Genomic DNA, 72,089 nt, shown 5'->3' on the forward strand with positions numbered 1-72,089 from the left:
CGTAATTTCGATGCCTTAAAAGTATCGTAGCTATTAAGCTCTGTTTTATTTTGATATTCCAAGAATATTTTTAAATATTATTATTCTAAATGGCTGTTTTTAAATTACTTAAGCTATTCTTCATCTGTTTATAGCATAAACATTTTATTATATATTACAAGACGAAATAAAGTTTTATTCTTTTTTAAAACGATGTAACTAGTACTTAAAATTATGAACTGTTTCTTCTTTTATGACATCTGATTGCGATATCTTTCCCACAAAATCGTCAACAGTTCATTGAACATCGTATTTACTTTCAGTTATTAAATCTGATCCAATAAGGTCATAATTTTCATCCGACCTAGCGCAATCTGAACGATTTTTAATCTTATATCTGTTCAGATATCTTTATAATTTTACAGATATCCGTGTTTAACTTTATACACTGATTACAAGTACAACCACACATGAAAACCTTCAATTATTTAGTCAAGACAGAGATACAGAGATTCGTGTAATTTTAGAAGCAGGAATAGAGAAGAGGGTACTTTTTGCGCATGTTAATGTCCACGACACCCTTCCTCGAGTCGGGGCCGGGGGGGGGGGTATGAAAGATGAGGCTGTTCATTCCGACAGAGGTAAAAAGCAACGATCTATTTTTGGCCGTCTCCGTCAGCAACGTCATCAAAACGTAGTTTAAGTGAGCCAATTAGATAATTTAAAATTTTCGATACGAGTTGAAGGGGACTGGGCAATGAGTCGGACTGAAGTTTAGACCATGAAACCTTCTATATAATGGACCAGAATCTTAATGGCGGATCCCATGTTAAAGTTTTCTTGCTAAACTGTCCCAAAATAATAAAGAAAAAAAGCTAGCAGACGGGCAAGGTCTTGGAGAAAGACGGTTCTTTGTAAACGAGTAAAATGGCCGCTTGGTCTCATTTCGCTAAGACTTTGGACAAATGTTAGTTTTTTTACATCAATTTAAAAGTAGAGTTTAATAAAATAATTAAAAATAGGAAAATTAAAGATTGGTGCGTTTGGCAATTGTGAAAGTGATTCAAAGAAATTAAAATGTAAAAACATAAGTTTTGTACTCTTCCTAAAAGCGTCACGTTTGTATACGTTGTACCGCGGCGCGCGTACCCTGCGAAATTGGCCGCAACTGCGCATAGACGTTGTAAGCAGAAAAAAAACCTCCCAGTTTCTGCTTCTTCTAGATTGAAGGTTCATGTTTGGACTAACCGTTCTCCATTCTTGCTAATAAAATTACATGGATCCCTGGTCAAGGTTAGTTACTGTGTTCTGATAAATCATAGACAGCCTCTCGCACGATAAGTTCTTTCCATTTTTATGAAATAGGTGGAATAAATTACAATCGCAACCAATGTTGTGATTTTGAATAAATTGGTGCCACAAAAATAATTGCCTGCTTCTAGGAACCACTATTCCCTCGTACCTAGAGATGTGAAATTAATGTATGTTTTAAAAACGGTAACTTACCCGGTAAATTACTGATTCAAATTTTGGGAAAACCAGAATGAGAGTTCAGTCACTAAATTTGGTAATTTATATTTTACGTGCTTACAGTAAATTAAATTTAAACAGTGTTGAATTATGAGCACTATATAAGGTGCTTTACATAATTTTGCGGCTTTTGCTACCAAGACGGCAGCCGTGGCATTTCTAATCTGATCTTTAACTAACGATTTTTAGAGCTAGCTGACGTCTGGCGAGTCCATTTAGAAGTAAATACAGAAATAGTTGATTATTTAAATATAAAATCCACTTTTAATGCGAAATGAGCCCTTGACCCAAATAAAAGAGCACTAGCATGTGCTTGTGACAACTTGGCCCGGCTTTCAAGTAAACACTACTTAAGTGAATAACAATATGAGGATGGTGTGAACCACTATTTTAAGCTAGAACAGCTGCATGAACGAACAAGAAATCGAGGAAAACGCGAATCCGAAGTAAACAAGGCGACCCAAGAGCTCGTAATAGAAGCCACATCGTACGAGTGAATAGCCCCTCTATACCCTACCCTAATGAGTGGATAACCCCTCTATTCCTTACCCTAATGAGTGAATAGCGCTATCTTTCACAATGCTTAAATAATTTACCGTGCATAAAATCAGAGTGAATAGCCCCTCGATGCCCTACCCTAAACGGTGATAGAATTATTACCCGTATTAATTTACTTATGCCGTAATTGTAATATTCCGGCGAATCGAAGGACAGATAATTTTAGTGATTATCCCCTCGATGAGTTTACAACATAGACTTATGCCGATGCACACTTATCGCTTCTTATAAATTTCTAACATGAACTTATAGTCAGAAGAGTTTGAAAGAGAAATAATTCGGTAAAACACCCAATAATTGTAATATCCCGGTGCCTTAAGACCATTCTAAAATGAACGTCAGTTAATACTTGCTTTTGCTATCAAAATTTCCCTCGATTTCTTTGAATGTTAAAATGGGGGAGGGTGAAACTCTTATTGTCGACGGGTAAGAGGAATTTTTAAGGGAGGGTATAGTATAGTATATGGCCTAACCTAACTATCATAATTTCCTTCCTTTTAAAATACACGAACGAAAAATATCACCTCACCACAACTCTCTCCCATTCACTCTCCCTTCAATGACGATCGATAAACTTTATACTGTCTAAGGCAGTTCTTTTTCACGACGCCGCCACCACCACCACCACCAACAGGCCAGGTCAAACTAAGACCCACATCGTAGATGTTTATCATACGATGTGGCTAAAAAGGACGTAGTTTTAGTCTTTGGAAGGCTAGTACACTAGGTTTCACTCCCAGAGGTTTGTATACTCTGAGCACAAAAATTTTAAAAAATTTTGACAACTCCATTAAAAAATAACGGAAATTTGGTATATTACCAACTCACATTTCTACTAGTACCAAGTCAATTATTTGGGAAAATAAACTGAACTGTTTCCCTCCGAGGTAGGTTGGATGTCGAGGGATTCCGAATCTCTCGACATCCAACCTACAACAGATATGCAATTTGTCTGGATGTTTTTTGAAGTATACAGGGTGTTTCTGAAAAGTCCATCACAAATTAAGGGGCGTGTTTATGGGACCAAACTGAGCGGAAAGTACCAAAGAACATGGGGTCTACAACATTTAGTTTCGGAGATATGGCCCCCCAAACATTTGCCCCAAAAACGAGAAAATATCCCAAAATGTGGAGTAAGGGTTATTGCCATTACCCAACTTGTTTCGAAGTCATAGACAATTTCAATAGCCTTGAATTTGAGAAACACTACTGTAACTTTAGATAGCAGAAGGGTATAAATGGGTAGAAGTACGCGTACGGCGGTAATGTAAAGCTAATGCCAAGTGTCACAGTGTTTTAAGATTTCTCAGCACCCAGTAAAATGGTGGACCTCAACCTAGAGGGCAAGAAGTCCCAGAGGCCGTAGAAGACGAAGTCCTTACTATTTTCGAAGACGAACCAGAAGCAAGTACCCGCCAGGTGAGTAAGCGATTAGGCGTTGGTCACGTGCTCGTGTGGAAAATCCTCAAAAGTCACCAGTTTCATTCTTACCATTTTCAAAAGGTTCAAGGTTTGAATTCCGCGGACTACCCACGACGCATTGATAAACGCCATTGATTTCCCGCGTAGTCTGTTAGTCACAGACGAAGCTAATTTTTCGCAAGATGGTATTATTAACCTGCATAATAAGCATCAATGGTCCCAAAGAAACCCTCACGCAACGCTCGTTAAATCTCACCAAGTACAATTTAGTTTAAACGTGTGGTGCGGTATTGTAGGTGACAATTTAATTGGATCTTATTTTCTACAGCCCAGGTTAAACGGTGAGGCGTACCTACAATTCTTACAAGACGTTTTACCGGAATTACTTGACGACGTGCCCTTAGGTTTGGTGCGCAGAATGTAGTTCATGCATGACGGTGCACCACCACATTTCAGTCTCGCTGTCCGAGCTCACCTTAACGCGACGTTCTCTTTTCGGTGGATAGGTCGAGGTGGACCCGTGAAATGGCCTGCTCGATCACCCGACCTTAACCCGTGCGATTTCTACCTTTGGGGCCACTTGAAGGACATAGTTTATCAGAGTGAAGTACCTGATGTGGAAGAGCTTCGTCGACGAATCGTTAATGCCTGTCAAACTATTCGCGATACTCCAGGCATTTTGCAACGTGTTAGGGAATCGTTTGTAAGGCGTGTTCAAGTTTGCCTTAACGCGGGTGGTGAACACTTTGAACAATTCTTGTAGTAGTTATTTGTTACAGATTAAGAATGAAGAACTAATAAAAAATACATTTACATTGGGATCGTATCATGGCGTTTTCTCTGTGACACATCAAACACTAACGTAATGAACAAACTCAACCTTCAATCGCAACCATTTTACTGGGTGCTGAGAAATGTTAAAACACTATGACACTTGGTATTAGTTTAACATTACCGCCGTACGCGTACTTCTACCCATTTATACCCTTCTGCTATCTAAAGTTACATTAGTGTTTCTCAAATTCAAGGCTATTGAAATTCTCTATGACTTCGAAACAAGTTGGGTAATGGCAATAACCCTTACTCCACATTTTGGGATATTTTTTCGTTTTTGGGGCAAATGTTTGGGGGGCCATATCTCCGAAACTAAATGTTGTAGACCCCATGTTCTTTGATACGTTTCACTCAGTTTGGTCCAATAATCACGCTCCTTAATTTGTGATGGACTTTTCAGAAACACCCTGTATGCGTTATGTATACATTTCAAGCGTTTAAATTTATAAAAGGTATTAATCCGAAACTACGTCCGATGCCACAGATATCTGATTCAAATGTTTAAAATCTCGTTTTTATTCTACAGGGCCGGTAGGCCCTTGTAGATATGACTTGATACTCTTTTGTAACGTTAAAGCAAAATTCACATGCTTTTACCAATTTTCCTATGGAGGTTAACATGGGGTTTTTCGTGATATTTAGCCACCTCTAACTGAAAAACTAGAGCGAAGTTACTTTTCGGAATACTCTTAATTTAACAATTATGTATTCAAGGTGTGCTATCGGCTAGTTTAATTTAAATCAATTAACTCTAAGTATGTTAATTTTAGTTAATTCTGAAAGTACGTCAAAAAATTACTTTTGGGTCAGACTGTCTAGCAGTAGACGCTGACAAATTACTTTACTATTTCATCCGAGCTTGAGCACCTTTATATGTATTTTCTAATTAACTGTAGCACCCTTAATAAGAAATAAGTCGTTATCAGGTCGAATTTTCGTCTAGAAAAGTAATTCAGGTAAATAATTAGAGTTAACAGAGGTTTTTATATCATTTAAAGTAAGTTTTTGAACGTTCTTTACGGCCAAGGCTTAAGTTGTATTTTAGTTTGTCTATGTAATATAGTATTTATTATAGTCTTTCCCCTTTCAAGATAAAAAAGCTCATTTCCAGCTCTGTATTCCAAAAATACGCAGTCTGCTTCGTTTCCTGCTACAAACAAATGTATGAGGTATACGGGGTTTCATTATTTGTTAATCTCACTAAAATGCTACTAATTGTGAAGGTGTGTGATATATTTCCTTAAACTAAACCAATGTAGAGGAATTTCCATGTTTACATCAGCACAGATTTTCTCAACGTAACCACGTTGGAAACGGAGGGTTACGTATGAGGTATACTGGGTTTCATTATTTGTTAATGGTTTAGAAATCAACGGTAGTGTTTTCACCCTGTGAAGAATTCAATTTCAAAATATTACAGGAAAGATCACAAAATGTTCAATGTGTTTTCCCTACGGCAGTTAAAAGAGTGGTGTATAGGTTAGCGCAGTTCATTCAACATTCTCATTTGAGGACAGGTATACGCGGTTTCATTATTTGTTAATCTCACTAAAATGCTACTAATTGTGAAGGTGTGTGATATAATTCCTTAAAACTAAACCAATGTAGAGGACCAGATTATTATTTAAAACAATTTTGGTCCTATCGAATCAGTCATACTGTGATGTTACGTTATCATTTTATAAACTATTTGTTACCAACAGTGGATTGTTTAATTCATAAGTAACAGTGGTGCTGGTTAATCCAGAAGGACAGTGTCGTTATACAATTTAATTAGTCAAATAATTTTCATGTTTACATCACAGATTCTCTCAACGTAACCACGTTAGAAACGGAGGGTTACGTTGTTTGCTATTTCCACAGTCATTTTTGAGTAAAAGCTCAAATAACTTTTAAATAAACTCTTTAAACTACCCAAAAGTTTAGGGTACCATAATGATGAATATATGGCAAAAATATTAAGCTGCACTAAACATTGCAATTAGGGTAAAAAATTCAAATAAATTTTAAGCTTAATCCACTCTCACGAACCACGCTCAAATTAAGATTAAAACATCACAAGTTTTTCGTACAGCCACAGTAGTTTCCTGTTTCACTTTCAAATTAATCTAAATGATCATTAAAATACATCAAAAGCGCATACATTAAAATTTTAGGGTAATTGCAATTTAAGTTAATATTTTATTGAAACTTTTATTATAAACTAAATCCACACAAGATAAACAAGATAAGCCGTTAAATTAAACTCAATCAAGTATAATTAATGTGAAAGATTCGTGTTTTGGGTAAATTCATGGATACCTTATAATTAAACTAACAAATCTTTCACCCAGCCTCCATTTTCCTGTTTAATTCTTACGATTAATTAAATTGTCATTTAAAAACAAGCTCAATTTATAAGCTAAATCAATACTGCCAAACCACAATCCTTCATTAATTTCAACTCAATTAAGTATAATTAGGGTGAATTTAAACATAATATGTACATATTTTGGATAAAAACTCGAACAACTTTTAAATGAACTACTTGATTAATATTAAAACTGTATAGCTGTTGATAAAGCCCCATATTTCTATTTCACACTTAAGTTAATTTCAATTATCTTCAAAGTACATTAATAGGCAGATTAGGCTCGAAATTCAAAAGTTTATAGTAAAATAAGAATCAAAAATTCCACTAAAAATGCTATTAAGATGAATTATTTATTGACATTCATTTTAGAGCCTAATCAAGATAAATCTTTAAATTAAGCTTAATCAAGCTATACCTTTAAATTAAACTTAATCAAGATATACCTTTAAATTGAACTTAATCAAGATATACCTTTAAATTAAACTTAATCAAGATATACCTTTAAATTGAACTTAATCAAGATATACCTTTAAATTGAACTTAATCAAGATATACCTTTAAATTAAACTTAATCAAGATATACCTTTAAATTGAACTTAATCAAGATATACCTTTAAATTGAACTTAATCAAGATATACCTTTAAATTAAACAATCAAGATATACCTTTAAATTAAACAATCAAGATATACCTTTAAATTAAACAATCAAGATATAGCTTTAAATTAAACAATCAAGATATACCTTTAAATTTAACTTAATCGAGATAAACCTAAAAACTAAACTTAATCGAGGTAAACCTAAAAACTAAACTTAATCGAGATAAACCTAAAAACTAAACTTAATCGAGATAAACCTTTAAACTTAAATAAAATTAAGGTGAAATTATCCCAAAACACCACTTTTTTGGTTAAATTCATGGATACCTTATTTAATTAAAATTAAAGGTATAGTCCCATTGGACCGAAACCGCTTTTTGGTTTTTTATGGAGAATATATTTAAATTTCCAGCCCAATGGCGGGTTTCTGCTCAATGGGAATTTATTTGAAAGAATTAGTTAATTTAATGTCTGTGAGGATTTCGAATCACCGCAGCAGCATGGTAGAATATCAGGCTTTTAATTCAGAGGCTCGGGTTCAAACCCAGAGAAGGAAATTGTAAGTTTGGTTAGGTTAGGTGAGGTTATTATCCTATTAATTAGTTGCCACCTTTTCCTAAATATTCTCCTAATAGTTAGCTGCCACCTTTTCCAAAACATTCTCCTACTAATTAGCTGCCACCTTTTCCAACATATTCTCCTAATAGTTAGCTGCCACCTTTTCCAAAACATTCTCCTACTAATTAGCTGCCACCTTTTCCAAAATATTCTCCTAATAGTTAGCTGCCACCTTTTCCTAAACATTCTCCTACTAATTAGCTGCCACCTTTTCCTAAATATTCTCCTAATAGTTAGCTGCCACCTTTTCCAAAATATTCTCCTAATAGTTAGCTGCCACCTTTTCCAAAATATTCTCCTAATAGTTAGCTGCCACCTTTTCCAAAATATTCTCCTAATAGTTAGCTGCCACCTTTTCCAAAATATTCTCGTAATAGTTAGCTGCCACCTTTTCCAAAATATTCTCCTAATAGTTAGCTGCCACCTTTTCCTAAACATTCTCCTAATAGTTAGCTGCCACCTTTTCCTAAACATTCTCCTACTAATTAGCTGCCACCTTTTCCTAAACATTCTCCTACTAATTAGCTGCCACCTTTTCCTAAACATTCTCCTACTAATTAGCTGCCACCTTTTCCAAAATATTCTCCTAATAGTTAGCTGCCACCTTTTCCAAAATATTCTCCTAATAGTTATTTAGCTGCCACCTTTTCCAAAATATTCTCCTAATAGTTAGCTGCCACCTTTTCCTAAACATTCTCCTACTAATTAGCTGCCACCTTTTCCAAAATATTCTCCTACTAATTAGCTGCCACCTTTTCCAAAATATTCTCCTAATAGTTAGCTGCCACCTTTTCCAAAATATTCTCGTAATAGTTAGCTGCCACCTTTTCCAAAATATTCTCCTAATAGTTAGCTGCCACCTTTTCCTAAACATTCTCCTACTAATTAGCTGCCACCTTTTCCTAAACATTCTCCTACTAATTAGCTGCCACCTTTTCCTAAACATTCTCCTACTAATTAGCTGCCACCTTTTCCAAAATATTCTCCTAAGAGTTAGCTGCCACCTTTTCCAAAATATTCTCCTAATAGTTAGCTGCCAGCTTTTCCTAAACATTCTCCTACTAATTAGCTGCCACCTTTTCCTAAACATTCTCCTACTAATTAGCTGCCACCTTTTCCAAAATATTCTCCTAATAGTTAGCTGCCACCTTTTCCAAAACAATGCAATTCTCTCCATTATCAATCACTCTCAAAATTAAATTTTGCATTTCAAACATCAATATATATATATATATATATACAACGAAAACTGTAGGGTAAAAAAATTCCTTAAAAAAGGTGAAAACGTTTGCTTTTTAAATTTTAATATATATTTTCCCAAAACCGCAAATTTGGGCTGTTTTCGGTTGAATGGGAAACGCGTTCGGTCGAATGGGACACAAGGAAATTAAAACTACACTTATCTTTCACCCAGTCTCAATTTTCCTTTTTAATCTTTACAATTAAATGAGCACTCAAGTCCATATTTACCCCCATTTCAAGTCCATATTTACCCCCATTTCAAGTCCATATTTACCCCCATTTCAAGTCCATATTTACCCCCATTTCAAGTCCATATTTACCCCCATTTCAAGTCCATATTTACCCCCATTTCAAGTCCATATTTACCCCCATTTCAAGTCCATATTTACCCCCATTTCAAGTCCATATTTACCCCCATTTCAAGTCTATATTTAGCCCATTTCAAGTCCATATTTAGCCCCATTTCTAGTCCATATTTAGCCCCATTTCTAGTCCATATTTAGCCCCATTTCTAGTCCATATTTACCCCCATTTCAAGTACATATTTACCCATATTTCATGTCCCAAATTAAAACCCCTATTAATCTCATATCAAACCCCTGTTCACCCCATTTCAGGACCATACGCCTGATTTACAGGAATATTTATAGTCGTGTTCAGTGGGACTTCACTACCTTTCCTATTGTGTATGTACACGTTGAAGGCTTTCTTATTATATCAATCCTGAATGAACACGATTATAAGTTAATGCCGTTAAAATTATCCAAATGAACTCTTTTGGGCAACAACTAATGGAGTCAGATTGGTTTTAATAATGAGCATGTTTTACTTTTTAAAACATCACTTAAAAACCTTTCTGAGTTTTGTATGCACAATTTTTTAAAAATACTTGCTTTCAATTATTGCTTATTGGAAAATATTTCATGGCATAAAAATTTTATTTTTATTTTACAAACCGAGATTAATATTAGGTCATTACTAAACAACGCGGGCCTTTTCCAAAAAATCGTTTATTTTTCAAGGTCCTTCAACTAAAAACGTTGAAAATATTGCTTGTTTTATAGGTCGGGTTAGGTAAGGCATATGTTAGTTAGGTTACGTTTCATTGAGACACAAATTTCAAGCATTGTGCCTCTTAATAGTAGAAGTATTTATCCTATAAATGCTATAAATTTAATAAAAAAATAGTTCAATAATAACAAACGTTTTATCGTTGACAGCGTTTAAAAATAAAAATATTTGCTTTTAATAATATGTAATAATATAGGCACTATATTACGTTAGAGAATTATTTTTGGGAACTCATGCTATGTTCAAACTTCGTTTAAGTTCGTTACAGTGTTACGTAATTTGACTTAAAAATTAAAATAAGCGAATCGCTTTATAACGGTGCATTTCTGCGACTTAAAAATATTTCATTCTTCTAAACAATAAATTTTGCTTAATGTTTTACAAAATAGATGGGATTTTTGCTCATTTTACATAACCTCTCAATCTTTATAAGTTAATCAGATGTTAACGGGCGTAGATAGAATTATAAATTAAGCCAAGATGTTTGTCCCATTAGACCAAATCCAAAACCGCCAAATTGCGGTAGTTTTCAGCCGAATGGGAATTCGGTCGTAAGGCAGGTAAGCGGTTAATTACCATAGTACAATTAACTTGAAATGGGTCAATAGGGCCTTAAAACGGGGGAAATAAGGTCTTTAAATGGGTAAACAGGGACTTGAAATGGTGTATTAACGGGTTTGTTTTACACCATAAACGTGGTGCTAAATATGGAAAAAATAAATATTTAACAACTATTTCACAGTTTTTCACTTCACTTGGTGAAAAGCGTACTTTTTCCCTACTTTTAACACCATTAAATTAATTAATATTAGAAGTTCAACAGATTGCCTAAAAAAGATGTTAAAAACCACTGTAAATGGTGCATAAATGCCTAATATTTCCTCAATACTTGCAAATAATATTAGAAAATGGCGTGAATTGATCATAAAAATGGGGTTAAAGTACACCCTAAATGATGTCTTTTTTGCCACAGGAAAAAACAGCATAAATGGCGTTTGAATGCACCGTTATATTTTAGAGTGCAATGGTATGACGGTAAAGCAAACATAATTATTCAAAATTTAATTACATTAAGACTGAAGTGACAGATATTATAAAAAAACGTCTTGGTTTGGACCAAGGCCGAAAAAACAAACGATATGTGTGAGGTTTATCAATTGACTGAAGTTTCAGATATTGAAATTTTTTTCTAGTTATTTCTATCCACTCAATCCTTAATCAATATTTAATTCAATCAACTGATTTTACTGTTAATCGATCTAGTCCCTCTAAATTAATTGAAAAAATTACATATCTACGCTTTTTCAAGAACAATTACATTTTCCGAAAACATTTTATTATGAAATTAATTATTTTGAAGGGATTTCGTGTCGATACACACTAACTTGTAAGCACCTTGACGGACAAAGTTTTAATTGTTGCTGGCTTGACAAATTTTCAAGTTTGCACCAAAAGAAGTTTAAATCTGTTTTAAGTTGTTGATAAGACTGTCGTTTACAGTGAATGTCGTCTACTTAAGACAAAGCAACAAAGTTTATCCTGTGTGGTAAAGGGTAAAGATCACATAAACAGAAATACTTCTCAATACCACTACCAATGACTTGTTATATTCATTTCCCGCGGAAATAATATGGTTAAACACATCATTTATTACTAGTTATGCCAAGAAGGTCACATTTAACTCCGAAACCCCTTCCCTTCCTCTATTTTCCCAATATATGGCGTTTTATAATAACCAGTGTTTCCAGTGTATGGGTCATCTGAGCCGTCGCAACACACCCAGCCAATAGATCGAAACCTTTTCACATTAGTAAACGGTACATGACACTCCGGACTGGCCCACCAACCTTATTAACCCAACACTATAAAACATTCGTGTACATGAATGATTATGGTTATGGCTTGACACTCGCTAGCGCCCGAACGACCGATCACTCAGTGTAATCGGTGTGCATTTGTGAGTGGACCATTTTGGAAATTACATACAGAGAAACTAAAACACAGGTGTGAACCCGCCATTGGGGGGTTTTCTCTCATTCTCTCGCTCGCTTAGAAACACCGCTATAGGCAGTGCTAGTTGACTAGCCTCCTGCCCGTAGTGAACTTTGGCACCGTCTGGCGATGACCCTTGGTGCGAGGGAGAATACACCCCAATGGTGGCCTCGCCACTGTGCTTTCCGAAATGATCTTTACGCTTGCTAAAATGATTACGCGTAATATGAAACCGGTGTAAAAGTAGCGCCAACAATGTAGAAAGGGGTGGTGACGTTTCAAATGAAGACTGAGTTATGACCAAGAAATTCTAAAGTACGGAAATGGAAGTTCCAGTGCAATTTTACCTTCATAGAGGCGACAATAGAAATGTAGCATTTCGATATACGAAATTAAATGTATAAATTCGCGCAACACCCTGGTTTGGCATCTATTAAATATTTACATTTTCCATTCGAGTTATACCAAAGTTCACTTACTCTTTTTAGACATCCAGTAAAACATTTCAAATATTCAATACTGATTCCTCAACACGTACTCCCTTCAAAATAATTAATTTCATAATAAAATGTTTTCGGAAAATGTAATTGTTCTTGAAAAAGCGTAGATATGTAATTTTTTCAATTAATTTAGAGGGACTAGATCGATTAACAGTAAAATCAGTTGATTGAATTAAATATTGATTAAGGATTGAGTGGATAGAAATAACTAGAAAAAAATTTCAATATCTGAAACTTCAGTCAATTGATAAACCTCACACATATCGTTTGTTTTTTCGGCCTTGGTCCAAACCAAGACGTTTTTTTATAATCTACCATGTCTCGAACCTGGGACCTTGCTCGTGTTAGGCGCACGTGATTATCACTACACCATAGATACGTGGTAATACTGAGTTTTCCAAGAGATCTAGATTTTATTATGTCCAATCAGGATGGTCAAAACATGTACCTACCAGGGCTCGAACCTGGGACCTTCCGCGTGTTAGGCGGACGTGATAACCACTACACCATAGATACGTGGTCTAACAGAGTTTTCCAAGTGTTGGGCTTATTATTATGTCCAATCAGGATGGTCAAAACATGTATCTACCAGGGCTCGAACCTGGGACCTTCCGCGTGTGAGGCGGACGTGATAACCACTACACCATAGTTACGTGATAATGCCGAGTTTTACAAGAAATCTAGCTTATTATTATGTCCAATTACGATGGTCAAAACATGTATCTACCAGGACTCGAACTTGGGATATTCCGCGTATGAAGCTGACGTGGTAACTACTACACAATAGAGACGCGGTAAAACTGTGTTTTCGAGGAGATGTGGCTTATTATTATGTCCAATCAGGATGGTCAAAACATGTATCTACCAGGGTTCGATCCTGGGACCTTCCGCGTGTAAGGCCGACGTGAAAACCACTACACCATAGATACGTGGTCCTACAGAGTTTTCCATGAGGTGTGGCTTATTATTATGTCCAATCAGGATGGTCAAAACATGTATACCAGGGCTTGAACCTGTGACCTTCCGCGTGTTAGGCAGACGTGATAACCATAACACCATAGATACGTGTTCTTAATGAGTTTTCCATGAGGTCTGGCTTATTATTATGTCCAATCAGGATGGTCAAAACATGTATCTACCAGGGCTCGAACCTGTGACCTTCCGCGTGTTAGGCGGACGTGATAACCACTACACCATGGATACATGGTCTTACAGCATTTCCAAGAGGTTTGGCTTATTATTTGTCCAATCTGGATGGTCAAAACATGTATCTACCAAGACTCGAACCTGGGATCTTCCGCGTATGAAGCTGACCTGGTAACTATTAAACACAATAGAGACGTGGTAATACTATGTTTTCGAAGAGATCTGGCTTATTATTATGTCCAATCACGATGGTCAAAACACGTATCTACCAGGACTCGAACCTGGAATATTCCGCGTATGAAGCTGACGTGGTAACTACTACACAATGGAGACGTGGTTATACTCTGTTTTCGAGGACATCTGGCTTATTATTATGTCCAATCACGATGGTCAAAATACGTATCTACCATGTCTCGAACCTGGGACCTTCCGCGTATAAAGCGGACGTGATAATCACTACACCATAGATACGTGGTAATACTGAGTTTTCCAAGAGATCTAGATTTTATTATGTACAATCAGGATGGTCAAAACATGTATCTACCAGGGCTCGAACCTGGGACCTTCGGCGTGTTAGGCGGACGTGATAACCACTACACCATAGATTCGTGGTCTAACAGAGTTTTCCAAGTGTTGGGCTTATTATTATGTCCAATCAGGATGGTCAAAACATGTATCTACCAGGGCTCGAACCTGGGACTTTCCGCGTGGAAGGCGGACGTGATAACCACTACACCATAGTTACGTGACAATACTGAGTTTTCCAAGAGATCAAGCTTATTATTATGTCCAATTATGATGGTCAAAACATGTATCTAGCAGGACTCTGTAATACTCCGTTCCATTTATTCCATAAATTGCTTTCCCCCACTCTATTCGGGAAAGTAGGACTTTCATACAACCGGGCTGCCAGGCCTTTAGTGCGGTTTCTGATAGGAAACCGATCTATATGATTATAAGCACTGAGCACATTTAGTCTTAGAGCTCGGCATTATCTATCCATGTTCCACGTTATTTTATCGTTAGCCATACTCGAAAACTATCCACAGATCTTACATGTTAAATCGTATTATAATCCACAACTTTGTTTATAAATAATCGATTATCCACCAATTTGTGGATAATGGATAGAAAATGCCTAGCTCTATTTAGTCTTGGCTTTTAAAGTTGCGAAACGGCAAGCTAAAACTTCACTTAAGCGATTAGCCCTTGGCTAAATTTTTCCAAACAAAACCGTCTGCTACTGCCGATAGCCGAAACGCGGTGCACGTTACAGGGCTGCCGGACTAACAAAATGTAAAATCCACAAAATAGCGAAATCTTGACTAGTCCATTTAGATATTTTTATTTGGTCTTTGTCGACTATTACGGTTTTCCTACCCCCATTAATGGAACGGTGTATAGATAGACTTTTCCTTTCTTTATTGTTACAGTTAGACTTGTCCTTTGCTCTCCCTTTTTCTCGTTTATATGTTACTTTTTCTTTTGTGTAGTTTTTCAATACATAGCGTTCCCATGCTAAAAGAGCCTTCTTAGAACTTTGTACTGTGAAGCCCCTAGTTAAACTTTTATTACCCTAATGCCCGGGGATATTATTGCCTCGATTGTTAGCTGTTAGCTCGGCAGTTCGAATTTGGATGCCTATCCAAGAGGTCGTGCTCGCCTTTTTGTTTCTTGTTTTTCGTAAATATTATTTTGAATTTAATAAAGTGTTTTAAAATAAGAAATGTTGACTGACTTTTCTCTAATGACCCGAGCTCGGAGTGTCACTCCCGAACGGGCCATTACAATGGCGCCCAACGTGCTTATTCTTGTGCCGTTTTTTGTTTACTTTTGTCCGTTTGCCATGTTTCGGACTCCCGTCACCCGTGCTCCGTCCCCCGCGTCTTCGTCTCGTGGTGGGGATGGTGTCGCGGTCGCTCTCGGAAGTAACCTGCCAAAACCGTCGATACCGGTACTTGACATTAATACCGCGAAAAAGACTAAACGCGAACGCTCGCGCTCTATGGATAATCTGACTCGTATTTCATCGCCGAGTGTTTCGAACGTTGTGCAAACGCCGAACACAACGCGTAGCAAACTGGCTGCAAACTTCTCAGGGGTAAACCCACAACATTCCAGTACACCAAATCCGCCTCTACTTTCATTAATCAATCCGCAAGTATCAAATTTACAATTAAACCAATCTACGGTTCCTGTGCAACCAAATCCTAACCAAGTTCTTACAGACGCGTTTAATACTTTTGCCTCTCAAATGGCATCTAACATAACCTTATTACGTTCGGACATTGTTAAAATACGCGATGACATTCAGAAAGACATATCGGTCCAAACAAAACAATTAAATACGCTAGCCCTAGATTCGCATACCAGATTTACTCAAATAGAACAGCGCCTCGCTGCGCTAGAAACAGTACCGCCTGTTGTTACAAAGCCAGTGTCCGTCCAGAGTAACCCGAGTCTACTCGCTGCTATGACGGGTCCAACTAACTTTAATCAATCGACTATATCGACTACGCCTACGTTAGAAAGCAAGATGGGATCTCGTTTGTGCTATAACTGGTTAGCCACAGCCACGTTTAGCGGGAAAAAGAATGAAAATGCTTTTCATTTCTTACGGTATGCCACAAAGGTTTTCACCATGAGTGGGGCGCCGTCGACTCAATGGTTGGGCCTTATAAATAGTGCCTTTAAAGGAAACGCATCGAGATGGTTTGAGAACCGCCGACCAATTTTCGCGGATTGGTCTTACTTTGCTACAGCTTTTCTCTGTGACTTTCGCCATAAAACACCTATGGAACTGCTAAAAGTTGCCCTCAGCCGAGAGCAAAAGGTTAGTGAAAATTTTGAACGATTTGTATGGTAAATTCAAGACGCCTATGAACAATATGACCCCTCTACCGCCGAAGACGTAATTTTCGATACCGTCGTTAACAATGCCTTGCCCGAATTTCGTCGCGATCTTCGCTCTGTCACGAAAAAGACTATTCAGGAGTTACTACGTGTCGGCCCATTAGTAACAGCTGATTTTAGAGAAAGCCACGATTTTATACGGTTCATCGACTAACACGTCCAAGATGAGGACAGAGCTAAAAGAGCCCGAAAATACCATTTCGGAAAAGCCTAGAGAAAATAACGATTCCGCGCGCCCGCGCCTAAACGAAATAGAAAAACAATTGGTGAAAGACCAGAAATGTTTCACCTGTCATGCTGTTGGGCACAAAAGAGTAGACTGTCCCAACAAAGCATCTATTAATTCGTTGCATACTACTAATGCCAAAGATTGCCCTCACGTCGTTTTGGTCATAAACCAGTACGAAAAGATAGCTTTTGTAGATTCAGGTGCAACTTATTCTGCCATAGATCTTAGCGAATTATCCAGTTACGGCAAAACAATAGAAGATGTTAAGCCTTGGGTTAAAGAACACATGACTCCTGCCACAGGACCACAATTAGAAACTGTCGGTTCCTGCCCTATGGATGTTGAGATACAGGGAACAATCATCACAATCGACTTTGCCGTCTTACGACATTTTAACCTGCCAATAGTATTGGGTCAAGACTTTATCAAGGGAGTAGGTTTTGTAATATTGCCAAATAGTCACGCCTACGCCTTTGAGACAAATTTGCATTGCCGATGGCCTTTACACTCCTTTGAGCGTGAACCTAAAGACATTGGGAAACCTAACCTGACGCCAAATAATGTCAAGGACCATATACAAGAGAATATTTCTGATTTTAATCAAAAATGCGAAGAATGTCAAGTAGCCTTATCAACGCTCTTAAAGGCTTACGAAGATGTGGTCTCCTCGAACACGCTTGGAAACACGTCGCTGGTCAAACACAAAATTGAAACTGGAACAGCGAAGCCTGTAAAATGCCGACCATACCCGTATTCGCCAGCAAAACGGGCAGAAATCAAAAGACAAGTCGACGACATGCTTCAAAGAGGTATTATAGAACCTTGTGCATCCCCATGGGCCTCACCAGCGGTCTTATTCGGTAAGAAAGTGGTGGACCAGAAAGAAAACCCTTACCGACTGTGTTCGGATTCTCGAGGTCTAAACGACGTCACTCTGGATGACGCCTTTCCCATGCCTAGCATTCCGAACATTTTCAATAGCCTAACAGGTGCTAAATATTTTAGCCGAATAGACCTTCGATCGGGGTATTGGCAAATTGAGCTAGACGAGGATTCGAGAGATAAGAGTGCGTTTGTCACGGCGGAAGGTCAATATCGCTATACCCGTATGCCATTCGGACTGAAAACGGCTCCTATGACTTTCCAGCGCCTTATGAACCTAGTTTTGAAAGATTTCGGACAATTCGCACTAGCTTATTTGGATGACATTATTATCTTCAGTGCCAGTCTAGAAGATCATTTAAAACATTTAGAATTCGTCTTAGAGGCTCTCCGAAAAGCCAATCTAACGTGCAACCTCCCGAAATGCAGTTTCTTCCAAACAAAGATAAATTTTTTAGGCTTCGTCGTGTCAGCCGACGGAATAGAGACCGACCCGAGAAAAGTAGACTCGATTAGAAATTTCCCTACACCAACAAATGTATCGTCGCTTCGATCATTTCTGGGTCTCGTTAATTTTTATCGAAGTTATCTGCCCCGCATGGCCGATATAGCCATGCCGTTATTTCGATTGCTAAAGAAAAACGTGCCTTGGAGATGGGAAAAGTCAGAAGCTGAAGCCTTTGACAAGTTAAAAAGTAGATTAATAGAAAGTGTAGTTCTGGCTTTCCCAGATATGAACAAGCCCTTTATTCTGCAAAAGGATGCCTCGCAGACCGGAGTAGGCGCCGTTTTATTACAGCAAGATGAAGAAGGGAAAGAACGAGTAGTCGCGTTTGCTAGCTACATGCTAAAACCAGCTGAACAACGTTATCACGCGACTGAAAGAGAATTGCTAGCGGTAGTAATCGCCGTAAAAAGGTTTAGAAATTATTTGGACGGACATACTTTCACCCTAAGAACGGATAATAAAGCGCTAGTCTGGCTAAACAAGATGCGAGACATCAATAGTCGTCTTGTTCGATGGGCTTTATTACTACAAGAGTTTAGCTTTATCGTGGAACATATACCTGGAAAGGAGAACATAGTCCCAGATGCTATTTCAAGGGCCGAGTATGCCAGAGAAGATAATAGCCTAGAACCGTTTGAGGAAGAAGTAGAAAGACTCTTCGTTCCCGACGGAGTAAAATCTGTAGCCCATATCAATGTTTTAGCCATAAAACAAGGTCAGCCAGAGACATTAGAAGCGTTACCAGCTTTAACGGCAGAAATTTTGAGAGATCATCAACAGGAAGATGACCGACTCCAAATTATCATTGACTTTATTAGTCATGGCACGTTACCGGATGTTATCCGAAGGCAGGCTTCGCAATATCTACTATGTGATTCGGTTTTATATCGGATGGAAAACACCCTTAATGAGGTACCAACGTGGGTTCCTTGTATTCCGCGCTCGTTACGCGAAGCGGTCTTAACGCTAATTCATGGCGATCCGAAAGCGGGTCACCTCGGTGTAGAAAAGACGGTATTCCGCGCGCGACAACGCTGCTTTTGGGAAGGAATGACCAAGGACTGCAAAACGTATGTCTTGTCGTGCGATCTAGGTCAAAAAGCCAAGCCAACCCACGAAAAACAAATGGGTTTCCTACAACCAATCGAGCCAACCTCGCCTGGGGAAGTGTACAGTATAGATTTGGTTGGACCTTTGCCCCAGAGCGCCAAACAATGTTCCTTCATTCTAGTAATCGTCGATACCTTTTCTAAATGGCTGGAAGCTTATCCTTTGAGACGCGCCACAGCATCCGCGGTTCGTCGACTCTGTTACGAACACATGTGTCGACATGGAGTACCCAGAGTCATCATTTCGGACAACGGGAGCCAATTTGTATCTCGGTTGTTCTCCGAAATGTGTCAGAATAACGGAATCGCGCACCATACCACATCGGTGTACCATCCGCAGGCTAATATGGTGGAAAGGTACAATCGGTCCCTTAAACAGATCTTGCGTATTTATGCACACGATGCTCATTTAAAATGGGACGTACGACTTCCGGAAGCTGTTTTAGCTCTTAATTCCGCCGTGAATTCGACCACGGGGTTTCCACCATCACAACTTACATATGGTCGAGCTCTGCGTTTACCGGTTGACAATGCCCTCGCGAAACCGCCTACTGCTCCGATTACCATGGAGGAATATGCCGCGAAAATTGAGAAAACCATGACAGCGATGGAAAAACGAGTTCGGGATAACATCGCGTTATCACAAACGCGCCAAAAAAGAAATTACGATTTGCGACACCGTGCCGTAAATATCCAGATCGGAGATTGGGTCTTGATTAAAGCCCATCCTCAGTCATCCAAAGAAGAGGGTATAACGGCCAAACTAGCCCTTCTTTAATTGGGTCCCTACCGTGTAGCCAGTGCCGCGGGTGACCTAGCATTTAAATTGGAAAATGAAGACAATAAATCCGTCGGTACTCAACACGTGTCAAACCTAAGACTCTATAAGAGAAGACGGTTTGATCCAGAGATGCAGGAGGTACCATTACCAAAACAAACTGTGACCCCTGTACCTCCCAGCTCCCGCGTATTGCGTCCAAATACCCGGAAAAACTATGCTTAAATATCGAGTACTTTTAACTAAAGACACTTAACGGTGCTTAGATTCATGTAAATAACTGTAAATAATATTTTTGTTTTTGTTTGATTCTATATTTGTACTTTGGTCATTAATGTATAACTCTATATTTTGTAGTATTTTGTGTCCGTGCGGGTAATGGAAACTTAACCATACCTAGAAGGTTTTATTCGTTAATTAGTCTAGTTCATTAGGACTAAAGAACCAATGTTAGACGCATGCTGAAACCAAACTTTGTTGTTATTGGCCGCGATGAAACAAGTTTATTGTAGTCTAAGTTATTAGAATAGAAAATCTAATATTAGAATTCAAGCCATGATTATGTCAGAAAACAAATGCCATTAATTTTCTGTCATATCCCTATTTTTGTTATTTCTTAAATTTGGAAGAAAAGCCCTAATGAGAAATATTGCCGAACTAAAAATGTTTAGATGTTGCTTAATCGTTTTTCCCTCGCTATCTCTTAGTGGTGGGTATTGTAATAGATACTTTTCCTTTCTTTATTGGTACAGTAAGACTTGTCCTTTGCTCTCCCTTTTTCTCGTTTATATGTTACTTTTTCTTTCGTGTAGTTTCTCAATACATAGCGTTCCCATGCTAAAAGAGCCTTCTTAGAACTTTGTACTGTGAAGCCCCTAGTTAAACTTTTATTACCCTAATGCCCGGGGATATTATTGCCTCGATTGTTAGCTGTTAGCTCGGCAGTTCGAATTTGGATGCCTATCCAAGAGGTCGTGCTCGCCTTTTTGTTTCTTGTTTTTCGTAAATATTATTTTGAATTTAATAAAGTGTTTTAAAATAAGAAATGTTGACTGACTTTTCTCTAATGACCCGAGCTCGGAGTGTCACCCCCGAACGGGCCATTACAACTCGAACCTGGGATATTCCGCGTATGAAGCTGACGTGGTAACTACTACACAATGGAGACGTGGTAAAACTGTGTTTTCGAGGAGAGCTGGCTTATTATTATGTCCAATCAGGATGGTCAAAACATGTATCTACCAGGGCTCAAACCTGGGACCTTCCGCGTGTTAGGCGGACGTGATAACCACTACACCATGAATACGTGGTCTTACAGAGTTTTCCAAGAGGTTTGGCTTATTATTATGTCCAATCAGGATGGTCAAAACATGTATCTACCAAGACTCGAACCTGGGATCTTCCGCGTATGAAGCTGACCTGGTAACTATTAAACACAATAGTGACGTGGTAAAACTGTGTTTTCGAAGAGATCTGGCTTATTATTATGTCCAATCACGATGGTCAAAACACGTATCTACCAGGACTTGAACCTGGGATATTCCGCGTATGAAGCTGACGTGGTAACTACTACACAATGGAGACGTGGTTATACTTTGTTTTCGAGGACATCTGGCTTATTATTATGTCCAATCACGTATCTACCAGGCCTCGAACCTGGGACCTTGCGCGTGTTAAGCGGACGTGATAATCACTACACCATAGATACGTGGTCTAACAGAGTTTTTCAAGTGTTGTGCTTATTATTATGTCCAACCAGGATGGTCCAAACATGTATCTACCAGGGCTCGAACCTGGGACCTTCCGCGTGTGAGGCGGACGTGATAACCACTACACCATAGTTACGTAATAATACCGAGTTTTCCAAGAGATCTAGCTTATTATTATGTCCAATTACGATGGTCAAAACATGTATCTACCAGGGCTCGAACCTGGGGTGCGATTCAGCTGCACAGTGATAAATTTTTTATATCACGCGTTATGATTTTTCAGCGTTACGCTCGTAACGCAAATCTCATAAAGCCAATTTTAAATATCACTCCGAAATGCGATTCAACGACATTTGCGCTATCTAGCGGGGATAACTGGAAGCGTTAACAAAGAAAATAATTTTTGGCGCCAAAAATTTGAATTTTATCGTCTGCTCGCGAAAATTTCAACAATTTTGAGAGAATAACAACTATTAAAAATGCCAACAATACCTAAAAACGTGGGAAAAAGGTTTATGAAGAGCAACTGAATATGTTGCTAAGTTTTAGGGAAGAAAATAAAGACGTAGTAATAGGAACTTTTAAATTAACGAAAATTAATTATGATTAAAGATGGAATCAGCTAGTCGCACCGCGAGTGGCTAAAAGAGCGCCTCTTTTTAGTGTAAAAAGGAACTAAAATAGCAGCATTGTAGAAAGTGTTGCAATAAATGAGCTAATTAGCATTAATTTGGAAAAGGTAGCGACATTAAAGGGTAAAAACTTATTCAATTTAGTAATACATTGGAAAAGGGGAAATTTATTCAGTTGATAAAACTTGAACAAAAACAAACGCACATTTAGCCGCTAATGCCGCAACCAAACTCGCGCCACAAAGGTAGTGCAGCAGTGGAAAAAAGTAAGACATTGACCAATACCATAAGCTCATAAAATATGTTCTATAAGTTTGTCACTGGTTACTGAGAGTTTGTCATGAAGTGACGTAGGGAAACGTCATAGATTCTCGTAAAGCGACGCTTGGTGTTGGTGAAGGGCTGTCAAAGGCTTAATACAGACTAAAAAGGAAGATGGACTGCTAAACCGCGTACAGTCAATTCTCACATGTTCTCAAACTTCCTCTCAGTAAGCCTCTAGCATTACGAAGTATAGGCAGTGTCATACTTATGGAACATATCTTATAAACTTATGCCAATACTAATATTACGTGCAATATTAACTTTCAAGGACATGCCTCCATGCTGTACAATATTCCTCACGCCACGAGACACCACTAGTGGCATCCCAAGCTCACTGCGGGTGAAGGCTAGCCAACTCTAGCGGTGTCTCTAGGCGTGAGGGTAATTATCCAGTATGGAGGCTTGCCCCTGGTAGTTTGTTTCCCTGCATGTAATATGCGCATTGGAATTTGGAATTATTATTCAGTACTATAATAAATAGCTTCTTATAATAAAATAGCAACATATTAAATCGATTATAAGTATTGAACTTTCACTTCAATAAAAGCAGATAACAAATGCTTACTTTACTATCTTTTGAAATAATTGTGGGCCTTGGCCCAGTAAGACTCTCGCAGAGCCTCAATTAAACTATGGTCAGTGCTAGTTAACCGAAATAGCATTCGAAAATATTTTATTCGGCAGTTCAAACGCTTGGGTATCATCTCTAAAAACTCTTTCTCTATTTGAATTTGTTCTTTCCTAAATTTAAACAGCGATAATAATTGAATAAGCATCACGGAGGGCAGCCATTTTGAATTTTTGCGGGTAAAATATCGGGAAAGCGTTTTATAACGGTCGTGATAAACCTATAACGCCAGCAAACGGATGGCGATACGATATCCCCGACATTTGGCGTTATGATAACGCGTGATATCGTAACGCCGACACGTAAATCGCATTTTTTGAAATTTAACGCAAAGTGATATTATAACGCAAGTTTTCTTGCGTTAAAGCCATAACGCATGCCTGCTGAATCGCACCCCTGGGACCTTACGCGTGTGAGGCGGACGTGATAACCACTACACCATAGTTACGTGATAATACCGAGTTTTCCAAGAGATCTAGCTTATTATTATGTCCAATTACGATGGTCAAAACATGTATCTACCAGGACTCCAACCTGGGATATTCCGCGTATGATGCTGACGTGGTAACTACTACACAATAGAGACGTGGTAAAACTGTGTTTTCGAGGAGATCTGGCTTATTATTATGTCCAATCAGGATGGTCAAAACATGTATCTACCAGGGTTCGATCCTGGGACCTTCCGCGTGTAAGGCCGACGTGATAACCACTACACCATAGATACGTGGTTCTACAGAGTTTTCCATGAGTTCTGGCTTATTATTATGTCCAATCAGGATGGTCAAAACATGTATCTACCAGGGCTCGAACCTGGGACCTTCCGCGTGTTAGGCAGACGTGATAACCACTACACCATAGATACGTTTTCTTAATGAGTTTTCCATGAGGTCTGGCTTATTAATATGTCCAATCAGGATGGTCAAAACATGTATCTACCAGGGCTCGAACCTGGGACCTTCCGCGTGTTTGGCGGACGTGATAACCACTACACCATGGATACGTGGTCTTACAGAGTTTTCCAAGAGGTTTGGCTTATTATTTGTTCAATCAGGATGGGCAAAACATGTATCTACCATGACTCGAAGCTGGGATCTTCCGCGTATGAAGCTGACCTGGTAACTACTACACAATAGAGACGTGGTAATACTGTGTTTTCGAAGAGATCTGGCTTATTATTATGTCCAATCACGATGGTCAAAACACGTATCTACCAGGACTCGAACCTGAGATATTCCGCGTATGTAGCTGACGTGGTAACTACTACACAATAGAGACGTGGTAATACTGTGTTTTCGAGGAGATCTGGCTTATTATTATGTCCAATCACGATGGTCAAAACATGTCTCTACCAGGGCTCGAACCTGGGACCACCCGCGTGTTAGGCCGACGTGATAACCACTACTCCATAGATACGTGGTTCTACAGAGTTTTCCATGAGTTCTGGCTTATTATTATGTCCAATCACGATGGTCAAAACATGTCTCTACCAGGGCTCGAACCTGGGACCACCCGCGTGTTAGGCCGACGTGATAACCACTACTCCATAGATACGTGGTGCAACAGAGTTTTCCAAGAGGGCTGGCTTATTATTATGTCCAATCAGGATGGTCAAAACATGTATCTACCAGGGCTCGAACCTGGGACCTTCCGCGTGTTAGGCAGACGTGATAACCACTACACCATAGATACGTGGTCTTAATGAGTTTTCCATGAGGTCTGGCTTATTATTATGTCCAATCAGGATGGTCAAAACATGTATCTACCAGGGCTCGAACCTGGGACCTTCCGCGTGTGAGGCGGACGTGATAACCACTACACCATAGATTCGTGGTAATACTGAGTTTTCCAAGAGATCTAGATTTTATTATGTCCAGTTACGATGGTCAAAACATCTATCTACCAGCACTCGAACCTGGGATATTCCGCGTATGAAACTGACGTGGTAACAACTACACAATACAGACGTGGTAACACTGTGTTTTCGAGGAGACCGGGCTTATTATTATGTCCAATCAGGATGGTCAAAACAAGTATCTACCAGGGCTCGAACCTGGGACCTTCCGCGTGTTAGGCAGACGTAATAACCACTACACCATGGATACGTGGTCTTGCAGAGTTTTCCAAGAGGTTTGGCTTATTATTTGTTCAATCAGGATGGGCAAAACATGTATCTACCAAGACTCGAACCTGGAATCTTCCGCGTATGAAGCTGACCTTGTAACTACTACACATTAGAGACGTGGTAATACTGTGTTTTCGAAGAGATCTGGCTTATTATTATGTCCAATCACGATGGTCAAAACATGTCTCTACCAGGTTCGAACCTGGGACCTCCCGCGTGTTAGGCCGACGTGATAACCACTACACCATAGATACGTGGTGCAACAGAGTTTTCCAAGAGGTCTGGCTTATTATTATGTCCAATCAGGATGGTTAAAACATGTATCTACCAAGGCTCGAACCTGCGACCTTCCGCGTGTGAGGCGGACGTGATAACCACTACACCATAGATACGTGGTCTAACAGAGTTTTCCAAGTGTTGGGCTTATTATTATGTCCAATCAGGATGGTCAAAACATGTATCTACCAGGGCTCGAACCTGGGATATTCCGCGTGTGAAGCTGAAGTGGTAACTACTACACAATAGAGACGTGGTAAAACTGTGTTTTCGAGGAGATCTGGCTTATTATTATGTCCAATCAGGATGGTCAAAACATGTATCTACCAGGGTTCGATCCTGGGACCTTCCCGTGTGAGGCGGACGTGATAACCGTTACACTATATTTACGTTGTAATACTGAGTTTTCCAAGAGATCTAGCTTATTATTATGTCCAATTACGATGGTCAAAACATGTATCTACCAGGGTTAGAACCTGGGACCATCCACGTGTTAGGCCTACGTGATAACCACTACACCATAGATACGTGGTCTTACAGAGTTTTCCAAGAGGTTTCGCTTATTATTATGTCCAATAAGGATGGTTAAAACATGTATATACCAGGGCTCGCACCTGGGACCTTCCGCGTATTATGCGGACGTGATAACCACTACACCATGGATACGTGATCTTACAGAATTTCCAAGAGGTTTGGCTTATTATTTGTCAATCAGGATGGTCAAAACATGTATCTACCAAGACTCGAACCTGGGATCTTCCGCGTATGAAGCTGACCTGGTAACTAATACACAATAGAGACGTGGTAATACTGTGTTTTCGAAGAGATCTGGCTTATTATTATGTCCAATCACGATGGTCAAAACATGTCTCTACCAGGTTCGAACCTGGGACCTCCCGCGTGTTAGGCCTACGTGATAACCACTACACCATAGATACGTGGTGCAACAGAGTTTTCCAAGAGGTCTGGCTTATTATTATGTCCAATCAGGATGGTTAAAACATGTATCTACCAGGGCTCGAACCTGGGACCTTCCGAGTGTGAGACGGACGTGATAACCACTGCACCATAGTTACGTGATAATACTGAGTTTTCCAAGAGATCTAGCTCATTATTATGTCCAATTACGATGGTCAAAACATGTGTCTACCAGGACTCGAACCTGGGATATTCCGCGTGTGAAGCTGAAGTGGTAACTGCTACACAATAGAGACGTGGTAAAACTGTGTTTTCGAGGAGATCTGGCTTATTTTTATGTCCAATCAGGATGGTCAAAACTTGTATCTACCAGGGTTCGATCCTGGGACCTTCCCGTGTGAGGCGGACGTGATAACCATTAAACTATATTTACGTTGTAATACTGAGTTTTCCAAGAGATCTAGCTTATTATTATGTCCAATTACGATGGTCAAAACATGTATCTACCAGGGTTAGAACCTGGGACCACCCACGTGTTAGGCCTACGTGATAACCACTACACCATAGATACGTGGTCTTACAGAGTTTTCCAAGAGGTTTGGCTTATTATTATGTCCAATAAAGATGGTCAAAACATGTATATACCAGGGCTCGAACCTGGGACCTTCCGCGTGTTAGGCGGACGTGATAACCACTACACCATGGATACGTGATCTTACAGAATTTCCAAGAGGTTTGGCTTATTATTTGTCAATCAGGATGGTCTACCAAGACTCGAACCTGGGATCTTCCGCGTATGAAGCTGACCTGGTAACTACTACACAATAGAGACGTGGTAATACTGTGTTTTCGAAGAGATCTGGCTTATTATTATGTCCAATCACGATGGTCAAAACATGTCTCTACCAGGTTCGAACCTGGGACCTTCCGCGTGTTAGGCCGACGTGATAACCACTACACCATAGATACGTGGTGCAACAGAGTTTTTCAAGAGTTCTGGCTTATTATTATGTCCAATCAGGATGGTTAAAACATGTATCTACCAAGACTCGAACCTGGGATCTTCCGCGTATGAAGCTGACCTGGTAACTATTAAACACAATAGAGACGTGGTAATACCGTAATTTCGAAGAGATCTGGCTTATTATTATGTCAAATCGCGATGGTCAAAACATGTATCTACCAGGTCTCGGACCTGGGACCTTCCGCGTGTTAAGCGGACGTGATAATCACTACACCATAGATTCGTGGTAATACTGAGTTTTCCAAGAGATCTAGATTTTATTATGTCCAATTACGATGGTCAAAACATGTATCTACCAGCACTCGAACCTGGGATATTCCGCGTATGAAGTTGACGTGGTAACAACTACACAATACAGACGTGGTAACACTGTGTTTTCGAGGAGACCGGGCTTATTATTATGTCCAATCAGGATGGTCAAAACAAGTATCTACCAGGGCTCGAACCTGGGACCTTCCGCGTGTTAGGCAGACTAAATAACCACTACACCATGGATACGTGGTCTTGCAGAGTTTTCCATGAGGTCTGGCTTATTATTATGTCCAATCAGGATGGTCAAAACATGTATACCAGTGCTTGAACCTGTGACCTTCCGCGTGTTAGGCAGACGTGATAACCACTACACCATAGATACGTGGTCTTAATGAAGTTTCCACGAGGTCTGGCTTATTATTATGTCCAATCAGGATGGTCAAAACATGTATCTACCAGGGCTCGAACCTGGGACCTTCCGCGTGTTAGGCGGACGTGATAACCACTACACCATACATACGTGGTCTTAATGAGTTTTCCACGAGGTCTGGCTTATTATTATGTCCAATCAGGATGGTCAAAACATGTATCTAGCAGGGCTCGAACCTGGGATATTCCGCGTGTGAAGCTGAAGTGGTAACTACTACACAATAGAGACGTGGTAAAACTGTGTTTTCCAAGAGATCTAGCTTATTATTATGTCCAATTACGATGGTCAAAACATGTATCTACCAGGGTTAGAACCTGGGACCATCCACGTGTTAGGCCTACGTGATAACCACTACACCATAGATACGTGGTCTTACAGAGTTTTCCAAGAGGTTGCGCTTATTATTATGTCCAATAAGGATGGTTAAAACATGTATATACCAGGGCTCGCACCTGGGACCTTCCGCGTATTATGCGGACGTGATAACCACTACACCATGGATACGTGATCTTACAGAATTTCCAAGAGGTTTGGCTTATTATTTGTCAATCAGGATGGTCAAAACATGTATCTACCAAGACTCGAACCTGGGATCTTCCGCGTATGAAGCTGACCTGGTAACTAATACACAATAGAGACGTGGTAATACTGTGTTTTCGAAGGGATCTGGCTTATTATTATGTCCAATCACGATGGTCAAAACATGTCTCTACCAGGTTCGAACCTGGGACCTCCCGCGTGTTAGGCCGACGTGATAACCACTACACCATAGATACGTGGTGCAACAGAGTTTTCCAAGAGGTCTGGCTTATTATTATGTCCAATCAGGATGGTTAAAACATGTATCTACCAGGGCTCGAACCTGGGACCTTCCGCGTGTGAGACGGACGTGATAACCACTGCACCATAGTTACGTGATAATACTGAGTTTTCCAAGAGATCTAGCTCATTATTATGTCCAATTACGATGGTCAAAACATGTGTCTACCAGGACTCGAACCTGGGATATTCCGCGTGTGAAGCTGAAGTGGTAACTGCTACACAATAGAGACGTGGTAAAACTGTGTTTTCGAGGAGATCTGGCTTATTATTATGTCCAATCAGGATGGTCAAAACTTGTATCTACCAGGGTTCGATCCTGGGACCTTCCCGTGTAAGGCGGACGTGATAACCATTAAACTATATTTACGTTGTAATACTGAGTTTTCCAAGAGATCTAGCTTATTATTATGTCCAATTACGATGGTCAAAACATGGATCTACCAGGGTTAGAACCTGGGACCATCCACGTGTTAGGCCTACGTGATAACCACTACACCATAGATACGTGGTCTTACAGAGTTTTCCAAGAGTTCTGGCTTATTATTATGTCCAATCAGGATGGTTAAAACATGTATCTACCAGGGCTCGAACCTGCGACCTTCCGCGTGTTAAGCGGACGTGATAACCACTACACCATGGATACGTGATCTTACAGAATTTCCAAGAGGTTTGGCTTATTATTTGTCAATCAGGATGGTCAAAACATGTATCTACCAAGACTCGAACCTGGGATCTTCCGCGTATGAAGCTGACCTGGTAACTACTACACAATAGAGACGTGGTAATACTGTGTTTTCGAAGAGATCTGGCTTATTATTATGTCCAATCACGATGGTCAAAACATGTCTCTACCAGGTTCGAACCTGGGACCTTCCGCGTGTAAGGCCGACGTGATAACCACTACACCATAGATACGTGGTCCTACAGAGTTTTCCATGAGGCCTGGCTTATTATTATGTCCAATCAGGATGGTCAAAACATGTATACCAGGGCTTGAACCTGTGACCTTCCGCGTGTTAGGCAGACGTGATAACCACTACACCATAGATACGTGGTCTTAATGAGTTTTCCACGAGGTCTGGCTTATTATTATGTCCAATCAGGATGGTCAAAACATGTATCTACCAGGGCTCGAACCTGGGACCTTCCGCGTGTTAGGCGGACGTGATAACCACTACACCATGGATACATGGTCTTACAGCATTTCCAAGAGGTTTGGCTTATTATTTGTCCAATCTGGATGGTCAAAACATGTATCTACCAAGACTCGAACCTGGGATCTTCCGCGTATGAAGCTGACCTGGTAACTATTAAACACAATAGAGACGTGGTAATACTATGTTTTCGAAGAGATCTGGCTTATTATTATGTCCAATCACGATGGTCAAAACACGTATCTACCAGGACTCGAACCTGGAATATTGTGGGTACTTGCCCCGGGTACTTGTGGGTGTTTGTAGGTACTTGTGGGTGTTTGAAGGTACTTGTGGGTGCTTGTAGGTACTTGTGGGTGCTTGTAGGTACTTGTGGGTGCTTGTAGGTACTTGTAGGTACTTGTGGGTGCTTGTGGTTACTTGTGGGTGCTTGTGGTTACTTGTGGGTGCTTGTGGTTACTTGTGGGTGCTTGTAGGTACTTGTGGGTGCTTGTGGTTACTTGTGGGTGCTTGAAGGTACTTGTAGGTACTTCTGGGTGCTTTTGGATACTTGTGGGTGCTTGAAGGTACTTTTAGGTACTTGTGGGTGCTTGTGGTTATTTGTGGGTGCTTGTGGTTACTTGTGGGTGCTTGAAGATACTTGTGGGGACTTGCCCCGGGTACTTGTGGGTGTTTGTAGGTACTTGTGGGTACTTGCCACGGGTGCTTGTAGGTACTTGCCCCGGGTGCTTGTAGGTACTTTGCCTCCTCCATAGGATTAACATTACACTAAATTTTGGAAGCTCGTAACTCTGGTTTTATTAGAGATACGGGGATATCCTTTGATTATGTAATAGTCCTATTTGCCCCTTCCCTCCTTTGTTAACATTTGCTCCATGGGATACTCCATATACGGGAAAAACATGGAAAACTCAGGGAAGTATATGGGGAAAAGCCTGGAAATCTCAGAGAAATTTGTTTTCCAAAAGTTGTATGAAGCTTGTTATGGAACATATGTTATGAACTCATGGTTTTAGTTATATAAAGTTTTACCAAGAAGCGATATCTAGTTTACTAGAGAGAAGGTATTAGATGCCTAAGTATTCGCAAGCCATAGTCCCAGGCCCACTTTCAAAATACAAGGGGGGACGTAAAAGGAGGCCAGGCTATTCGCCTCTCGGCAGTCGCAAAATACGTAGTTTTCGTCATTCGCGTCGCGTTTACGTGAGTTTTCTGGTCCGTGACCAAATAAGCATTTTTTAAACTGGACATTAGGCCAGTGACTTTCCTGACTTGGAATAAATAAACTGGTCCGTTACCATTGACCAGAGCACGTCGTCTGCTAAACTAAAGAAGTGGATAATTAAAATATTAGAATTTTAATGTGTGGAGTCAGATTACCCTTGAACTTTCTTAGTAGTCTCGTGGACCACTGACCCCCCTCCGATTTAATTTTTGAACTGGACCAGGGAATTTTTAAACTGGTCATTTGCCCTGTGTCACCGCCTTATTTCCCACGCTGGCGCGAGTTGCTTTGCGTTGTCGAGTGCGTGATGGAGTTGGCTATGCCTGGAGTCCCAACCTTGAAGGAGAGAGGAATGGAGTAGAAACCCCCATACCTATAGCGTTGCCTGTGTACCCCCACCTACGGCAACATAGTCCTCTCAGCATCCTCAGCGGTTAGGTAGGGTCGTACTGGACGAAATTGTAAAGGGCGCTCCCTCTATCTTCAAAATAGAAGCTAGTTCTCATACAAATAAAATGGCGCTCCGCGGCAGCACTTAGCAATCGCCTACCGAAGGGTAGGGGCGTGCGCGAGGTACATAGGGAGAGATACGGTGCCGCAGGTCGCCCATCATCATTTCCAATCCATCTCAACTCCCTTATCACTGTCCCAACCCCGCGACTTCCAACCACTAGCATAGCCCACTCGATCACGCTCTCTTTTCCCCGGCTACATAATTTGAAGATGGCACTTTTTATGCGTATTAACAATCTTGGATCATCTTTGTGAACTTTTAGGGTAGCCCTGACTATATTTTGTTTAAGGTTTTAAGCTTCATATCAAACAGACGTTAGTTTATGCTACAAAAAAAGTGTGGAATTGAAAATCTCGGATCGTCTTTATGAAGTTTTAAGGATGTCGGAATTTCATATTGGGCTTATGACAATTTTGAGCTAAATGATAATCGGACATAAATCAGCATTTTTAAAAATTTTGTAAAATGGTCAATTTGGTCCTATTTCTGGAATTTTCAGGGGGCGCCTCGCATTTCAATAAATGATTGTAAAAAATTGTATTATGTTAATTACAATAAGAATACAAACGTTTATTGATTTACGTTTTTTTTTAGAAGTATCATAATAAATAAATGTCTGATTGAGCGAAAGTTATGGTCCCCTATAAATATTTGTTTCTGCTTAGTGCAGATTTTGAAAATGTAAAACAGTTTCTTAATATTCTTAATTAAAATGAAGACTGAAGGAACAGATATTAATCAAAAATGTTTTGATTAGAATCAAGACCTAAAAAGTATCGATAAGACTGAGGTTATCACTTGTCTGAAGGATCAGATATTAATTTTTCTTTTTAATTGAAACTTAAATGCATGCTTAAGAAAAAACAACGTTCCATTACCGTTTACCGTTGAAATAAATTATTTTACTGGTAATCAATTTCAAAAATTTACTTATCTCGGCTTTTCGACCACAATTCCATTCCCCGAAAACATTTTATCATTACATTTATTACTTTTGGGAGATAACGTGTCAAAATAGCCTATAAAACAATAAAAAACTGTAATATCGGTCTGTTTAGCCATGACAACAACCTTTTAAAAGTTACAAGGACTATATAACCCTTTCGAGACTAACAGGACCTGAGAAAACTATAGCTTAACCTGCTACTAGTACGAACAGGGAGAATTGATGTAAACTGGAGTTGAAATTTCATCATGTGCGACCTGTGGCCCAGAAACTCTCCCATAGTCCCAGTGTGTGTAGAACATAATTTTTTTCACTGTTATCTGCCAAAATCAATCTTTCTACGTAGTGCCGCCTCCTCACTTGAATATTTCATGATATATTAAGGTTTGAACGAACAAAATTCTAGATTACTATTTTCACTACCATGTCCCTCTGCTACCTTGAAGCAAAATTTCCTCTTTTTGCTGCTCATTACCGGTGCCATTCCCTTGACTTTCTGTTCGTTATAACTACTATCATGAGTTTATTAATTTCAAACCAAAATATAAAAAAATTGATTCTTTTTCCTTTTGTGCTACTTAGAATATAACGTTGTGCCGCGCCTTATCAAATAGTCTCTAACCATTGTTAGAAACTAGAGAGAGAAATTGGGCAGTAACACTGATCATGCCCTGAACTATGAGAAAGAACAATACGACGGTTCACTAAAGTACACTTGATATTACATCATTTTGCAAAACCGCGAGTAAAAATGTTACTGTCCCTATTGATTTTGGCGCCATTGGTTTTGAAATAATTAAAATGTTCCACTGCGAAGCGTGCTGATCACGAATGGGGATGAAACGTCTTTAGGAACCTTTTAAAACGCAAAAACCATACACGTACTCTCCCAAAAGTAGTTAATGTAATGATAAAATGTTTTCGGGGAATGGAATTGTGGTCGAAAAGCCGAGATAAGTAAATTTTTGAAATTGATTACCAGTAAAATAATTTATTTCAACGGAAAACGGTAATGGAACGTTGCTTTTTCTTAAGCATGCATTTAAGTTTCAATTAAAAAGAAAAATTAATATCTGATCCTTCAGACAAGTGATAACCTCAGTCTTATCGATACTTTTTAGGTCTTGATTCTAATCAAGACATTTTTGATTAATGGTTAGTTGTCTTGAAGAGTGCCTTGATTACGTTGGTAGGCACATTGATCCTTTTCGTTGAGGTGTTTACCAAACAGATTAGAGTTTATAATTTGGGTCTTAAGTTCAAAAACTAATACTAGGACTGTTCTTCTCAAAATTTTGTTTCATTCACGCATATTCCCCAATATTGCATTGGTACCTTCTCATTTGCGTACAATAAACCTGAACTTAAAAACGTATTTATTCTACCCTGTAATGAGGTCTATAATTTAGTGCAGTGACGTCATCTTTTGGGGGTTGTTCACAATGGAAGGTGTTGGTCTGATCTCGTCCACACTGTAGATCATCAACGAGTAAGGATCGGGTTCCTGATCCCTTTGGTTTTATGGTGCGATAGTTCATGAAAGGTTAGGGGTATATTATTATTAAATATAATTTAGCACATCTGTTTTTCAGTAAGGTTTAAAACACACGTCGTTTTCTCAACATACTTAGCCTAATATAAATTAAGAATGAAGAAACAGATATTAATAAAAACTGCCTATGTAGACAATGGATAGAAAAGGTAAAACATTAATATACAAAATCGATTTGCTGAAGTAAAAGATATTAAGATTTTCAATTTTAAAGAGAAACGATAATTAATTTTAAAAAATAGTTATCTTCGTTTTACACGAAAAAACCATTTATTAACCTAATTTTCACTCATCTGTTTCTCTCACTGTTAGATCTATGATGAAAGAGGATTTTTCAGGGATTTTTAAAGAAATACTAATTTCGACAAATATTAGTTTTTGATCGATTTAAATACTTGGAATTGAGAAGAATTAAGCTTATTTTGATCGTTTAAAATACTTGGAATTGAGAAGAATTAAGCTTATTTCGTTGCACTATATATTTTAAAGTAGATATATACATATCACTGTTAATTGAGACAATAGATTATAAAATGTACACTTGACCAACCATATAAAATTAGATAATCCACAAATTCCATAAAATATATTTTCAGTAAATGGTACTTTGATAAAACTGTTGCGAATAGCTTCGTTGAATTTGGTTGTTGAGAGAACTAATATTGTTTGAACGAACTTATTAACCGACTGAAAAATTGACTAGTCTTAATATACATTTTGGTAATTTTGGTAAAATAAGGATTGCTTTCGAAACTTTGCAACTTTATTGGCAGGTAATATAGTCTGTCAAACGAAAGAAGAGCCCTGAGAAATTTGTCCAAATTGGTGTCGCCACCATCGACCCAATAGTACTTTATCAACTTGTTTTGTTTTGTCAATAGTCGTCTGTAATATAGTCTGCTATAAACAGATAGGCTTAATCGCAATAGAACCAATAAATTTTGCTATATATATTTAATATGTTTATGTTTCATGATGTTTTACGATCATCGAGTATTAAAAAATAAAAAACAAAATTAACGACAAGACACCAGTTTTATCTTTGTTGAACTAGCATTGCAATATATTTTAATGACATAAGTTAAATTACTTGTCCAAAAGTAGTTCAGCATCAAAGCGTCTTCAGTCCACGTTTTCATCAGAGTCTTCGCTGTCTTCTTGCATATTAATTTTAAGAGGTTCAATTGTCGGGATGATGGGATCTTTTTCCCAATACTGATGCATTATATTCTCGACGTGCTCTATTACCTTACGCCAATTCTCTGGTGTCACACGTTCAATGGTCCTCAATTTTGCATCTTTGACCGTCGAGAGTTTGAAACCCGAATTCTGCTTCGCAACGTCGTTCTTCACTTGTGCCCATATTAGTTAAATCGGGTTAAACAGGCAATGGTACGGTGGAATCCTCACTACCGTGTGACCTCTACTTTTAGCAACCTCGTCAATTTCGTACTTCAGGGTTCTGGACTTGTGACGCTTTATTATTTCATAAAGTTCACGTCGAGAATATAATGCATGAGTATTGGGAAAAAGATCCCATCATCGAAACCACAATTGAACCTCTTAAAATTAATATGCAAGAAGACAGCGAAGACTCTGATGAAAACGTGGACTGAAGACGCTTTGATGCTGAACTACTTATGGTCAAGTATTTTAACTTATGTCATTAAAATATGTTGCAATGCTAGATCAACAAAGATAAAACTGGTGTCTTGTCGTTAATTTTGTTTTTTATTCTTTAATACTCGATGATCGTAAAAAATCAAGAAACATAAACATATGAAATATATATAGCAAATTTATTGGTTATATTGCGATTAAGCCTATCTGTTTATAGCAGACTATATTACAGACGACTATTGACAAAACAAAACAAGTTGATAAAGTACTATGGGGTCGATGGGGGCGACACCAATTTAGACAAATTTCTCAGGGCTCTTCTTTCGTTTGAAAGACTATAGTTTAATTTAGCAAGGTAAATTTTTATTGAACTTCTCGTGTTGGAGGTATTGTCGAGACTGAGCTCTGAGAGCCCACTAGGAAGAGACGCGATACCCTTTTGGTCACGTGTCCATTTTTTTTTTAAATTTCCATTATTTGATTTTAAACAGCAAAGTTTTTTAGCTATTATCTATTTTAAGTGGCGTATATTTTTTTACATTGGTATATTTTGGGATTATTTGATATTTATTTTACATGGATAAAATTTCTAAAAACTGTTCAAAGCTCAAAATTTCGGCGCGACATTCGAAACAAAAACTAAGTGATGATAAGATTTTTCTTCAAGTAAATGATAATTTATAGTCATGCCTTCAAAACTGAAAATTTTAATATCTGTACTTCAGCGAATCAATTTTGTTTACTTTTATTTGTGGCTTTGTCTACAAAGGCAGTTTTTATTAATACTATATTAATTAGTCAACTCCGTAAAGTTATATGCTCTAAGTTGGATTGTATTGGATAGGTTGAGGCGACTTGGGCGACAGTTTAAATAAAAGTGTCAGGAATACAAATTTTGAATTCTGTCTATGAACGATTCGCTTTACGTGGTTTGCGTGACTTTTGCTCGTAGTTCCTCCTTGGAATAAGGAGATATAGAAACTGCGCAATTTTGATATAACAACCGTGACATGCATGTGAGATGGGAACATAGTGACTTACATAAAAATCGGCTATTAAAAATGTTTATTACACCATGTTCGTTAGATATATCCACGCGGCTAAGACAGCAAAAGAAGAAATTTTCCTATTTTGTGTGATTATTAGCAAAACATTTTAACACTTTATGTACAGAAAGTGCTCTTCGCTTTGTTTCGTTTCTATGTAGGTTAGTCGGTTTATGTTCACGTCGGGCTGCACTTTCGTCTATATTCCGACTCTGATACAAGTCCAGCTACTTACACTGGTTTAATGCCGGCGGTGATGACCAACAATAGGAACGGGATGATAGTACATTTAGAACTGGTCTTACCATATCAACATAAGTCTATTATACAGGGTGTTTCTGAAAAGTCCATCACAAATTAAGGGGCGTGTTTATGGGACAAAACTGAGCGGAAAGTACCAAAGAACATGGGGTGTACAACATTTTGTTACGGAGATATGGCCTTCCAAACATTCGCCCCTAAAACAAGGAAATATCCAAAAATGAGGAGTAACACTTAAGACCGACTAACCAGCTTGTTTAAAATTACTAGACAATTTCAATAGCCTTTAATCGAACAATTGATTTCTACCTTTACTAATCAGAAGCGTATAAATGAGTAGAAGTATGCCTACGGTGGTAATGTAAAATTAATCCCAAGTGACATGATGTTTCAAGATCTTCCCAGCACCAAGTAAAATGGTTCTGATTGAAGTATGTTCAAAGGTGCGTTTTTTTTCATATTACAAAAAGAATAAATTTATTTGAATCGTTTCACTTGTGATATAAGCTTAATATAACCCTCCACTTCAGTTCCATTATTATCCTCCATTTCAGTTCCATTATTATCCTCCATTTCATTTCCTTTTAATTTTTTATCCGATGAAATAAGTGAGCATGTTGCATCGTCAATAGGTCGTTTTCTCTAAAAACAAATTAATATTTCTATCTTTGGAATGAAGCAATACATAGTTTTCAGTAACGGTGGTTTGGAGTTTCCTCATGCAATGTTGCCAGAATAGCTGTTAGTCGATTCAGTTCCAGTACAAATCAGTACTTGAGAGATTTCACTCACGCGGGATCTGACAACACTGCAGTGAAGTAAAAGCTACGCCAGAGGGAGGAAAGTTTTCTAGCCCCTTTATTGAAAAATATGTGTGAAAATTTCTCTAAATTCGTACCGTCATAACGACTTTTATAACGTTTAAATGTTCTAGAATTGTATCCTCATCAATTTCTACATCCATTGCGAAGGAGGTGTCAAAAATCTGAAATATATGTTTAAATTAGCAAGTTTTTGGTTTGCGTGCCTGTTTACTTGAAACCTCAGCTACCAAATTACGTCTTTAAAGGGAGGGAAACTCCGTTACGTAGGGGCGTTTCAACATGCGTTCATCATATTCAGTATAATGACGTTTAAACGAAATCGGTTTCTACGGTAGTACGCTATTTTTACGGGAGGATATTTTTGAAATAGGCCCGCCCCTACATGACGGAATTACCCTCACTTTAAGACGTGGCTATCATTTCTTTCAAGAGGAATAACCTTTTTAAAAGCATACTATAAAACCTAATACATCATTTACACTACGGCTTTAAACGGCGTTGCGCGTAATACCAAAATGGCGTATTGCCTTATAGGGTTAGTGACACCAAAAATCAAAAATTTTAAAATTAAACCATTGTAATCCTATCTGAAAGAACGAATCTTCTTGATTCAGAATATGCAGTTTATAAGTCCATTCTAATTTTTAAAGTGTTACTCAAACCCCCTTTTTCAAAGCCTACTTACTGAATTTTTTCCAACTATTCTATCAGTTTAATATTGAGGTACCCCTGGTGACGTCACGATCGAGAGCGCGCGAGCACGTGCCGAACTCTTTATCAGCGGCTTAGGCGCTAAACCAATAATTAGGCTTAGCATTTGCAACGAGAAATGACCAAAATACTTCACGCGCTTTCCTAGCAAACGGTACTCTTAGTGACGTCACCAGGGGTACAAATACATTTCTTTGTTTTGAAGTATGTTCAAAGGTGCGTTTTTTTTCATATTACAAAAAGAATAAATTTATTTGAATCGTTTCACTTGGGATATAAGCTTAATATAACCCAATAAATGTTTAGAAACCAAAACTAGCCATTCTTCAAAAAAGGTGTCACTAACCCTTTAAATCACGAAAAAACCTTTCAAATATTAAAAAAAGATAGACCAATCCATTATTTCCATAGGAGAAGCCAACACGCAAGGGGAGAGTCATCCATGTAGGGTGTTCTCCCTAGGGCCAAAAATCATCGCTAGAGGGAGTGCGAATTATCTACCCTCCCTAATATATCCATCTTTTCCAAAATATTGTATTTTTTAAAATTATCCGAGAAAATTTTCAATTATTTCTCACTAAATTGAGAGTGCTGAAGACGAATATCAACTTTACATAAAAATGAAGTTACAAAAATTATGATCTCACCTGGTAAGTTACGTTTGGTCCAACGAAGTCTTTAAGGGTTGCGTCATTTCCTAAATGTTCCAAGAATGTAGCATAAGAACCATCTTTAATTTTAATTTTTTTCCTTCTTTTGTCCAAGCACAGTAGTAAACTAATACCGCCCGAATTCATATTTAAAAACGAGATGAAACCGTAAATATACCTACAAATACGTGCACACGTAAAATTATGCTACCCGAAATCACTTGTTCACTTGGTCACGTAGCTCGAAAGAGAATGATGAGCCTCGCCCTCGGACGAATACAATACATGTTTTTTTTTTTAGTAAAACCACAGTATATTTCCTACGAACGATTCTTTCTCATACAAGTTTTAAGAGTCAAGTGACAAAAAAAGGGTTTAAAATCATAATCTCTCTTTTTTTGACCCAGCGGGGCCCCCTTGGTTATTTTCCATTGAGTTTCTCTCCTCGAGTTGCTGTTATTTTCCCTTCTAAGGTGAGGTCCGATGAACTCTCTCGCAAACACGTGCACTTATTTTTAGCTACGGAAAACCAACCTAGAGTTTAGCGTATCTATTGAATGGGTTTTTTTGGGGGGCTCAGCGAGGATAAAGAGAGACTATTTACATAGTAAAGAAAATATTCAAAAATATAAAGGTTTTCACAATATCATTACAAGAATAGGTGATAGGTTTTTTAAAGGCGAATTAGGCGATTATTAATTTTAAGAAACAGTGATTATAAAAATTCCTCATTAACACGCTCTTCGCCAAGCCCCGGGTTTTCTCTCTAATTTTTTATTTTTCGGCATAAAGTTGTTTTTAAGAAAAATATAGATATGTCGGCTTGTCAACTGTTTAGCTGTGTTTTGTGTACTTTTTACCAAAAGACATTCACCGGTTTATTAACTCACATGCAAAATAAGCATTCACACAATCCCAACTTCAAAATTACTTGTGGATTAGACGCATGTGGAAGGACCTTCAGATCTATACCAAAGTATTCTCGACACGTGCGTTATAAGCACAACGAGGTTTTCAAGAAACCTAACGTAATTGTTGAGGAAGAAAAAGAAAATACTGCTTCTGGAATCGTTTCCAATGAAAATGAAGAGGGATATTTGGAAGAAGGTGAAACCAGAAATGAAAAACAGTTAAAACCCCCGGAAATTAGAGAAACATTACTAAAGATTCTTTTAAAATACAGAGAAATTCACAATTTGCCTATCAGTGTGATTCAGTCTTTAGCTAATGACATTCTGCTCTTTTGTGAATATATTTTGTGTAAAAACAAAGAAAATGTGTTAGAAGTAGTTCGGAGAAAAAACATTGAAATTGATGAAAAAGAGTTGTTTACTAAGAATATAGAGGTAAAAGAAGCTTTCGTAAGCCTAAATTCTAATTACAAAATGTCAGCACTTTGCAAATCAGAGTATGGATTAATTGAACCAAGGCAATATACCTTTTCTGAAACATTAGCTAAAAAGAAGAAAGACTATTTTCATTATGTGCCAATCATTCAAGTTATTCAAAAACTCTATTTTTCGGAAACATCAATTGAAAAACACGACACGTTGGATAAAATACCAAGCAATTGCATCGGACACTTCCTTCAAGGAGAAGTTGCCAACAAAATTATAGAAAGTGACCCTAGATTTAATTCAAAAACCCTTTTGATTCAAATTTATCTCGATGAGTTTGAGGTTGTTAACCCATTGGGATCGAAAAGAGGCAAGCACAAAGTAGTAGGATGCTATTTTACAATTTTAAACTTGCAGGCAAAATATCGTTCAAAGTTAAGCGATATAAATCTAGTCTTTTTGGCTAAAGCCAAACACATTGATAAATATGGATGGAGCGAAGTTTTTGAACCTTTAATTTTCGACTTAAATATTATGAGAGAAGAAGGCATTACTATCGAAAATCAAGAATTTTTTACAGCTACCGTTGCCTTATTTTCTGGAGATAATCTCGGACTCCATAAATTAGCCGGTATTAATGCTAATTTCAGCAGAGGACGAATTTGTAGATTTTGTATGATCTCTAGAGAAGACGTTTCAACCATAACGAACGAGAACCAATTTCAATTAAGGTCATTAAAACGACATATCTATCACTTAGAAGGTATCGCGAAAGACCCCAATGAAAGAGCGATATATGGCGTAAGGGAAGAAAGCCCTCTTATGAAAATAAACTATTTTGATTTAACGCAACAGCTGCCGCCAGATCCGATGCACGACATATTAGAAGGGGTAATTCCAAGTGTGTTGAAGAACGTTATATGTTATTTAATTACTGAAAAACAACTTTCCCTTGACGACTTCAATAAATGTATCGAAACATTTCGGTTTGGTAAAACTGAATCAAATAGACCAGAAACCCAAAGCCGAAATTCCATAATGGGGGATTCGATCTTAAAAGGGTCGGCCAGCGAAATGTTCACCTTATTTAGACTTTTGCCATTTATTTTATTTGTTTTTTTACCTCAAGAAGGTGATCCTTACTGAAATGTATATTTAAAACTCAGGGAAATTGTGGATTACATTTTCGCAACACATTTACATACTTCATTTTTGTCGAATTTTGCGAATTTAATAGAATCATTATTAAAACTAGTTAGTGAAGTTTTAGGACCTCGTGTCATGACTCCAAAATATCACTACTTGGCTCATTATGCTAACGCGTATAAACGATACGGGCCATTAAGAACATTATCCTGCATGCGCTTTGAAAGCAAGCACAGTTATTTTAAAAAAATTGCAATTATTTCAAATAATTTCATAAATATTACAAAATCTTTAGCGACTCGCCATCAATTTTACCAGTGCTATAATACTTTAAATGAACAATGCAACGAAATTCAAGATACGTCATCTGGAAAGTGTATAACTAAAGACAGCTTGCCATTGAGCTTAAGTGAATTGCTTCCAGAATATGAAGATGGAATGTATTCCGTTTCTAGCGCAACATTAGACAATACTAGTTACAAAATTAATTGTCTGTTAGTGCATAAAGTTATAGGTAACGAGATTAATTCATTTTTAAAAATTAAATATATCTTTTGTGGTAATTGTTCTTTAACGTTATGTGGAACCATATTTATTGTTAAGAATTTTTGTAAACATGTACACGCATACGAAGTCGAAAACCCCACTGACGAATGGGTAGTATTAAAAGCGGGGCAAGAATTGCAGTATGAAATGTTGGACATTTATACTGTTAAAGAAAAAATGTATGTAGCTTTACGATCGAAATGTATAAACATTGCAGTTGATTAGATGTTGTAAATAATTCAAATTTCTCATTTTCTAAACATCTCTAACTAAAGGTATAAATAAATGGATCTTTTAAAAAGTAAACTTTGCACATTTTCTGTAATAAGGTGCTTTCTTTTCAGTCAGCGCTTATTCCAGAAATAGGAAAATTTTAGGCCGAACGAAAAATTCAAGGTCGAACGGCCAGTAAATATCCATACTATAATTAGCGCTGCAAGGATACGTTTTCATTTCCGTTAACAAATCTCTTGTATTACCAACACAAGTGTGCAGTAAAGCTCCATAAGTTAACGGACAAAACGTCGGGTATGAAAATCGCATTCAAGCAAGTTCAAGGTCGCGGCTGCAGTAGCGCGAATTAGGAAGCTAGGGGGGGCCTGCGGTCAGACGAGATTTTTACAAAAATCTCTGCCCTCTATTATCCGCGTATTTAAGAAAAAAAACTCATTTCATTTTAAAATCATTATTAAGTATGTGAAAAATAAATATGAAATAAAATTAGTTTTGGTAGTTAAAAGCATATAAATTAAGTAAAAAATAATAATCTCGAAAATATCATAATTATCTGTGCATGCACACCGCACCGCCATCTATTATGCGTATATTTAACTAAATTTTATATTAATATATAAACTAATTTAATAATATCTAGAAAAATACAACTATAGGCAAAGGCGTGAAAGACGTATATTTAAATATTTTTTTTTCTAATTTCGTGATGTTATTTTTTTTAATTAGCATGAAAAGGTTATAAACCCTTTAAGTTCTATGAAAGGGATGAAAACCTTTCATGGAATGTAAATAAACCGTTTCGAGTTTGTAATTATTACAATCCTTTTGTAAACCATACACGGTATGTTTTTATACACCTTAACGGTTTATAAGATGTTCAGTAAACCCTTTCCAAACCATTATGAAACCTATCCTATTATTGGTTGTCTGTTTACGATATCTTCAGCCTCGTTATTGTCATCATCAGTAGTATAGGGCTACAGTTCGTACCACGGTAGAGGTATAAAGTAGGTGCGTGGGAACTGGGTCACTGGGTCATGGGAACTGGGTCATGGTAACTGGGTCATGGGAACTGGGTCATGGGAACTGGAGCGTGGGAACTGGAGCACGCCGCCGCCGCAGTGAATCTTCGCGAGTTCCCCGCGAGTTCCTTCCCCCCTCACCCCCGCGGGGTTCCACGCGCGCGCCGCGAGTTCCTTCCCCCATTTTAACTCCGCGCGCGGCGCTAGTTTCGTACTATTCAATTCCAGGAAAAATTCTATTGTTAAATTCTTACTATCTACGTAGTGATTAATGCTTTTGGCATATATTCTATAGACCCATACTTATAGAGAGTATCATAGACTTATGGTGATAGCTTATAGCGTATGAATACAGTTGTATTGTTATAGTGAAATCAATTCTAAATAAAGGAATAGGGTAATAGAATTTAAGCTTAGCAATAACAATGGAATCAAAATTAAGCCGAGTATATTACGATTGTGAAAACCCTCTTAGTTACGGAAGCGCAAATAAATTGAAACAAGGAGTAAAAAGTATTTCAAAGAAAAAAATTGAGACTTGGATTCAGTCTCAACCCACATACACTATTCATAAACCAAGGAGAATAAACTTCCCTCGAAATCAAACTTATGCTACAACAGCTGATGAAGTATTTCAATGCGATCTAATTGATCTACGACGTATCAAAAAGCATAACAAAGGTTTTCAATACATTTTGACTATAATAGATGTATTCTCAAAATATGCCTGGAGTTTTCCTTTAAAGAATAAAACTAGTAGAGAAGTTTTAAGCGCATTTCAGAATGCGATCAAAGAGAGAAAGCCTTTGCGTATTAATGTTGACCAAGGCAGTGAATTTCTATCAAAATTGTTTAAAGAATATTTGAAGAAAGAGGGTATTCAACTCTATACAAGTGTTGGAAGGATAAAGTGCGGTGTTATTGAAAGATTTAACAGAACTTTAAAGGATAAAATTTTCAAACTATTTACAAGAACCAAAAAATATAATTATATTGGTAGTTTGCCAAAAATCATGAAGGCCTATAACTCTAGTACCCATTCAAGTATTGGTTTCGCTCCAAAAGATGTTAATATCGAAAATGAACATTTAGTATGGCAGCGTTTGTATGGCAATCAAAAACCTGCTAAACCCCCAAAGTTAAAGATTGGTGATTTTGTCAGACTGTCAAAGAGTAAACCTCTTTTCGAAAAGGGTTATAAAGGCTATTGGACGAGGGAAATATTTACCGTATCAAAAGTTCTTTACAGAAATCCAGTTTGTTACGTAGTTAAAGATTACAACGACGAAGAAATAAGAGGTGCCTTTTACGAATGCGAACTTCAAAAAGTAGTCTACTGATATATGTCTATTGGCAAATAAATAAATGTTCATTTTAATCTAGTTAACCATGTCGAACGATTCATTTTATGTTACACTCGTAAGTTCGGCTTCTATGAATGTCTTTCCGGATAACACGCAATCTCATTTTAAAGTTCAGTTACCAGCTCCTTTAAACTTAGTTGGTAATTGGCATGTGGGGCTTGCTGAAGCATTTTTACCCCAGGCCTGGGATAATGTATCCGGCGAGTATTTATATTTCAATGCTGGAGTACATGACTGTACTGAAAACAGCTGGGACCAGTATAAGATACAACTTGTCGCGGGAAACTTGCGTGGAGACGAATACGATGTTTATAAGAGTTTAATTAAATCTATTAATAATGCCATACCCCCCGAAATACGACGGTCGGTTTATATGTTTATCACCTACAGTGATGACAATGAGAAGGCTTTTTGCGCTCTGAGAGCTAAAAACGGATATGAAGTTCAAATACCGGAAGAAATGGGGATAATCTTAGGCTTACCCTTCATGGATTGGATCAAAGAGAGATACACTTTTCCCGAAGAACTGATTAAAAGAAAGAAAGACGATCCTTTAGAACTAAATAGTTCCAATAATTTTTTACATATAAGAAAAAGAAAAGGCCCAACGAATCCAAGGGAAATTACTCTGCAAATTCAACCCGGCCAGTATAACCACATTGAAAATGTTATTGAAGCAATGCGCCACGCAATTCCTCGAGAACACAATAGTAATTTTGTAATTAAGCTTAATCCCGACGGAAAAGTAAACGTAAAATGTGAAAATAACTATTATTTGTGTTTTAACAAAAATCAGTCTGGTCTAGGTAGACTATTAGGGTTTCATATGGACCAAATGGATAGACCCCTTATGGATGAAACTGGAAAAAGTGTTGCCGATATAGACAAGGGTACGGCTAGTTTGTATATTTATACAAATTTAATTCTACCACAAGTGGTTGGTGACGTTTATGCCCCTCTTCTCAGGGTTATACCAATAATAAATGATAAATCTTCTAGCTTAGCTGTACATAGGTTTCAAAACATTGATTATTACCCTTTAAGATGTCCATCATTTGAAATGATCGAAATTGATATGAGGACAGATTTCGGAGAAAATATTATGTTTAAATTAAACAAGTCCGTCATAAAACTTCATTTCATTCTCAAGCATGTCACGAAGTAACATATATCTAAACTACTACTTAAGCCAAACCGGAAATGGTCTTAATCACTTCCGGGGGCCTGTATTTCAAAGAGGAAACGGACTCGGAAGTATCTTCAAAAGTTTAATTAGATATATTACACCGATATTTCGACCAGCAGGTAAAGTGTTAGGTAGGGAAGCTCTCAGAACGGGGTCGAGAATAGCAGGGGATCTCGTAGCAGGAAGAAACCTAAGAGAATCATTGAAATCAAATTTGAGCGAAGCAGGATCAAATTTACTACAAAAGGCTAGCCAACACTTGGCTCAACAACAAACGGGCCAAGGACTTCGCAGAAAGCTGAAGCCTAAAAAGCGATCAAAAAAGAGAAAAAGAACGAAAACCGATTTTCTCGATTAAAAATAACAATGGTTGAAGGAATGATGTCTGAACTGGATTTGTTCGCGGAGCCACCAACAAATTACAACATAGAAAATAGTGATTATGCTATGTATAAAGCTTTGGCTTCGCTTTCTGATGATGGACCAATTGAATTTTTTATCCCTGGATCTAATGACGTCTTTATGGATTTGTCTAAAACCTTATTGCAAGTTCGAGTCAAACTAGTTAAGGAGGATGGATCTTCTTTAACTTCCCAAGACAAGGACGTTGGTCCTACAAATTTATTACACGCATCTTTATTTATTCAAGTTGACGTATTTTTTGGAGATACGCAAGTTAATACACCAACGAATGCCTACCCATATTTGGCATTTTTTGAAACACATTTAAACTATGGTACAAGTGCCAAAAAGTCTTATCTTTCTTCAAAAATGTATTACAAAGATGACCCTGTGGACGCTAGTAAAATGTTTTTACCCGCGTCAAACAACGACAAGAATGGAATGCTGAAACGATGAGATCGGGCTGCCCTATCGAAACGCATTGATATGTTGGGTGATTTACATTTGGATGTATGTCGAATGAGTCGATTTCTCATTAATAATATTGATGTACGGTTTCGCTTCATTAAGTCAGTTAATGAATTTGCAATTATATCTACAGCAGCACTTAATCCTAAATTTAAAATTAAAATTGACGATGTTACATTATTTATAAAAAAGATTAAAATAAATAATGAGATTATGTTAGCTCAGGCGATGGTACAAGAAAAGCACAATGTAATTTATCCAATTAACAGAACAGTGTTAAAATACTTTTCCATCAGTAGCGGTTCCACTGACATTATACGAGAAAATGTCTTTATGGAAAGACAACCATCACGCGTAGTTATCGGCTTAGTTAGAACAACGGCCTTTAATGGAGCCCTAGATTTGAATAGCTTTGAATTCAATCATTTTAATTTAAGCTACTTGGCACTAACAATTGGAAATCAAACATATCCCAATCCTCCGTTTACACCCCACTATGCCGTTAACGAGTATTCCAGAGAGTACCTCTCAAACTATACGGCCTTGGACTTGTTCAAAAGTAATAAAGGAAACTGTATTACCTTCGAAGAATTTAAAGAGGGTAACGCTCTGTACGCGTTCGATCTTACACCGGAAGAACAAGCGGGCGCTGAACATTTGTCAAGAAACAAACAGGGAAGCCTAAGAATATCTATGAAGTTGAAATCTCCGCTAGTCCATAACGTAACTGTAATAGTGTACGCCGAGTTCGAATCTGAAATTATTATTTCTAAAGATCGTACCGTGATTTATAACCCATCGGGATAATGAATACGGTGGAAATAATCGAAATTTTAACGTGTGAACCTGTAACAAGACCTTTTTTCCTCGGTGTATTTGCTTTCGATCAAAAACCATTACCGCCAAAGCAAGCTAAATATTGCTTTTGTCTAAATACGGAACCTTCATCGAGTCCAGGACTTCATTGGTTAGCTATATATGTAAATAATAATGTAGGGAACTTTTTTGATTCTTATGGAAATGATCCCTCTTATTATAATCTCAATGATCTTTATGTCTACGCTAAAGAATGGTTTATAAACCCTGTACCTGTTCAATATCCATTATCTTTAACATGCGGTTTACATTGTATTTTTTATCTAGTTAATGCCTGTTACGGTTATAATCTAAACGTTATTATTCAAGATTTATATAAACCAAATGATTTAATGTATAATGAAGCTTTGGTTCTATTGTTTTTATGTAATCATTTGTTGAAACATCAAAATAAATATTGCAATCAATAAAAAAACGTTTATTTCAATTTTTCTTTCCATAGTGTAGTGGGTACAACAGTTTTTTATCTTTTCTGGTTTTACGTTTAGAATGAAGAGGCGAATATAGTTCTTGAAATTTTTTAAATTCATCTAATGATTGAGCCACGCTGTTTTTACGTAGAGTTTTTTTTCTTTTGGGTGGTGGAGACTTAGCCGCTATAGCCGTAGCCGTAAATGGCTGCCATGTCAAGGTGGACCCGCTAGGTGGTGCTTGAAAAATGGTGGAACCCTGTGCAGAAGCGGTAGGCATAATGGGGGTAGTTGCGTGTATTCCTGTTAGGCTCGGAGTAATGGGTAAAGTAGCGGGAGAAGTAGAAACCACCGGGGCAGAAGGTAGCGTTGGATAAGTTGTAGGAGGTGCCGAAACAGTTTTTACGGTAATGGGTTGTACTAGTTTCTTCATATTTAAATATTTTTGCAGGGTTTCCAAGTATTCTCTAAGTTTAGTTTCTGTAGACCCGGACTTTCGAAGAATGTTATGCATTTCTTGATCAAGCTCAGATAATTCTTTATCCACCGGATCCAAAATGGTATTGGCAGGCACCAAAACCATTTTCTTCATGTTAAACTTTTTATAGCTGAGATAGCACTAGGGATAATACTAGCCAGTAACATTGGCCAAAAGGCTCCGCCTGATTGATTAATCATGAACTGACGCTTCTTACTTAATGGCAAAGACTTTTGAGCCAATAGCCTTATAACTCTCCTGTGACGTTTTAAATGATTTTTTAGTTTGGAGGTCAAAGGTATCCCGCCGTGTGTAATGTTTAAACAAATATTACAAAGCGTCTTTAATTGATCTTTGGTACTGTTTTTTAGAATGTGTTTTCTTTGAATTTTATTGCTTCGATTAAGCAAAGTTAGGTAGGGGTATTTCTTACGAAGTGAGACCGGCAGCATCATTGTATTAAATAGATTAAAAATGCGCCGTCACTCTTTCTTATTCGTCGACAAATACGTACATATTTCCATCTGGAGGGAGGACATTTGTTCTAACTTGTAGACATTCATCCGTGGCTTGATGACAGTCAATCAAAATGTACGAGTGCGGCTTTTCAGTAGCAATGGCGTAGGCCTTTACTAGAAACTGACTTTTCTAGGAAAAACTTGCCTACTTAAAAATTGTATTGGCGATTAATCCCTGGGACATTTGAATATTAAAATATAAACGCAATTTAGGCTAATCAATCTGAACTCTTTATTTTTACTAAATAAGCTCTGTGTGTAATTAAAATTATGCTGGTATTATAGTGGTGACTCCCCTTAATAAACATATCACCTATTTCTTTACTGTTACCACATTCTGAAGCTAAATCATCCAACACCAGGAGGTTATTTTGATTTCTATTCCAAAATTCTTCGTTATTTGGAGGTAACCCTTCCATAAATTCTATTTCAGGGATTTCCCTTTTCAAATCATCAAATTTATTTTTGGTAAATTGAATAGCCATACACTATCCGATCTGGTTTTGAACTAATCACGCATGTGCTATATCTTAATAAATTAAAAACCCACGATGATTTACCACACATGCTAGAGCCTGCGCATAACATCTGAAAGGGCGCTACAAATTTTATTCGACACGCCATGGTTAATAAATGTAATTAAAATGACACAAAAAGTTCAACACTCGAATATTTTATTGCTCAGTTCGAATTGTATATATTTTGAGTAACATTTTTTCCACCTTTCGAATACGATCTTTAAACCTTAGCGCATCGTAAAGGGCGTAATTACGTCTATCTTCGATAGGTATTTCAAACACAGTTACATTTGGTGAAAAATGTACATTCTTTTTAGATCTACTCATCCTGAGTTGTCTCTGTTAAGTAACCATATGCAAATGTATTAAAACCCTTAACTACGCGCTTCTTAAATGTATATCCAAATGTCTTTTCCATTTTTTATTTATTATTGTTGCCGTATATTTATCTCTACGTACATTAAAAGGAACGGCTACTTTAATTCTTTTCGATTGATTATGAATACTTTCAAATATGGAGTCAAAATTTACAATATTTTCATTTATTCGATTTTGAAGACTTAAGCCCTTTACTTTCACGATAGTTTTGTTGTCTGTAGTTTTCAGGGCGTAACTTTTTGGAGCATTGCAAACAAATTCTAAAATTGATTCCTCTCCCAGTTCGTTTACCCAACACCCCAAGTTAATACCGGTGGGGGGTATGTAGTCCCCCTCTTTTGCAACAAAGATTACGCTATCAGTATCCATATAAAGTACACGCTCATTCAACTTTGCAAGTGTTTCATAAAGAGTTAATCTACCATAACATGAAACAAAGCTGGCAACATACGGGTTCCCCTTATAATATGTGGGTTGAAACTCATCCTTAAAACTATACGTTAACAAACATAGCTCTTCGTTTAGGGGCCTTAAATCTATAAGTTCTTTTGTGTCGTCTACTAAAATGCCAATTAGATCTTTATAATCATCTATTATGATAGACTTTGGTTTGTTAGTATTTAATCCAAATTTTCCCCATAGTGAGTTCAAACAAATTTTTGAGATTGCTCTCATAGCAGGGTTTTTAGTTACCTCATCCATTTCGATTTTGATTCCTTCAGTCTCATAAATTGAATCTAAATATTCCCTCTTTTCTTCGAAGGTTTTAACTGAGGAGGGGAACCCCGAGTTGGCCTGCTTAATCTTTAAAAATTTATTTACGTAACCACCGAAAAGTCCGTCGCTTACACCTTTTTCATATTTGAAAGTTTCTTTATAATGATGCACTTCTGATATTTTTAAAAGTTTGTAACCCATTTCCATAGCTTTATAAATTTCTGGGGTACACCACACGCCCGAAATTGACCTTTCACCATCGCTATGACTACAAAGTTCAGTATTTTCTTCGATTACACAAGATTTACATAAAGGAAAATACAATCGCCCATTATGTCTGTAGGGTAATACAGGAATGTACAGACCATATGGGGGTAACAATGTCGCCGACATGATTCCAAAATAAGCGTCTTTCCGATAATCAAAATTGAATTGAATCACCTCAGGGAAATGCTTCGGGTAAATACCATATTTATTTTGACTAGGGTATAAAGACATAATGTCAAAATATAAAATACGTTCATTTTTACTTGGATCTGCTTTATAGTATAACTTTAGGGGTTCGCATCTTCCTCCATAAAGCGCTGATCTTGATAAGATAGGGTCACACACTTCGACTGAATTACAAAATTCCCTAAAATCTGAATTTTCAGCCATCAGTTTATCGTAATCACATTCCCACATAGTAATGATCTGAGCCCTAGGATGAAGCTCTTTAATGTATTGTATTCTATCAAGTCCTTTTTCGTAAATAACTTTATTGGTTTCCTTAACTACGCTATTCCACTCACTTCCTTTGTAACACTTTTTACACGCGTGATATAAACAGCCCATGAATTCTAAAATTATTTCTGGGTCACTACAATAACCATCAACTGCATATGGTCCAATTTTCTTTTCTCCTGATGCTGACATTACAGTTTGAATCTCGACCTTTCTTTCTTTACTTACCCATGCCATCCATTTTATAGCTTTCTTGCTCTGGTTACCTGAACCACGGAATCCAGGGTTTGGAACGACACCAAGGGTGTTCTTCTGTAAGTATGTGTGAAGATACACCGAAGTACAAGCTCCAGCTATGGTTATCGCACCGCAATTCATTGGGTCTAAACCCGTTACTGTTTTGAAATGGTTACGAAAACAATCTACACCCTTCTGAAGGACTTGGACATCAGCCACGCAATATTCTTGTAACTCTAACATGGCATTATAAACGGGTTGTTTTGACTTTTCACTATACCACTTTTCAAAAGCTATGTTATCATCTTTTTTCATAAACTCTGGCTGAAAATAAGATTTATCGGGAATTTTTCCACAATAATCTAAATTGTTTTTGTTTAAAAAGATATATGGGAAAAACTGCTTGCAGGTTGAACCCAACTGAAATGTCTCCGAAAAAGCCCTTAATGGTATAGCCAGAAAGGAAAAACTACATATAAATTTTAAATTTTGGTTTTTAACAAACATTGCTAGCAGTTTTGCTCCATCGAATATAATTTCTATTTTTCCATAATTATGGATTAACCATTGTAAAATGAAAAACCCGTCATAGGCTCTCATGTTATGAGCAACAATAGTAACATTTTCAAACCTAGGTTTGGTTACTCTACGTCTTTTGTTGTCTCTTGTAAAAACAATTTTTTCATCTACTTGGGTTAGGTATTGCATAAATTTGTCTACGCAATCTAGTCCTCTAAAAATGTTATAATCGTAAACATTTTCCTCTATTTGCATAGCAGAAACTAGAAGTATTGGGGTATGAAGGGAATTATCTACTATACATTCGGTATCGAAATAACAATAAGTTGTTTCCTTATACTTTTTAGTAAGGGGTTGGACATAACAAAGCCTAGGCGGGTGTTCAATTTTACATTTTGGGCATACTTTACTACATTTGTGATTTTTTTCTATTTCCTCGCAGCAAATTTTGCATCTTTTTACTTTTTCACAAATTTTATTAGTTCTATGTATTTGGAAGCATTCGGGACCTTTAAAATACCTATTACAATCTGGACATTTCACGACGTCCAAGGATGGGCTCTCGTGGAATGTCTCAGAGTAACATCGCCAACATTTTGTGGGTTCATTATAACATTTATGATTTGAGGCCCTAAATACATTACTAAATGTTACTAAGCATTTGTTACAATAAGAAACACATCCGAACATGGCTGCTAAACTTTTAATAACATGCATATGTGTATCTACAAGCAGGAGGAAAAATTTTTTTTCAGCGTAAATTTCACCTTCATAAATTTTCTTAAAATTATTTTCAGCGCTAAACACTATAATTTGGTATTCGGGTTCTAAGATTTTTTGAAAAGCCGAAATCTGTTCTATACTAACGGGTCCTACCGGTACGTTAGCTTCATGGTGAAGTTTTAGGGCCTCTTCCCTCTGTAGCGGTCTGTTAGGTGCCTGTATTCTACGGTATCGGTTATAGTCGAAACCAGATCTATCTTGTTTTTGTTGTTTTAAATAGGTTAAGTCCGCAACCATTTTTCCGCACACTATGCTTCGAGCTACGCAAAGATCGTCATCGTTTAAAATTGGTAAAAAAGCCCTCCCGTTTTTCATGTAATGTTCTAGTGATAACATCGATCTATTTCTGACTGATTTTCTACCCGATATTGGAATATCAGTTTTTAGAAAAATTGCATCAATTCTAATATCACCGTCTAAAATGAAATTACGATTTGATTGACTAACTTGACTTATAGCACCAAAAAGCCTATCAACTGTCAGTTCGTTCAACGCCATAAATCTTAAATTTATGGCATTTTCCAGCTGGTCACTTCTAACACAAAACCTGACTCTGTTGTAGTCTCTACCCGCGTTGATAATAGTCTCAATGATTGATTGAAATATGAGTTTCAATTTTTCATATAGTTCCGTCACACATATTTTATCAAGGTTTTTAAAGATAATTTTGTATTCGTATGATGAACAGTTAAATTTCCTAGATCTGGCTACATTTACTTTAACTAATTCATAAAAGTTTTCTGCTCTAAAAATAGAAAGGTCTAGTGGTTCATCATCAGACGTTTTACTACTTCAACGTAACCTTCTTCAAAATGCTCGATATTAGTTCTACTACTTCCGGTATATCGACGGCCTTCAAATCCAGTTGCTTCTCGCGCGCTTGGCCCCTATATTTCGTTATTAGACAACCCTTTTCTTTTATTTTCTCGATTTCCAACATCCCAGGCAAACAGGAACTTTGCGGTAACTTATTCAGAGATGCTAATTTCAAAACCTTAACTAAGTCGTCTACTATTTCAATGGGTATGCATACCCCCGATTTAAGGGGTATTCTGGGTACAGCGTACTTTCTTATGTCTACGTAAAATTTATTATTAAACTTGCATAGTTTAACTCCTATTTGTTCGGATTGACTAAACTGTAGTTGAAGAGTCTCCCAAGGGTTGCTGCTTTGAGCCTAGATAACATAAAACTATGGGGTAGTAAGAAAAAGTACCAAAAATATATATTTATATATATTACTTACCATTTTGAAGAAATTATTAATTTTAGCAGGGAGATTAAGCGAAAGCAATGAGGATATTTTGTAGTTTGCGGGGCGGTGGGTGCGGTATTTATATTGTACAGACTTCTTAAAGGGAGTGTAAAAGGTAATTTATGTAGTTTATCATGCCTACCGCTTTTGTACGTGAAAGCAGTGGAAAATTGGCGCTACATACTTAAACGAATAGAGAAATAAAACTTAACAACCATACCTTTAAATAAAATTAAAATTTCTTGGAACTCAAGCCTTAGAAACAATGACGTTTTAGTTAATTCGAAGTTCTGGCATAGAAGGATTTTTCTTGGAATTATGACTCAACGCAACAATTAACTTTGAAGTCTAATGAGCCTTATATATGCTTTACTATACTTAAACTACCTTTGCCAAAAAAAATCTAATATCACCTCCGTCATACATTGTATAAATAGTAGTTATTGGAAAAATAGACTTATAGTTTCACACTCAAAGATCACAGGTAACATTAGGTCGATTGGTAGCGTATTGGCTGCTAAATATGGAATTCGAAAGATCCTGGTTCGATTCCAGTTATCGGTAAGTAACCTTTCAATCGACCTAATGTTACTTTTGGCGAATATTTTTATCTAATTAACAGTAGGTATTTAAGGGGAAATTTAAAACTTAAGGGCACATACAACATTCAGTTATTAACTTTAAAGCATCTCTTCATATATTTAAAATCAATATGGAATCTCGGTCACCCATGTCTTTGAGATCCATGGCCATTAGAGCCATGGTAGTAACAATGGAATTCGTTTTAGCTAATACGGAGCAAACCTTTAATGATATTAAGAAAACAATTCCACGCCAACTATGGGGAGTATCTGAACAGGTATTTTGGAAAGCAGCTATTGGTGAACGAGGGAACCTGGGCGAAGAGGATCTATACCCCGAAGAAATGCCAAATTGGCTTTGGATCACAGAATCAGAAATTGAATTCGAAGTGGATAATCGCTTGACTTTTGCTCAATTTCAAGCTACGCAAAGGAATAGAGTTACCATCCCTTTCTTTTTATTGGATGGGTACCACCACATAGAATATGACTATTTTTTAAAAACATGGAGAAAAGGTGAAAGGAAATGCCAACGTAGAGTTTGCAGAGACTGTTTTGTCTTTTTTAGCGATATGGACGAACCAAATACGAAATATCTAGCGGTAAAAACTCATACAGTAGTGCATCGAGACGACATGATGGTAGAAGTAATTTGGGACGTTCAGAAAAGTTTCTGTAGTAATTGCATAAAAAAACCTTTATTTAATATGTATAGTGAGGAATTTTGTTCGCATAATACCGGCTGGCATACTATTAGCAATCGTAGATCATTTACATTTAGAGACCAAGAAGAGGTAACTCATACTAAAGTGGCTCGTGTATCTTTTTTACATTAATTTTTTTATTTATTTATTGTAAATTGTAGTATAATAAACTTAAATTCTCAGTCAGATACATTGTTTTCATTTCTAGAGAAAAGGGTTTTACATCTCGCATTCCTAGCGAAAGGGTTTTACAGCTACCATTTCCAGTTAACAGGATGGTATGACTTTTGTTTCATAAGAAAAGGGTTGGATTTTCTGCCGTTTAAGACAACTAAATAGATGAAGCTCTATACGTATTGCTAATTTAAATGAAGAGGAGGAGGAGTTCGTTTATTTTTCGTTCATTACCCATTTTTGTCATGTATATTGATTTTATTTTAGTGGCTAACACCCTGTCACGTTTATAACTCATAACGATAGTTCACTTTTAGAATATTTTTCTTGAAATTTATTAAAGTGCACTTTTCAAAAACTAGGCAGCCCAAAACTAATTTAAATATAGCAAAAAATGTTACCTTTCAATGTGAATATATGTATTCCTTATTTAAGTTGATGATCACAAAAACAAACGTGGTTTTTTACTCGAAAATTACACGCTTGAAACCACTATATCCACACAAATTATATTTTACACTCGTACTTAAAATCATTTTCATCAAAAACTTTAAACCAAGTTGAAAACAAAAAGCCTTTTTTAAAAAATTTTTGCCATTTTTCTATTGAAATTTTTGATAACTTGTAAGACCTCTAAATGACCGTCTTTAACTGATTTCTAAGAAACATCAGATTCCAAGAAGTGCTTGTAACAGTAAAATCACGTGCTATAAACGTTCTAGTACACAATTTGTAATTGGTTAGTTTTTTAAACCTTCTACCCAGATGGTTAAGTCAGCCAATAAGCTTAGCACTTCTTAATACAAACAAAGGTCTTTCCATTTATATTTTATATAGCTGACTTGTAAATATTCCATAAGAACAGGACGTGACTTTGTAAATATCGCCTTAATTCTATGCCATTAGAAAATGCTTATACCGTCGACCCTAAAAAAATCTAACTTTAACAATAGAAGTTTGTAACAAATAGTCCCAATATAACAATAAAAACGTTTGTATCATTAGAGTAAAACTTAAGGCAAATATGACGTCATTCGTCGAACTGTTATAATAGACGCCATTCGTCGGACAGTTATAATATAAGCGCATTGATTGGTTGAATTAGATATGACGTCATTCGTATTACTCTTTTTTTGGAGATCACCTGAACTTTGAGAGAAAACTATATTAGGTAGGAACTCAACGTCGAAATCGTCATTTCTTAACCGCTTTAAAATGAACCAAGTTCACAATATTTCGGAGAAAGTAGAAGTTTGGGTTGGTAATGTCACGACCCCAAAGGTATATTTTAGACGTACCGACACTCGTGTACAAATATCATTAAAGAAACACGTTTGGTCTAATATTTGGGAGTTTTCCAACGAAATCGACGCTTTCTTCAAAGGAAATTCGCCGAGGGTTTCCGTCTGGTTACATCCAACTACTACCAATTTAAAGCTAGAATGCTTCGTAAACCGCAAAGGTCATATATTTGACATTAGAAAATACACGAGAGGATGTCGAGAAAAATACAACATTTTGTACGCTACAAGAGGGGGCATTTCCTTTAACCAATCTAGTTGGGATTATTTGAAGAAAATTAAAGCCCTCATAGACTTAGAGCTACACGAAAAAACAAGAGCCGTTTAAACTATGAGAGAAGCGATTCTGAAAAACGTAACGGAAATCTTATTGGAGATGACCCAATGCTGCGACAATACCTCTTGCCAAAACAAAATAGCCCACGATATTATGTGCGAGTCCGAAGAAACTGACTGGAACGAAAGGGTCGAAAAAAACCTAGTGAAAGCTTTAAAAGTAATTAACTACGATAATGTCATTGAAAAGTTTCGCAAAGATTTTGGTACTAATCTACCTATTGATGAACCATTTTTTTTACAACTACATTGTAAACGATGTAAATGATTTAAAAACTAAACTGATATATATTTGAAGGCATTGAATAAAACGTATTATAGCCAGTTCGTGTTGTTGAATAAATATTCCGTATTACTGATTAGTCACACGTAAGGTATGAAAACAGAAAGGTTAAGGTTTGATGTTACCGAGGGAAAACACCTCTTAATTCTTTAAAAGGACAGTCTCAGGATAAAAAACTAAAGGGATAGTCTCAGTATAGAATACGAAAGGGATAGTCTCAGTATAAAATACGAAAGGGATAGTCTCAGTATAAAATCTCAGTAAATAGTAAGAATTTAACAATAGAATTTTTCCTGGAAATGAATAGTACGAAACTAGCGCCGCGCGCGGAGTTAAAATGGGGGAAGGAACTCGCGGCGCGCGCGGGGAACCCCGCGGGGGTAAGGCTCAGGGGGGAAGGAACTCGCGCGCGGGGATCTCGCGAAGATTCACCGTGGCGGCGGCGAACAATTCAAACCATTGAAATATGCTAATTTTAGTTCCCACGCTCCTAATTTATACCTCTACCGTGGTACGAAATGTAGCCCTATACTACTTTCAAAAGAGCGTTTTGGAATAAAGCGGTGCCCAAAACAGCTGTTTGCAAAACCGCGTGGAAGCAAAACCGCGGTTGCTGTTTCCGCGTTTCTCAATACAGCGCTTTTTCCCAAAACAGCGGTTGCTGCTTCCGCGTTTCTCAATATAGCGCTATTTTCCCTACCTGCGGTTTAGCACTACAGCGTTTCATAACCGTTTGTGATCCTCAGGTTATGGACTGGTTCCCGGAATATATTTTGGAAAAGGTGGCAGCAAATTAATAAGATTATATTTTGGAAAAGGTGGCAGCTACTTAATAGGAAAATATTTTGGAAACGGTGGCAGCTAGTTAATAGGAAAATATTTTGGAAAAGGTGGTAGCTAATTAATAGGAGAATATTTAGGAAAAGGTGGCAGCTAATTATTAGGAGAATATTTTGGAAAAGGTGGCAGCTAGTTATTAGGAGAATATTTTGGAAAAGGTGGTAGGTAATTAATAGGAGAATATTTTTGAGAAGCAGGAACAGCTTAGGGACTTGGTGTATAGGTTCCGAAGCATATTTTCCACAATTCCCGGTAGAACCGAAATAATCGAACATTATAATTATATTGACGTGGGGAACGCGTTACCTAAATCTAGTCCCCCATACCGTTTCAACCCAGCCAAAAGGGTGATTTTAGAGAACATTATTAGTGATATGATTAAGTTAGATCTAATTCAGCCAAGTAACAGCCCCTGGGCAAGCCCAGCATTTTTAGTTATGCAAAAGTCGAAACCGAGAATGTGCATAGATTCTAGACCAGTTAATAGTGTAACTAGAAAAGACGCATATCCGTTGCCGCGTATAGACGACATTTTAGACTCCATCCATAAGCCCACTTTCATAACGACCTTAGACATGAACGCCTCACATCATAAAGTACCGATATATGAGCCACACCGCGATATAGCTGCGTTCGTGACACCGAGCGGATTGTTTCGACCAAAAGTTGTCATGTTTGGTCTCACCGGTGCACCGGCTACATTTCAGCACATGGTCAACAACATGTTTGCTGACCTATCGCTATCGGGAAAAGGCGTCTGTGCTTATTTGGACGATTTAAATATTGCTTCCGCAGATTTTAATTCACATATAGAAACGTTGGAAAACGTATTCAATCGGTTATTGGAAGCAGAGTTGGCAGTGAGCGCTGCAAAAATGCAATTTTGCAAAAATGAATGCAAAATTTTGGGACGTACTGTTTCGGAGCTTGGTGTGAAGGTGGACCCAGAAAAGACAGAAGCTATGGCCGAATTCCCTACACCAAGGAACGTCCGTCGACTTAGACGTTTTCTCGGCATGGCGAGCTATTACAGGCCATTTATAAAAGATTTCGCTAAAATCGCCAGTCCACTTCATCACCTCTTGAAAAACGAAACAAATTGGAGGTGGGGCGACGAGCAAGACCAAGAATATATGTAACGAGAGTCTGTACATAGCAGAATTCAGTCTTAGAAAGGGTAACATTCCCCTACAAAACCTTTTCCCTTCCATATTTTAAACTTTAAAAGTACAACTCTTTTAGTCTGGATTTTATTTATAATTAAAAATATTGATTAGAAAAATGCATTATTCATTTTTTTCATTTCAGTTACCCTGGCAACAGAAACATTAGCAGGAGTGCTTGGTTAACAAAATTAGCTATTAAAATGATATTTTATATTCATTATGCAAATTCTGTTCGGCACGAAGCTTGACATACTGAAACGTAAAAAGGTACTCCAAGGAGCGTAGCAAATTTTCTTAAAATTTAACAAAATTGTTATGCCTTGAAAATTTGAGAGATTTGACGATAATAGGATTGTCGTAATTCGAATTTCGAATTTTTACACGTTATGATTTAAGTGGAGCCCAAAATGGCGCTGAACGAAATGGAATTTCTGGGAAATAATCGATATTTCAAATACAGGTATAGAATTTGAATTTTCAAATCTTAAATGTTATTTATCCTTGATTTTCACAAATTCGTGGTTTATATTAGGTTCGCCAATGAGACCGAAATTAACTATGGGACACTTGCAGTGAGTTTATAATCATTCATTCTCATTTTGAAGCGAGATTGACCAGAGTCTCGAAATTAAAATCCATTTTCTAGAACATTTGAACTTTTATTTATTTTCATTAGTTTCATTATAGCATAAATAAAAGGGTCGAGAGCGAAATGATGCGGCAGTATTTAAAACGACCCCTGAACATGAAGTAAATTTCATATTTCAAACTATTAGACAACTATTAATTGGGGCGAGCGAGAAAGAATCGCCTTAACGCGATGAATTAATCTTGGCTCGCTCGCTCTTTTGACGAAATCGATCTGCGAAATGTGGAAAGCTCTAATGTAATCGAACCAAAGGGTTAACCCGTTTGGTTGTGATTTGAGACAAAAATATATGAAAAATTCCTTATATGTTATCTTAATTATCCCTCAGAAACGAATATCATTCAGTTTATGAAAACTATTAAGAATAAATTAAGGTCATATTTTAATTCATTTTGTCGCTCTATTTACAGAGTCAAATGGACTCATGTTCCAATTCCTTACTTAAATGCATTATATACCGAATATATGCTTCACTGGTTCACTGTAAGTGATTAAAACGCTTATAGTTAATTACGTAATTAAGAATTATAAATACTTAATCCTTACGATGGTTTTAAAAATTTCATTTCTCCACGTTGGATACGCCACGCTCAATTTTCGATAAACGACTGGAATATTTCACTACGTCTTTTCCCTACGGAACGACCATCACGATTATCCTTTCGGCTGTTCCGAAGAGAGCCACGTCCACTTCTTTGTCCTTCTTAAACATGGACACGCCAGTAAATTTCGCTAAATTAACATTCCTTTCACCACCAAATAACTTTCTTTTCCTATTCTCCGTTCAATTAGGTGGTGGTTTTAATTGTGTTCACTTTGGTGCTTCTCTCAACCAACAAATACGAATCCCAGCAGGAAAGTTCTCAAGAAAATGGCCCGAGAAACCCTGAAAATTGTTTGGGAGAACGTGTCGCTCTTCTGCGCTGAACGTAAGCGATTAAGCGCACCCCTAACAGTTGATAACAATTGACCCTCAAGCGAACCAGTTTCCTATGAGGGAAATAATAAACAAAGATAATGTGCCGATAAAGAAATATGTCTGGCGCTTTAATCACTCATGGTAAAGCGAACTAGATAATTTTATTCCCTAAAGCGATTCCCTCCGTTTTGCCTCACATTACTTGTCGTCTGCTGGCTTCGTCGTGGATGATCGGAGTGAATTTCATTCTGTTCTACTTGGGTTGTTATTTGCGGACGGAGTTCACGACGGAAAGTTACAATTGCATCGACACTCTCTCGGACTTGATCAAATCGGGAATTGCACCTACAATGTTGCCGGAAACATACGACGACCTCCGAGTTTTGGTGAATATCCATCTGTATGTTAAGTTTACCTATTCTTTTGATATCATTGTTGCGTGTCTACAGGCAGCAGAGGACCCGGCTGTTAAAGAGTGGCTTGGCGCATTCGATAAGCCGAAAGTATATGAAGAAACTGGAATTACTTTGAAGAAAAACTTCGAACCCGTTAATTCCGCGAAAAAAGCTATGATAGTAACGGTCGAAATGCTGCTTTGCATGCTACCACATTTAAGTATGAACACGGGCGAAAACAGTTTCGAAAAGGACATCAAAAATTTCGAAAAGTTCATCAAGAGCAAAGGAGGACTTTACTTTTCGCAAGAAGACGTCGTGTTCGACTACGTACACACCATGTTCAACACCTCTTGGGTGAGAAGCAGTCTCCAACTGCACGAGTCCGTCCAGCTGAGGTCTGTAAGAATTTATGGTAAAAATATAAGTTGGTTTGACGAATGTTCTATTGCAGTATGGCACCCATTTTCGAAACGAAAGTTTTCAAATTTCTGAATTTTGAGCTCGACTACAGGATTGAACAGCTCGAGTGGGAAAAACCGTTGAAAAGCGTGAATGATTTGGACCTGTGTAGCGTCTGCGTTCTATTCTACTTTCTTTTCATGTTCTTGTCAGGAACAGCAGTCGTTGTTATAACAGAAATTATCTTCTATTATTTAACTTGAAAGATGCAAACAAGAATTTATATATCAGTATCTCAGAGAGAAGATATAAGATGCCTTTGTATTCGCGCACCATAGTCCCAGTCCCCCTTTCAAAATACAAGGGGGGACTAAAAGGAGGCGCCGGGCTATTTCGCTCTCGTCAGTCGGAAATTTTCCTCACTCGCGTCGTCGCGCTGACGTGAGTTTTCAAGAACCAATGAGATGCTGGTTGTAATTTAGAGACGGGGATTGACTGCGGACCTACGTTAGGACTGGAGATAAAGCTGGAAATCTGGCGAATTTATATCTTCTCTCTGAGATACTGATATAACTTCTTGATTCAAACTAAATACGCCTCGAAAGGAAATGGAATTCCTCGAAGATTCACAAATTGTGTCTGTTCTTCAAAATAACTGCACGTTACGTCACTTCAAATCTTCCCTTTTAACGTATAGTACACAAAAAACAGTGTTAAGGATCTAGAGACATAATCAAGAATACGTAACAGATTTTTTTATAATGTTTAAAAACAGATTTTTTTCATGTTGAAAAACACTGTTTCAATAGCTTAGGTTTGCAACACCTTATGTTTAGGTTCACAATATGCTGATTTCTTCTCATCTTTAGCGTTTAATCATGTTTAATGTGGTAGATGTCATGTTTTTTCTACCTTAATGCTAAATAATGCTTAGTATTAAGACATGTTTACACGATTATATGCCTAGTTGCATAACAAGTTTTTTTAGGTTTGTATGTTTAGGTTGTAACACTATCACGTTCTTATGTATAGTTTTAAAACCAGTTAAAGGTTTAAAAGCCTAGTTTGCGGATAAATCTTAAAATCTTTTGATTGGTGTTAGGATGTGCGTTGGTTTAAATGCTTAGGATTTCTTTCATACTCAACCACGGTAGCATTAACAGCTTCATTATTAGAGATATTACTATTATGTGTTTGTGAAGGCCTAATTGTCTAAGCCTCAACTGTATACACTGTAAAAAATAACCGTACGGTCTATTACATTTAAAGGTACTTTTCGATGCATCCCCAGACGTACCTATAAAGTTAATACAAAATACCACTGTGTAAAGTAACTACAAAATACCGTTGAGTAAAGGTACTCTAAAATACCTCTTAAAGAAGGTACTTTAGAGGACTACAAGGTATTTGTGATCCCATAATGGGTATCATTTAAACCTCAACAAAGGTCGGAATAAAACTCTAAAAATTAGAAAGGTATTCCTTATTACCGAAAGGGGTACCTGTTAACACTCAAAAAGGTTCGAAAACATACTATTAAAGGTATTTTGTGCTACCGAATTAGGTGTCAAATAAACCCCACAAACAGGTCTAAATTATACTTTCGCGCCCTTCAAAAATATTTGCGGCACATTTGAAACTAGTAAACCTTTCCTTAATTACCCCTGGCTTGAATAATTTTCAGACAAGGTAAGCAATACACCACTTCGATGTAAAAGAGACGGAAAGACACGAGAGTAAAATTTTCCTTCCATCCCAACATTTAGTGTCTGTGCACTGCTTTCTCTAATACTAGGCCTTGAAAAGTACAACAGAAGCATTTTTATGTGACATTTTGAATTTGCGCTTAGTAACCGTTAGATGGTTCTTTTCTGAGGCGAATTTTCGCGATGACGAAAGTAAATTCGTACTGCGCAGTCTCGCATGACGTCAGGTCTTTCGCTTATGGCGGACCAGGAAGGGAATTAAGGATTTTTTTAAACTGGACTAATAAACCTGGTCCATGGCCATTGACCAGGGCACATCGTCTGCTAAACTAGAGAAGTGGATAATTAAAATATTGGAGATAATGTCTGTGTCCGAATTCAGCTGCCAAAGATATCTCCTCCTACCTCTCCTAAGCTCGCTCATTTGCAATCCAAATCAAACTTAAGGCATTTCATTGGCAGTGGCAGTTTTTGGGAAAAACTTAAGGGCTGCGATGGGTTGAAATTTCCATGCAGACGCCATTGACACGTGTCAAAACATACACCAAATTTAAACTACTATTTTTCGAACTCGTAAACCGTTCAGCATCAAGAACCGGTTTATTGACCGGTTTTTTGCTTTCCTTTTCGAGACGAACTTAGCAGATTACACTTCGTCGTTGCTAAAAATTCCCATAATTTTGAATTTACCGCCAGTTTAAAACCTCAGAAAAGCGACATCTAGCGCCATTTGTGAAATCCTAACTGCCACCCCCTTTTATTCCTTTCGCAAGGCCTAGTATTAGAGAAGGCATTGGTTGATACCTTGCTTACTATGCCAACTCTCACGATCCCGCAAGCCTACGGTGCAGACACTAAAAGGCGGGATGAAAGGCAAAATTTTACCCTAGTCCCGTAAGCCCACAACACAGACCAATGCCTTCTCTAATACTAGGCCTTGCGATAGGAATAAAAGGGGGTTTTAGTTTGATTTCACAAATGGCGCTAAATGTCGCTTTTTTGAGGTTTTAAACTGGCGGTAAATTCAAAACTATGGGAAATTGTTAGCAACGACGATGTGTAATCTGCTAAGTTAGTCTCGAAAAGGAAAGCAAAAAACCGGTCAATAAACCGGTTCTTGATGCTGAACGGTTTACGAGTTCGAAAAATAGTAGTTTAAATTTGGTGTATGTTTTGACACGTGTCAATGACGTCTGCATGGAAATTTCAACCCATCGCAGCCCTTAAGTTTTACCCAAAAACTGCCACTGCCAATGAAATGCCTTAAGTTTGATTTGGATTGCAAATGAGCGAGCTTAGGAGAGGTAGGAGGAGATTTCTTTGGCAGCTGAATTCGGACACAGACATTATCTCCAATATTTTAATTATACACTTCTCTAGTTTAGCAGACGATGTGCCCTGGTCAATGGTCATGGACCAGGGCAAAAGTGAGCTATGATCTATATTATAAACCATTTTAAAACTTAATTCCGAACTAATTTACTTAAATTTAAGGGTGCCTACATCTGACTATTTTACAGAAAATGCTTATATTTAAGTTAATTACGGATAAAAATTAATTCAAATTTACTATACATAATCAGAAACGTGTTTGGTTTAATATACACTACTTAAATAGTTAATAACTAGCTATTATGTCACTTAATTTCTGGGTGCCTACAAGACACTATTTTACCAAAACGCTTTCATTTAACTTAATTTTGGATGGAATTCAATCTAAGTTGGTACATATACATTTGAGATTGCGATGATTAATCTAAACGCAAATAAAAGTTAAAGGATAGAATCAATCTTTTGACTACTAATGAAAAGCTTTCATTTTTTTAAATCAGATAGAACCTAAAATTACGTTTTCAAAAATATATAGATTTTGATAGTTTTAATAGCTTAACTATTTTTAATTAATTTTTAAAAGTATTAGTTTTCGGCGCCACTCCGATCACTGCCCCCTCTACAGGCGTTTGCAAAAACACGAGCGAAAAAACTAAATTACTCCTGCGACTCTCCTCTCGCTCGGAGGTACAGTAGATTTACTCCTAAAAGTAGTTTTCATATTATTCTGCATTTTCGCCAAATTAATATAACTCATTTCGATACGGGGATGCTTTGAAAGTTATAAAGGAAGGTAAATAGTTTCACTGTAATTTTGGTGTTCAAAGTAATAGTTTTACTATGTTTAATTACAATTAAAAATATGTTAAAGCTTAGATTAGGGCCATTAGGCTAAAATATGGCCATACAATTATTATACATGGAAGCTAAGCCTTTGCCAAAATAGCACCAAAATGTGGTGTTTTGGACATTACCTGTAACAATTTTGACAAATCTCTATCATCCTTACTCTACAACGTAACCGAGAGTTAAGAGGACAAAGGATAATAAACATGAAAAATCAGAATTATGTTTACAAAGGTCTTCTCAAATATGTGCCGCTTCCCCAGTGATAGTGAAAGTGAAAAGCTACTATACAGTGGTCTAGAGCTCCCTTCATTCTCCTATTTCGAAACAACCAATGAATCAAGAGACATTTGCAACGTCACAGTGTGAAAAACAAGTTGGGCGGTATTTCGCGGCTAGTTTGAATTTCAAAATATCTAACGTACTTTTCTTAATTTTAAACGTTTTAATTCGATTTTTTTTGGCACACATAATTTTAGGCACATTTTTTTTACCTAAAACTGCCCTCATCTTGTATTAGTCGGAAAACATTGATCCTATCCCTTTAATTCTCAAATATATGGGGCCTACAACATGTGAATTTTACTTACTCTTTATTGCCCTTGAATATACAGCAATTTCGTTGGGTGTGAAATATTATTGGTACCTATAGGTTGAATTGGAAGGATTCTTATTATATTTAGATTTATTATAAATGTGTACGGTCGAATTTAATAGATTATGCGTGTAAATATAATAATCTTTTACAGGCCATTGTGAAAATGTAGGATTTGATAAGCCACCAAGACACTTCAACTTTTTTATATTTTATTAATCGAAAAAAAATTTTTTTTAATTCAGTATGGGGCAAACCCGAAATGGCCCCTTCGGCCCCTTCCTCGGCCCCTCCCCCCACGTCCTCTTGGAGCTTGTGGCCCTTTCTTTATCGAATTCATGTATTTTCGATCGTCCAATAGCCGGAGAGTAGACATCCACTGAGGCCCAAAAAGTAAACTGGATTTCTGCCAGGTTACGTTTCGTAGGGCCTCAGTGGCAGCATCCTCCAAGTTTGTGTTATTAATGATGTTTTCTCTCCTCATTGCTTCAACGGATTGGATTATTTGGAGTATGCCATCTATTTCTCCGGCTAAAAAGGTTTCAAGCGTTTTGTCGCCCTCTTGCTTATTTGGCAAGGCCTGGTTAAATGAAAATAAAATAAAATAAATTTTATTAATATTAATAATTCAATTCAATGTTTATTTATTACTATTAATGATATTAATAACTTTAATAACGGTAATGATATTAATAACTTTAATAACGGTGAATGAATGGTAGTTTATTGTGCGTAAAAAAAGTCACAAGCGACTCGCGAGATTACACACATTATGGCAAAAGGAAAAGAAAAAATACATCAATGTAAGGGCTAATACGCAGTGAAGTACAAATAAACAGGGAATTTTGACTGAGTGTAATAGTATTGAACTATTTATATACGTGCTAAGTAATTAATGTCCTGAAGTTTCACGGAAAATAAATCAAATTGCTTGGTAAAAATATTACAGGATTTCTGCATTCTGTATATCGGTGTTAAATCACCAGGTTTAACATAGAATGTGGAAGGGTCACCTCTAATTAGCGTTCGCGGCACGAGAATATTTAATTTTGACAACAAATTCGGGAGTGGGATTATATTATGTAGTAGTTTGTATACAAATTTAACTTCATTAATCTTCCGAACATGCATTATTTTGGGGAGATCAAGTATTTCTAGAAGAGATTCGTAGTTATATTTTATATTCTTGAGAAAATAGGTATGAGAAAAGGACACGAATTTCTTCTGCACCCCCTCAATACGATCAAGCAGGTAATTACTACATCCGCCCCAAGCAACCCATCCAAATATTAAGCGGGTCCTTATCAAACTGAGGTAGAGAACTCTAAAACGCCACAAGGAATTTAATTTTCTTGCAATTTTAAGGGCCACCGCATGAGTGCGCCGACAGTTGCTGACGGTACGAGATATCTCTTCGATAAATAATAGACGGCTATCAAAAATTGTACCTAAATCTTTAATTGTAAATTTTTGAGGAATAGTGGAGTTTAGTAGCTTGAATGAAGTTTTTATCTTTCGAGAAAAACGTCTGGTGAAGGAAACATGAACTGATTTGGATGGATTTATTGGGAGGTTGTTACGAACACACCACGATTCAAGAGAGTCAAGGTCCCTTTGTAGCAACTGCCCTTCTATTGGGGTATTAATTTCTTTACAGAGTTTATTGTCATCGGCGAATTGAAGCAATTTAGAGTAACTGATTTGAAATTGTTGATCGTAGATATAATTAATAAAAAATAGAGGTCCCAAAGAGGACACTTGGGGAACGCCACAAGTCACCGGAAAAGATACATTCGTTAGTGAGCCGTTGCATTTTAGGACACTAACCCGGTCTTTTAAGTAGTCCACTATCCAACCCAGCAGGTTGCCATCGATACCTAGTGTGTAAAGTTTATCTCGGTGTAGAGTATGCGAGACGCGATCGAATGCCTTGGCAAGGTCAAGGTAAATAACATCAATTTGACCCTGATTGACCACCTCCGGTGCGACAATATCCATGAAGGCTGCGTGATTAGTATCAACGCTTTTCCCAGGAAGAAATCCGTGTTGGATATCGTTGGGAAAGGCGCTGAACCAGCGTTGAAGATTTTCGTGCATAATCTTATCGAAAAATTTCGCAAATACACATAACAGTGAAATAGGGCGGTAGTTCTTTGCATCTGTAATTAAGCCAGCCTTGAAAACTTGCACGACGACAGATCGTTTCCATAACCTAGGGAATTCCTTATTGCTGATTGATAAATTAAAAATGTGCTCTAAAATAGATATAAGCAGGTCACTGCAGCCTTTAATTATAAATGTAGGAATGCCATCAATTCCCGTGGAACTCTTATTGGGTAACTGTTTGATGGCCGAATAGATATCAGAGGCTTGGATGATTTGGTTATTATAAGAGCTCGAGGATACCTTTGGCGTGCCGTAACAGTACGGCTCACTCCGAGGGGGTAATAATATTAATAACGATAATAACGGTAATAGTATTAATAACATTAATAACACTAACTTTTTATACACAATAAACAAACATTTCATTTCAATATTAATAATGAATACTAATCATATTAATAATGAATAATAATAATATTTATAATGTATAATAATTATACTAATAATGAATAATAATAATATTTATAATGTATAATAATTATATTAATAATGTAAAATAATAATATTTATAATGTATAATAATAAAATTAATAATGAAATGAGATGAGCATTTATTGTATATAAAAATAAGTACAACAAACAGGTAAATAAAAAAATATAAGAAAATAAAAATAGAAAATAACCCTTACTTCTAAACTTTGTTTTCCTTCCTCAATCTGCGGCACAATTTGTGCTGTAACTGAAACAGCTGTGATTCGCGTAATTTAACTTGGCCTTTAATATCCGGTATGATCACCGGGTCAATCTCGGGGACAACATATCCCGCAACTGTCGTTTTCTGGTTCTCTTCTGACTATAATTGCATAAAACATCATTCATGGATGGTAGAATTAATGAATGTTCATTTAATCACACTTTACCCCAGCTGTTCTAAAAAAAATTATGACACTGTCTTCTCAACCTATTTTCCTATCTTATAACTATTTTGTATTTATTCCAAGATAATATTATGTCAATCTAAACTTAGTGTACTATGGTATACTATTAAGTCATATTTAACTTCTAGTCGTAATAAGACGATAGCAGTAGTTAACCACCTAAAATATGGAGTGGAAATTAGGTCATTTAATTGGGTCGCCAGCCTTCTAGCGCGCTAGACTCGCGCGTGTGTACTCGCGTGAGTCTAGCGGGGGGGGGAACACTGGTTTTTTATCCGGGTGGGTTTATCTGTGTTCGTTTATTGGTCGATAGTGGGGGTCGCCAATTGATTAGGTCTTTGTTAATTGGTTAAGGGCGTGAACTTCTTTAGTCGTGACGTAATGGCCAGACTTAGATAAGAGAGTGTTCGCTTATACGACGTATGTTAACTGATTAAGGATCTGTTAACGTCTCGAATTTCACTCGAGACGGTTTTCTTTACGTCTACATGTTATCCGTTACTCGGTCATTGCGCTAGAAAGACATTACTATCAGAAAATTGACTAAACAAGATGTCGCGAATAGTTTTAAAGGTATTGACTGACAACGTTATCTTTAACTGTAAAAATTTAGTTTAATTGTACGATTACATATACATTAAATACATAAATAATAAATAAATGAAAAATACAGAAAATAAGATATAATTGTTAGATATAAAATGAAAATACACAAAATAGATAAGATGAAATATATAAATATGAATAAATTTAAAAAGTAATCTTTAAAAGCAAAGGCCCCTCTGTAACGAATCAATAGAGTATTATTATACGCTATTTTCAACCTTTTCAAATACTAAAATATACTTACCACCCGCCACGGTGATTTGGATCGGGGTGTCGCGCGGTACTGCAAAAGATTAGTTTACAATTAATAAACGATTCATTAGTTTACAGTTAATTAAAGATGTAATATTTATAAAAGTTTTCTATTTACCGTTAGATAGGTTTAACGTTATCTCGCGATGATCGGCGCCAGGAATCGGAGGTCCTTCCTGAATGACAACAGCCTGGGGTGGTTGTTGAATTCCCTCAAGCGGATCAACGGGAGGAAGGATGTTTGGAGGAGGGGAAGGAGTACCAGGGTATGGGGGAGGAGGGGTTTCGATACGGGGCCGGTATTCAGTGTTGACAACGTTACGTAAAATGGGGATGTCTATGTCGCTATCGTCACCCCAATTACTCTCCCACGAATAAGGAGATTCAGCCCCGGCCGGAATTAAATTACGATTGGGTACCAGCAAAACCGGAGCTTCGTCGGGTAAACCCCAATCAACCGAACCCGCGCTGCTCTGAGGTGCCATTTCTTGAGCGTTGAAAAAGACCTCAATTTTTCTAGCTCTTACCAGAGCGCGTCTATCTCCGTTATGCGGGAATCGTAAATGGGGGGTCATAGACATCATCCCCTCCCGGCATAATGCGAATTGAAGGGGCACCCAACCCTCCTATATCCACAACCCAGAGGTTTCCAAGAAAAAAATTTAAAAATTCTTTTTGATCTGGCCCTTTTACGTAAACGGTATCGCAACCTCGGGTTAATTGTTGAAGTACGGTTCGGATCTCGTCTTGACCGTATTCACCATCGCGTCCCAAACCGGAATGTCTGAGGTTATTAAAAATAATCGTGTTATCCGTTCTACGGAAACACTCCTCGTCAGGAATTTGAAAATTCCTAACGCTACGCTCACCGCTATCGCGTATACACCCAATCTAATAAAATGAAAACACAAGTGTAAGGGAAAATTCTAAAATATTAGT

General features: G+C 37.4%; 2 protein-coding genes, 1 long non-coding RNA gene and 14 other non-coding genes across 18 annotated transcripts; 2 read left to right on the forward strand and 15 right to left on the reverse strand.

Annotated features, from left to right (window-relative positions):
• Window positions 1-4,856: 4,856 nt before the first annotated feature.
• LOC149613515 (uncharacterized) lies at window positions 4,857-6,122 on the forward strand. Of its 2 annotated transcripts, none has more exons than XR_016376250.1 (3): window positions 4,857-5,320; window positions 5,415-5,655; window positions 5,744-6,122. It is a non-coding gene; the product is annotated as an uncharacterized LOC149613515 (long non-coding RNA). The 2 variants fall into 2 exon arrangements; XR_016376249.1 differs by having other exon boundaries at window positions 4,858-5,279.
• A 7,018-nt stretch (window positions 6,123-13,140) lies between these two features.
• On the reverse strand, window positions 13,141-13,213 carry TRNAV-AAC (transfer RNA valine (anticodon AAC)). Its single transcript has one exon. It is a non-coding gene; the product is annotated as a tRNA-Val (tRNA).
• Window positions 13,214-13,277: 64 nt separating this feature from the next.
• On the reverse strand, window positions 13,278-13,350 carry TRNAV-CAC (transfer RNA valine (anticodon CAC)). Its single transcript has one exon. It is a non-coding gene; the product is annotated as a tRNA-Val (tRNA).
• Window positions 13,351-14,241: 891 nt separating this feature from the next.
• On the reverse strand, window positions 14,242-14,314 carry TRNAI-UAU (transfer RNA isoleucine (anticodon UAU)). The gene has a single exon. It is a non-coding gene; the product is annotated as a tRNA-Ile (tRNA).
• Window positions 14,315-14,515: 201 nt separating this feature from the next.
• On the reverse strand, window positions 14,516-14,588 carry TRNAG-UCC (transfer RNA glycine (anticodon UCC)). The gene has a single exon. It is a non-coding gene; the product is annotated as a tRNA-Gly (tRNA).
• Window positions 14,589-22,034: 7,446 nt separating this feature from the next.
• On the reverse strand, window positions 22,035-22,107 carry TRNAV-CAC (transfer RNA valine (anticodon CAC)). Its single transcript has one exon. It is a non-coding gene; the product is annotated as a tRNA-Val (tRNA).
• Window positions 22,108-24,206: 2,099 nt separating this feature from the next.
• Window positions 24,207-24,279, reverse strand: TRNAV-UAC (transfer RNA valine (anticodon UAC)). Its single transcript has one exon. It is a non-coding gene; the product is annotated as a tRNA-Val (tRNA).
• A 65-nt stretch (window positions 24,280-24,344) lies between these two features.
• Window positions 24,345-24,417, reverse strand: TRNAV-AAC (transfer RNA valine (anticodon AAC)). Its single transcript has one exon. It is a non-coding gene; the product is annotated as a tRNA-Val (tRNA).
• A 754-nt stretch (window positions 24,418-25,171) lies between these two features.
• Window positions 25,172-25,244, reverse strand: TRNAV-AAC (transfer RNA valine (anticodon AAC)). Its single transcript has one exon. It is a non-coding gene; the product is annotated as a tRNA-Val (tRNA).
• Window positions 25,245-25,309: 65 nt separating this feature from the next.
• TRNAV-CAC (transfer RNA valine (anticodon CAC)) lies at window positions 25,310-25,382 on the reverse strand. The gene has a single exon. It is a non-coding gene; the product is annotated as a tRNA-Val (tRNA).
• Window positions 25,383-25,996: 614 nt separating this feature from the next.
• TRNAV-CAC (transfer RNA valine (anticodon CAC)) lies at window positions 25,997-26,069 on the reverse strand. The gene has a single exon. It is a non-coding gene; the product is annotated as a tRNA-Val (tRNA).
• An 887-nt stretch (window positions 26,070-26,956) lies between these two features.
• Window positions 26,957-27,029, reverse strand: TRNAV-CAC (transfer RNA valine (anticodon CAC)). The gene has a single exon. It is a non-coding gene; the product is annotated as a tRNA-Val (tRNA).
• Window positions 27,030-28,594: 1,565 nt separating this feature from the next.
• Window positions 28,595-28,667, reverse strand: TRNAV-AAC (transfer RNA valine (anticodon AAC)). The gene has a single exon. It is a non-coding gene; the product is annotated as a tRNA-Val (tRNA).
• Window positions 28,668-29,418: 751 nt separating this feature from the next.
• Window positions 29,419-29,491, reverse strand: TRNAV-CAC (transfer RNA valine (anticodon CAC)). Its single transcript has one exon. It is a non-coding gene; the product is annotated as a tRNA-Val (tRNA).
• A 1,024-nt stretch (window positions 29,492-30,515) lies between these two features.
• Window positions 30,516-30,588, reverse strand: TRNAV-AAC (transfer RNA valine (anticodon AAC)). The gene has a single exon. It is a non-coding gene; the product is annotated as a tRNA-Val (tRNA).
• Window positions 30,589-38,194: 7,606 nt separating this feature from the next.
• On the reverse strand, window positions 38,195-40,202 carry LOC149613530 (uncharacterized). Its single transcript, XM_089858059.1, has 3 exons — window positions 39,900-40,202; window positions 38,616-38,702; window positions 38,195-38,359 (listed from the first exon to the last, which is right to left on the reverse strand). Exons 1-3 carry the CDS (start codon window positions 40,047-40,049, stop codon window positions 38,195-38,197), a joined length of 402 nt encoding a protein of 133 aa, XP_089714185.1. The 5' UTR covers window positions 40,050-40,202.
• Window positions 40,203-40,717: 515 nt separating this feature from the next.
• LOC149613531 (uncharacterized) lies at window positions 40,718-42,385 on the forward strand. The gene has a single exon (XM_089858060.1). The coding sequence runs from the start codon at window positions 40,718-40,720 to the stop codon at window positions 42,383-42,385; it is 1,668 nt and encodes a 555-aa protein (XP_089714186.1).
• Window positions 42,386-72,089: the final 29,704 nt, after the last annotated feature.

Source organism: Phalangium opilio, unplaced genomic scaffold (genome assembly GCF_054372755.1).
Source record: "Phalangium opilio isolate 3A_F unplaced genomic scaffold, DU_Popi_V2 ptg000230l_1, whole genome shotgun sequence".
NCBI classification, from domain to species: Eukaryota; Metazoa; Arthropoda; class Arachnida; order Opiliones; family Phalangiidae; genus Phalangium; species Phalangium opilio.

Coding starts and splice junctions, on each gene's coding strand:
- LOC149613530 (XM_089858059.1), bottom strand. CDS start 40,049: ATGAATTCGGGCGGTATTAGTTTACTACTGTGCTTGGACAAAAGAAGG. Junction 38,703..39,899: donor GACCAAACGTAACTTACCAG/GTGAGATCATAA, acceptor CATATATTTCAG/ATTTTTGACACCTCCTTCGC. Junction 38,360..38,615: donor TTATAAAAGTCGTTATGACG/GTACGAATTTAG, acceptor ATTTGTTTTTAG/AGAAAACGACCTATTGACGA.
- LOC149613531 (XM_089858060.1), top strand. CDS start 40,718: ATGTCGGCTTGTCAACTGTTTAGCTGTGTTTTGTGTACTTTTTACCAA.